The sequence below is a fragment of the Rhipicephalus sanguineus genome, chromosome 7 (assembly GCF_013339695.2).
Source record: "Rhipicephalus sanguineus isolate Rsan-2018 chromosome 7, BIME_Rsan_1.4, whole genome shotgun sequence".
NCBI lineage: Eukaryota > Metazoa > Arthropoda > Arachnida > Ixodida > Ixodidae > Rhipicephalus > Rhipicephalus sanguineus.
Window position 1 is genome coordinate 140,924,848 of NC_051182.1, and position 72,089 is coordinate 140,996,936.

General features: G+C 47.9%; 1 protein-coding gene across 1 annotated transcript; it reads left to right on the forward strand.

Moving 5' to 3' along the window:
- The first annotated feature begins 26,603 nt into the window (after positions 1-26,603).
- LOC119399080 (uncharacterized) lies at positions 26,604-27,857 on the forward strand. Its single transcript, XM_037665895.2, has one exon. It carries the CDS (start codon positions 26,607-26,609, stop codon positions 27,855-27,857), a length of 1,251 nt encoding a protein of 416 aa, XP_037521823.1. The 5' UTR covers positions 26,604-26,606.
- Positions 27,858-72,089: the final 44,232 nt, after the last annotated feature.

The following is a 72,089-nucleotide window of genomic DNA, read 5'->3' on the forward strand; positions in this document are numbered from 1 at the left end:
GACGACGCTCTTTGACGTTACCCACATGGAATGCAAAAATATACGTAATTCCCGGAGTAGCTCACCAGCAACGTTCGGTTACTGGCGAGCTACTCTCTGGCATCCGCATGACGCTTTTAAAAAGCGACGAAGTACTTCTAGGGACCGTGGTACTGCTAAATGTCCGGCCGCGCTCTGCATTCAACGCGCCTGCACCCAAAGCGCTTGGAAGGGATGTGGCGGCGAGAGGTCACGTGATACGAGTAAGCCAATCGCGTCGGCGGCGGCGCGCGGAAAACAGATGCGATACTCTGAAGTTTTTCTAGTGACTCTAGAAGAGCGCGCTTTAAAAGTCGTCCGCCACGCGGATTAGCGCGCGCCTTGACACGGGCATGTTTGCTCGTGCGGGCGTTTATCTCGTGATCTTGGGGTGGTTTGTATGTCTTGCGCTCTGCCTGCAAGTTTCCGTTGAAAGCACGAAGGTCACCTCGCTCACTCCCGCAGCCGCTTTTGCGAAAGGAGCGCGCTGCTCACACAGAAATAAGTTACAACTGTGACAGTTCGCGCTTATCCGGTGTATGTTCGTTCCGCGCGTTGTTTCTGCTTGAACAGCGCACTGAACTTTCGAACGGCTTGCCGTTCTTCGCGTAACATTACAATTTGATGCTGTAGCATTCATTCCTTAATGCTTGGGGCGAAAGAATGCACAACAAACGCTCAACTACGTCTGTGAAGACACGTTTCACTTTCGTGTCATACCGATTCCTATGACAGAGGGATCAGCCATATTTTTTACTCTGCTTTAAACACGTCATCCCTTCAATTCCAACACCGTACATTTTGAAAAATAGAAGAACAAAGAATGTTCCTGCGAGCCAACGTTCAGACAAAAAGGTCTTGTTGCCTCAGTCAGGGTAACAATTGCTGTTGCAGCCCGTAACGTAGCCAGAAATCTTTTTCGAGGGTGAGGGGGGGGGGGGGGCAGGGGTGGTTCCGCCATGCCCTAGGTATATCCGTGCGTGCGTGTATATACAGACATGCAAAATTGAATTTTTTTTGCAAACGTTACCACCCCCCCCCCCTCCGGCTTCACCCGTGGTTGTAGCCTTGGTACTAAAAAATTCCAGAGGTACATAAAATGAATGTCCGCACCAAATAACGGTGACAGCAGCTTCTTTGAACTCGTGAAGAAATGAAACCTTTTAGGCTATAAGCAAGCGCCATTTCTCTTGGGTGTCGAAACAAACGACATGCCCATTGCGAAATCAACAACTCTGACACCATATCCGTCATGGGACCAACCGACTACGTTGCAGTGCTGTCAAAAGAATCCAATCAGCGACGTCGTGTTTTTAAGTGAAACATAATAGCCTGCACTTTGGTTTTCTACGTTGCTAAAAGGTCTCTCTGTAGGATCAACTTCACTGTAGAGAGGTTGAGCAATTGTGGTTGGCTCTCTCGGAAGTTTTGGCTCCGTGTCCAGCTTTCATTTCTCAATGGTCACTTTTTAGAGTTGAGCAATGTTTATATTTCGACAATATATATTAGAACCTCACAGAAAACTCGTATGCAAAGTGTATCATGTGACAACGCAGATGGCATTTCGTGTCATCTATTTCGACATCGCATCGATGCACAGTTAAAAAAGAACTCTTACATATAGGTTTCCACTGACGTCATACAATCGAGAAATGTCGAGGTGTCGGTGCTTGCATTTTTAGAACTTCCAATTAGTGCGCTGCGTCACCGGCTTCTTATGTTACCCGCGAAGCGGGGACCACGTGACATTTACAGCGTCTTCTCCGGCTTTACTGATGTGTCTCAGTTAACACGGTGTCGGTTGCGCAATTTCGTCAGATGGACGCAATTATTTTAACCTCGTCGGACTTGTTCCTATCTTTGCGTATTTATTTTGAAAACTTTTCAGCGCGAATTGGAACAGTTCTGAGTTTTCAGCGCGAATTGGAAATGGATCAGTTCCAACTCGCCCACCTCTCTACATTACTGTGTTTCTATGCAGCAAGAAATCAATCTCGGATTTCTCCTGCAGCTTTGTCAAATCTCTTTCTGTTCTAGTAGCTACAGAGCTGGATAGTTTCAGATGCACAGAAACTCATGTGTTCCATAATGTGGCTTCGTTTTTCAAAAACTGAACATGGAAACTTTAGCAGTTCGGGTTTTAATCAAGGACTATTCACTCCGCAACTGAGCCGAAAACAGGGAAGATCTTATCCCTCCGTAGAATAACACGTGATCTATAGTGAATAAAGATGGGTTCAGCTATTGCTCTTTCTCACTAGGTCTCCGCGCTGTGCCAACTTGCACTAATTTGTATATCTGGGTTTCTTGGTCATGGATGTTACAGAAGCCATGCACTCTATCACACTGAAAAAGCAAAGAGAGATACAGCCATTTTGAATTGCTTACTTTTACTGCGATAGCAACTATATGGACACTCTCGGCTGGTTTTTGCCGTCGCCGTCTGTCAACGCCGTCATGTCCGAGATATGTATATGTATGTATATATAAATAAAAGCCGCAAAAAAAAATAAATCAGAAGAAAACAATTTCCGAAGCGCACCACCGGGATTTGAACATTCGACCCCTCACTCCGCAGCGCGCTGCCTTAAACAACTCGACCACGCGCCTCTTTTTTTCTTTTTCTTTATTGCCTCACACAAGTATTTTCACACAGTAATCGTAAACCAGCGAGCAGTACAATGAGTCACCATCAGCTGTTAGCTGACTGCATGTTAAAACTATGGCATGTGTAACAACGACTCCACTCTGGGAACCGGAGACCATTGAAAACGTTTTCATAGACTGCGGGGGTGGGGTGCTTTTCTGGGACATATTACAAAGAACTCTAAACAAGAAGTTACCGTTAAATTCACATGGAATTCGGTTTCTCTCCGTTGAAAATGAAGATAGCGTACCTTACGACCTCATTATGCTCCTGCGCCTGCATAGTATATGGCAAACCCGAACGGCCTTTCACAATGCCGCGCCTCCGGCTGTTTAGCAGAACAACGGCTAGCTATTTATATACATTATTTATCGCTAGCGACACGCAGAGCTCGGAGGTGCTTCAGTATGTGTAGTATCACCCGCAAGATTACCCGAAGGGCGCGCTTAAAGCAACGCTTCTACATTTTTCTTCAGATGCGCACTTCAATGTGGCCCTTTTCTGTAGCCACTGACGATGTGGAACGCCGAGTAAACGATGCATCTAACGCCACCGTGCGTTGGGTTGTAGCGCGCTGCTCAAACACGAAGAAGTAACAACCGCAACAATTCGCGCTCGTCCTGTGTGTACCTGTGCGTTTTTTCGAGTGTCCTTCCTTGTGTTTGAGCAGTGCGCTGCAAGGGTCGAGCTGTGACCATTGTTTGTTCGCGGTCGTCCTGTGTGTGTTCTTTTCGCCAGTCCTTTGCGCTCGAGCGGTCTGAGTACGCTTACCGTAATCGCTCGCGTTCAGTTTTTAGCTTATCTTGACTGCGTTGCCTTTTACGTGCATCATTTTTGTTGTAAGAGCCGATCAAGATGTTTTGGCGTCATGCTATTCATTGTGGGATGAGATGTACTTGCTTGGGTGACGATGTGGTGTTTTAATCTTTGGTGGTTGATAAATATGCGTGGGTTCTGAGAATAAATTTTACTTTGAAGTTAGTGCTCGTGTCGTGTTCATGTGCCTGGTTTGTGTCTACGTATTTTTTGCGCTACCTGCTCTATGATTCGTCACACAGTCACGTCACGCAACACGACATTTGGTAGATGTCAAGCCAGCGAAACTGCCGCGAGCGCACCATGAACGTGGCATGTAAATCATGCCGTATATGACACGCATGCCATGATTTTCATGTTACCACCTGTCCTTTATGTTCGTCATAGAGAATTCTTCTGTCATACCAGTCATAGTATATATTCTTGTAAATTAACAGCCGCGAGCGATCCGAGACCATGTGTCATGTACATCATCTGTACATGCCATGCGTGTCATGATTCGCCCCTTAGGATATATCGCTTATGTTCGTCAAAGACCCTTGTCACGCCACACCAATTCTGGTGTACATCAAGTATGGTGTACACCAGTTTTGGTGTACACCATAGCGTGCGCTCCTTAATAATAGGGCAAACTGCGCCTGTGCTCACGCATATACCACACAGCACTTCCGCAACGCTAGAAGCTGAGCGCGTAGTTTGAGCCATGGACGCGGGAAGGCGTTCCGCTAACCGCGAGCGTCTCTTTCGCTCCACCGAATCACTCACTGCGCGACTTTCTCGCACCGACATCACTGCCTATTTGTGCCGCTTATAGGAACAGTTTTACTGGCCGGTGCTATCACACACGAAGCAGAAGGCGGCGGAGACACGCCATTGGTGCATGTGGAAGCTGCACTACTTTGTCGACTAGCCCATAGAGTTTCCTACAATACTTACTAGAGTGAACTCTGGCGCTAATGTCTACGGGAGCTGCAACGCATGACGCTTCAGCCAGCATGGGAATGATGGGTAGTACACAAATTTGTCTAAACTTCGTTCTTTTGGCTCCGTTTGGCTGTGCGTCGCCTGCATGCGCTTTGTCGTAAAACAAGGTTCAGCAAAAGTCAGCAGTTCTAATTCACCACTTTAACTTTTTTAGGCTCACCAAATCAAACCTGGTCACGAAGTTCACAACGGTATATTCTTTTATCGGAAACGAACGCCAAAACACACATGTCCAGAAATTTTGGACATTGCCCCTTCAGCTTTTTCTGGAGCTTCACTGCAGTACTCCACCGTAACTGAATGGGTGGTGTTTCAAAAACACTATATCTAGACATATCAGCCGAATTTCAAGAAGTTTCAAGCAACATCGATTAGAGAGGGCTAACTTTGAATAACATGCACAGAAACGAAACTTGGTCGTTATGCCGTTTTTGAGTTACAGCGCCATCTTGTGAGACCATGCAGTGAAGCCACTCTCCAGGGGGTTCTGGTTCAACAGCTTCCAAGAGAGGGCAAACTGCATTGAAATGTGCGAAGGTGGAACTGTAAAACGATTGAAAACGGTTCGCGTTGGTATTGCAATGGCAAAACATGTGCTTGTCACTTTGTCTCGATGTGAACATAGAGACAAAGTGGATTAAGGAAGATTAAGGTGTGGGGCAGTGTGGAGAAGTTCATCAATGACAATTGGAGTGAATCGCCGTGGCTTAAGGCAGATTAAGGTGCAGAATGATGCGTATAGTGGTATAGAGAGGACGGATCAAGGTGGATTAAGGTATGGAGCAGTATGAGGTAGTACATCAAACCTAATTGAAGTGAACCACAGTGGCCTAAGGTGGATCAATGCACGGATTAATGCGTCAAGTTGTTTAAAGCGAATGGATTAAGGTGAATTAAGGTGTGAAGCAGCATGACATACACCCCAAATGTTATTTGAAGTGTAACAGAGTGTCTTAAGGCGGATTAAAGTCTGAAGAGGTATAGAGATAATGGATAAAGGTGGATTGGGGGTGCGGATTAAGGTGTAGATTAATACAAAAGCTGGACTAAGGCGGATTAAGGTCTAGAATACTACAAAAAAGCTGGATTAATGTAAGAACGATATGGAGTACTATAGAAATGTTGTTTAATGTGAGTCAGGGTAGATTAAGGTGGATTAAAGTGCGAAGGGGTAAAGGGATGATCGATTAAGGTGGATTGGGAACGGATTAAGGTGTAGATTAATACAGAAAAGGTCGATTAACGTGCGATACGATATGGAGTACAATATCAATGTTATTTGAAGTCAGTCAAAGTGGATTAAAGTTTGAAGGGGTATAGCGACGATGGATTAAGGTGGATTGGTGTACGGGTAAGGTGTAGATTAATACAAAAATGTGGATTAAGGCGGATTAGGCGTGGAATATTACAAAAAAGCTGATTAAAGTGCGATACGATACGGAGTACTACATCAATGGTATTTGAAGTGAGTCAGAGCGGATTAAGGTGGATTAAAGTGTGAAGGGGTATGGAGATGATGGATTAAGTTTGATTGGGGCACGGATTAACGTGTAGATTAATACAGAAAATGTGGATTAAGGTGCGATACGATATGGAGTACTACATCAATGGTATTTGAAGTGAGTCAGCGCCTATTAAGGTGGATTAAAGTGTGAAGGGTTATAGAGATGATGGATTAAGGTTGATAGGGGTGCGGATTAAGATGTAGATTAATACAAAATGGTGTATTTAGGCGGATTAAGGTGTAGATTATTACAAAAAAGCTGGATTAAGGTTTGATATGATATGGACTACTATAGCAATGTTATTTAAAGTGAGTCACAGTGGATTAAGGTGGATTCAAGTGTGAGGAGCTATAGAGATGATGGATTAAGGTGGATTGGGGCACGGATTAAGGTGTAGATTAATACAGGAAATGTGGATTAAGGTGCGATACGATATGGAGTACTACATCAATGGTATTTGAAGTGAGTCAGAGCGGATTAAGGTGAATTAAAGTGGTAAGGGGTATAGAGATGATGGATTAAGTTTGATTGGGGTGCGGATTAAGATGGAGAATAATACAAAAAGGTGGATTTAAGCGGATTAAGGTGTAGATTGTTACAATAAATACTGGATTAAGGTTCGATATGATATGGAGTACCATAGCAATGTTATTTAAAGTGAGTCAGAGTGGATTAAGGTTGATTAAAGTGAGAAGAGCTATAGAGATGATGGATTAAGGCGGATTGGGGCACAGATTAAGGTGTAGATTAATACAGAAAATGTGGATTAAGGTGCGATACGATATGGAGTACTACATCAATGGTATTTGAAGTGAGTCAGAGCAGATTAAGGTGAATTAAAGTGCGAAGGGGTATAGAGATGATGGATTAAGGTTGATTGGGGTGCGGATTAAGATGTAGATTAATACAAAAAGGTGTATTTAGGCGGATTAAGGTGTAGATTATTACAAAAACGCTGGATTAAGGTGCGATATGATATGGAGTACTATAGCAATGTTATTTTATGTGAGTCAGAGTGGATTATGGTGGATTAAAGTGTGAAGGGGTACAGGGTGTGTCCAGATAAGAGGGAACATGAGGTCCTGGTCACCATTCCTGATTTTGATAAAGCTTGCTGTAGGTCTAGGCATTACACCCAGAACAATGGTTTCGAAGTTAGTTTTGCGAAAAAAAAATTTGTTCGCCTGAAAAAAAATATAGAAATTTTGGCCGAAAAAAAAACACTTTTGCGGCAATTTAGCTATTTCTGAATTTTGAGCGCAGCTAGCGAAAGAACGGTGCACTTCTTGGTCGCAATATTTATTCCCCTTAAAGAACAAGTGAAATGCAATTTTATGAGTCTATTATTTTCTTTGCTTGTCGAAGTACTTCTGAAGAAAAAAATTACAAACTTGGCAAATCGCACAGAATACCTGTGTTTGAGGAATGTGTTGCTGCAAACAAGTTAAAGTGAGAACAATAAGAATCGGTACATATGAAGTTTCCTACTTTCGCTCTCTTTTAAAATAATTTTCGTGGTTTTATCGCGCTCCATTTTACTCGATAACTGGGGTGAAACGTTAGTGATTTACCAAAAACGCCGAACTTTCAAAATAGTTTTCTCAAGAAGGCCAGTTTTAACTTTTTTTTAAATCCCTCTGATTGAAGTCAAGGACGTCATCTATCATTCTGCATAAAAAACGTTGCAATATTTTGGTTGCTAACAAGTTATAATGCGTCAAATGTGAACAAGTCAGCCTAGCGGCCGCGTCGTTCGTTATGTGCTGAAAATCGGATATAAGTTGCTCAAAATACTTGTACGTGATATAATCTCATATCAGCAGCTCCACACCAACAAATGCGCAGCCAGGTGTCATGGTTCAGTAAGCTTTGTCTTGTGATCAGCCGCTTGACAAACCCGCAGCAGCAGCCGCTCGATGCTGCGGGCGCTCACATTACATGAGTGCCGCTTCAACTGCCGATGAGCTGCGCTTGGGCGCCAAACTACGCTCAGAGGGCGAACGGGAGAAGGAATGCAGCATCACTGTGAAAGTTAAAGGCTCTTAAGCACCAACAAAAGCCATATTATACAATGAAAGCTCTGCCGGCAATTTTGCAGTGAGCGCTTCCAGTAGAGCGCTCATGTGTTGCTTTCTCTCTTCTGATGGCCTAGAGATAATTAGGTTCACTCTATCAGCAATATATGACACAAACGGAAGCCATTGACGTCTAAAGAAATCTCTCATACGTGCTTCCGATGGTCGAACAACTCAAATTGCTGTTCTTTATCTCGTGCCAGGACACTTGTGTCAGCCGGCTATGAAAATAAGTGAGTGCAAGTCCTTCGCTTCATTAAAGCGCCGCTTTTACAATATTGTATTGTTGTATGTCCACAGATATAATATTCAACGCAAGCCGAGAGTTTATCACGATATTTTGTGGCTGCGGGCATAACGGGAGGGAGACAAAATACATGCGTGCTCTATTGAAGGCGCGCACTGTGACATTGCCGGCAGAGCTTTCATTGTATAATATGGCTTTTGTTGGTACTTAAGAGCCTTTAACTTTCACAGTGATGCTGCATTCCTTCTCTCGTTCGCCATCTGAGCGTAGTTTAGCACCCAAGCGGAGCTCATCCGCAGTCGAAGCGGCACTCATGTAATGTGAGCGCCCGCAGCATCGAGCGGCTGCTGCTGTGGGTTTGTCAAGCGGCTGATTGCAAGACAATGCTTACTGAACCATGACACCTGCCTATGCATTTGTTGGTGTGGAGTTGCTGATTTGTGATTATGTCACGTACAAGTATTTTGAACAACTTATATCCGAGTTTTAGCACATAACGAACGACGCGGCCGTTTGGCTGACTTGTTCATATTGACGCATTATAGCTTGTTAGCAACCAAAATAATGCAACGTTTTTTTTTTACACAGAATGATAGATGACGTCTTTGACTTCAATCAGACAGATTTTTCAAAAAATTAAAAATTTCCTCTTTGAGAAAACTATTTTCATAGTTTAGCGTTTTCGGTCGATCACTTACGCTTCAGCCCAGTTATCGAGTAAAATCGAGCACGATAAAACCACGAAATTTAATTTAAAAGAGAGCAAAAGTATCAAAGTTCATATGTACCCATTTTTATTATCCTTACTTTAACTTGTTTGCAGCAATATATTCGTCAAACACGGGTATTTTGTGCGATTTGCCAAGTTCGTGATTTTTTCTTCAAAAGTGCTTCGACATGCATAGAAAACAATAGGCTCATAAGATTGTATTTCACTTGTTCTTTGAGGGGAATAAATATTGCGACCAAGAAGTTCACCGTTTTTTCGCTAGGTGCGCTCAAAATTCAGAAATAGCGGAATTGGGGGAAAAGTGTTCTTTGTGGCCAAAATTTATATAATTTTTTCAGGCGAACAAATTTTGTTTTCGCAAAAATAACTTCCAAGGCATTGTTCTGGGTGTAATGCCTAGACCTACAGCAAGTTTTATCAAAATCTGGAATGATGACCGGGACCTCGTTTTTGATCCTACCTGGACACACCCTGTACTACACCCTTCATACTTTAATCCACTTTAATCCACTCTGACTCGCATAACATAACATTGCTATAGTACTCCATATCATATCGCACCTTAATCCAGCGTTTTTGTAATAATCTACACCTTAATCCGCCTAAGTACACCTTTTTGTATTAATCTACATCTTAATCCGCACCCCAATCAACCTTAATCCATCATCTCTATACCCCTTCACACTAATTCACCTGAATCCGCTCTGACTCACTTCAAATACCATTGATGTAGTACTCCATATCGTATCGCACCTTAATCTACCTTTTCTCTATTAATCTACACCTTAATCCGTGCCCCAATCCGCCTTAATCCATCATCTCTATAGCTCTTCACACTTTATTCAACCTTATTCCGCTCTGACTCACTTCAAATGCCATTGATGTTGTATTCCATATCGTATCGCACTTTAATCCAGCTTTTTTGTAATATTCCACGCCTAAACCGCCTTAATCCACCTTTTTTTTGTATTAATCTACATCTTAATCCGTACACCAATCCACCTTAATCCATCGTCGCTATACCCCTTCAAACTTTAATCCACTTTGACTTACTTCAAATAACATCGATATTGTACTCCATATCGTATCGCACGGTAATCGACCTTTTCTGTATTAATCTACACCTTAATCCGTTCCCAATCCACCTTAATTCCATCATCTATTTACCCCTTCACACTTTAATCCACCTTAATCTACTCTGACTCACATTAAATAACATTTCTATAGTACTCCATATCGTTCTTACATTAATCCAGCTTTTTTTGTAGTAATCTAGACCTTAATCCGCCTTAATCCAGCTTTTGTATTAATCTACACCTTAATCCGCACCCATAATCCACCTTAATCCATTATCTCTATACCTCTTCACACTTCAATCCGCCTTAAGACACTCTGTTACACTTCAAATAACATTTGGGGTGTATGTCATGCTGCTTCACACCTCAATTCACCTTAATCCATTCGCTTTATACAACTTGACGCATTAATCCGTGCATTGATCCACCTTAGGCCACTGTGGTTCACTTCAATTAAGTTTGATGTACTACCTCATACTGCTCCATACCTCAATCCACCTTGATCCATCCTCTCTATACCACTCTACGCATCATTCTGCACCTTAATCTGCCTTAAGCCACGGCTATTCACTCCAATTGTCATTGATGAACTTCTCCACACTGCCCCACACCTTAATCTTCCTTAATCCACTTTGTCTCTATGTTCACATCGAGACAAAGTGACAAGCACATGTTTTGCCATTGCAATACCAACGCGAACCGTTTTCAATCGTTTTACAGTTCCACCTTCGCACATTTCAATGCAGTTTGCCCTCTCTTGGAAGCTGTTGAACCAGAACCCCCTGGAGAGTGGCTTCACTGCATGGTCTCACAAGATGGCGCTGTAACTCAAAAACGGCATAACGACCAAGTTTCGTTTCTGTGCATGTTATTCAAAGTTAGCCCTCTCTAATCGATGTTACTTGAAACTTCTTGAAATTCGGCTGATATGTCTGGATATAGTGTTTTTAAAACACCACCCATTCAGTTACGGTGGTGTACTGCAGTGAAGCTCCAGAAAAAGCTGAAGGGGCAATGTCCAAAATTTCTGGGTATGGCAATAAAAAAGCCACAAGTACGTTTGAAGCCGCAAGCATGAAGACTAGGCAAACTTGTGTACTACCCATCATTCCCATGGTAGCTGAACAAACGCAGCGCGAGAGCCCCTCTAGTTAATTTTAGGAAACTCTATGGACTAGCCGTCATGCTAACACTACGCGAAAGGCAATGCGCACACTGCGTCGTAACCAAACGGAATCATCGCATACGGCGCATTGCACCGAGCATAGAGCTTCCTAATATAATGGATTGAAAGCATCCATTGCGCGAAAACTACGGAAGCGCTCCCTATCGGCACTCGTTTGTCTCATGATGCAGCACTTCACAGCTTCTAACGGCAGCACCACCCCTCCAGCGAAGATCACTGTGAGAGGGAGTTGTGAGATATAAGGCGCGCTTGTAACGCCTCGTACATGTGCGTCGGTGGCGCAGTTGGTAGTGTTATGATCGGCCTGCCTGGCTTGGCGCCGCTTTGACGCATGAGACGTTGCGGCTAAGACTACCCTGATTTCTTCCGGGTCAGCGGTTCCAGAGATGCCCCAAGAGCGGCGACAACACGAAGGTCGTTCGTCTAATATTCTCAGGTTGTCTGCGCCCCACGTAAAACCCTTTGGGCGCGCCTGACCGACTGACAGATTAGGAAGAGTTGTTGGCCGTCGAGGCGGCTTGCTTTGTCGTCAAGGTGCCCCGGACAAAGGACCCAGCGTCTGGGAACCGTCTGCGGATGCATTTCACACGTTCTCCGTGGCGCCTTGTTGCCGCTGTTTCCACAATTCGTGGTCTGCCTCGCGCATAACCATCATTGCAACAGACTACGAAATTGACTTCCACGTAAGACTCTACGTCTTCGTGCTGTGCCGTGTAGTGCGCGGTGGGCAGTGTTTTTCCCTCGCCATGGGACGAACTGCACGTGCCTCTTTCTCCTTTCGTGGGTTGGGAAGGAGGCGGGGTTTCACCTTCCCCTTTTTTGGGGGCGGAGGTGAAGATGGAAATTTTCATTGGACTGTCCTGGCCTCCATTGTTTTTTCCTACAGGGAACCCTGGGAAGGCCAGGACATAAAATGCGAGCGCCGATGCGCTCCCGACGAGCTCTCACAAGATCTCTCAAGCTCTCACGAGCTCCGAGAGCTTCCATGATGCTAACCCCATCATGTAGCAACACGCTACCTGTAAATATGTAATAAACGTTATGGTTAACAGCTCCGGGCTCCTCTCCTCGACATCTCCCCGGGTCTCTGGCTGGCTCCGGTCCTCTGGGCAGACCCCCGACTACATCAACTGGTGGCAGCGGTGGGATGCTGCTGACAACTGGAACACATCAACTGGTTAGCAGCAACGGGATGACCCATGCTTGACTCGGGCCTCAACGATATGGTGAGTGCTTGACTTTCTTTGAGTTTTGCCAGGTTTTAGCTTTTGAAGTTTTCTAAATCTGTGTGTAATCTTCTGTGCGTATAGGCTTCGTTGTACCGCTACCATACGTCACAGCTATTCACCATTTTTGTTTTCATGTTCTAAAACTGGCAGTGTTTTACCGTGCGTCTAGGCTTCGCTTGTTCGCTACCTAACGTCACGACGGGTAGAAAGTCCTCACTCGTGAAGACCATGGAGTTGGTAAAGAAGCTAGAGAGACCAGACCTCTTACTACTGTGTGAAGAGCTGGGAATTAAGGTTGGGAGAGAAGAGAGAGAGTCACAGCTGATTAAGGCTATTCAGGAATGCGGGGCGGAGGATGATGAAATTGAGGAGTGCTGGGAGGAAGTTGAGAAGAACAAAAGATGGGCTGAAGAAGACAGGATAAATGAGAAAAGGCGATTGGCTTTAGCACTTTATCAGACATCAAGTAACCCGAATAACGAGATAGCACCCTCAGATAAGAAAAAGAAAGGCAGTCCTGCTAAGTCCACGTCTACAGTGAGCCACTCAGAAGATCGAAAGAAAGAAAAGGCGTTTAAGGCTAGGAAGCCGGTTGTATGCCACCGTTGCAAAGAGCTAGGTCACATCGCAATCGGCTGCCGCAAGCCTAGGAATGTTTTCTGTTTTCGGGACAGCAGCGACAATGATCTGGAACAATTGAAACCCCCCATTCAGGAATTAGTTAAGGAAAACGTACCGCGGGACTCTGCCGCAACGTTTGATAGTGTACATCCGTACCCTTTGACAAATGAGGTGACCACAGGGGAACGCCCGTGTGCATGGCAAGTAGTTGAAAATGAAAGTGTGTGTTTGCCATTAGCCCGCGTTGAGGGTGAGGGACCGTTCAGACTGCTCGCCACGAAAACTTTGGTGTCCCAAAACCTGCCCGAGCATTATCCCTCTCAGAATGACGTGGATATGCTTTCGAAAGGCCTTTGTTTTGGTGACGAATTGGCGGCAGCTATGACGGATTCGATGGCCTGTGAGTCTGCTCATGAGGTTCCGGAAGCAGAAAGCGCTAATGAAGCAGACTGTAAAAGTTCAGATGATGAGGCGCTTAGCTTACCACGAGAGGAAGAGGCGCTCAACATAGCGCGAGGTGATGAAGCGCTTAGATTAGCGCGAGGTGATGACTCTCATCAAGGAGAGACATCTGATGGCGAGCCGGCTGGTTTAGCAAGTGTCGATTGTAGCGTTGTTTCTGAAGTGCAGACAGCTAGAAATAACGCCGAGGATAAGCCAGTTGAGCCGCCTGGAGTTTTGAGCAATGTACTTCCGAGTATTATTGCCGAGTCTGTGAGCGTTCCGTGCCACCCCGAAAGAAAAAGGCGCCAGCGAAAACTTCGGGAAAAGGGGAAAGGTCCAAGTTGCCTCGAGCGGAGGCTGGAAACCCCGAAAAAGTTCTCTAAAAGCCAAAGGTTGCGGGTCTCGCACAAATCGAGATTAGGCATAAAGCGTGTCGCGAGGGCCAAGAAAAAGAGACGCCGAGGTGGTCGCCTGGTTTCTTCATCTTTGGTGAAGGCTAAACGGTGGAGCAAAGCGAGGTGGTGCGTACGCGACTGTAACGACAAAGGTCCTGCCCCAAGTTTGCGGGAGGGTGACCGCTGCTCTGGAAGGCTCACAATGAGGAAGCTTAGGCGTGCGGGTGCGTCCTTGTCGGAGTTCGGGGCCCGCGGAACAAAGGTCACCGCCACTGTGTGCTTCGGACAGGTTGCCTTTTTGTCCCTCCGTCGCGATCTGGCCCATCGACAACTGTGGTATGCGCGTCCCCCCAGAGCACGGCTGAAAGGGTGCCGCATGAATTTACGCAGTGTCACGAAGGATACTAAGAATTTGTCTTGTATCCAGTTTTATTATAGTTTTGTTTAGCTGCCTAACGTTTGCATGTCTGCCGATGAGCAAGGACTGTGTCGATTTTTGAAAGTTTTATTTTCCTCCTCATCTTAACTGCAGACATTGAGTTATTTGCTAAACTGCTTGTTTGCTTACATTTTGCAAAAGCTAGCACCCGAGTAGAGGGTTTTGCGCTGATTTTAACAGAGAAGTAGGCTGAAGGTAAAAGCCTCTGTTTAAACCTTCTGTTCTTGCAGTGAAGTGTAGGTTTGTTTCTCTGTTTGTTTTATGTTTCACGCGCAAGTTTATCTTAACAGAGAAGTAGGCTGAAGGTAAAAAGCCTCTGTTTAAACCTTATGTTTTTGCAGTGTAGTGTAGGTTTTTGCTTTTGTTGATTTTATTTTATCCGCATAATGTTCGGACAATGTAAGGCTACCAAGAATTTCTCTTGTATCCAGTTTTGAATTGTTTTGCTTTTAATGTTCGCGTGTCCGCAGATGAGCAAGGAATATGTCGATTTTTGTAACTTTTATTTTCTTCCTCATGATAACTGCAGACATTAAGATACTTGTTGAACTGAGTGTTTGCTTACATTTAGCGAAACCTAACACCCGAGTAGATGGTATTGCGCAAGTTGATTTTTAACAGAGAAGTAGGTTGAGGGTAAAAGCCTCTGTATAAACCTTGTGTAAATTGCAGCACACTTGTTAGTATGCGCATCAGTGTAGTGTAGGTTTTTTGTTTCTCTGGTTGTTTTATTTTCTTACGCGCAAGTTTGATTTTGAGTTTTACTTACTGTGAGAGGCGTAATCCATTAACTACCTCCTTTCGTTTTGTTTCGCCCGTAGCACCTGCGTGCCTTGAACGCTGTGAATGTCTCTGGGAAATGATACAAAACGTTAGGCTGTTGATTTGCTTCGCACGTAGTAGGTCTGAGTTTGTTATGGCTTCGTTATCTGATTCTTGATGTTCACGAGTGAGCGCACCAATTGTAAATTTCTAGGGAGTTTTACCAAAACTGTAACCTGGCATTTCTCGAGGTCAGTTGAGTGCTCTCTGTTTGTTGTGCCTCGGGTCTTGCGTGGTTCGTTTCCGGCGTTTGCTGGCCATGGCTCAGGTCCAGAGATTGGTGCAGCCTGCGTCAACGTCTACAAGGGAGCAGATCTACGGTCTCTGCGGAGTGCTTTGGTGCTGCAACCCCTTCGAGACCTCCTGTGACGGTGGACGGGCTGTTATGATCGGCCTGCCTGGCTTGGCGCCGCTTTGACGCATGAGACGTTGCGGCTAAGACTACCCTGATTTCTTCCGGGTCAGCGGTTCCAGAGATGCCCCAAGAGCGGCGACAACACGAAGGTCGTTCGTCTAATATTCTCAGGTTGTCTGCGCCCCTCGTAAAACCCTTTGGGCACGCCTGACCGACTGACAGATTAGGAAGAGTTGTTGGCCGTCGAGGCGGCTTGCTTTGTCGTCAAGGTGCCCCGGACAAAGGACCCAGCGTCTGGGAACCGTCTGCGGATGCATTTCCCACGTTCTCCGTGGCGCCTTGTTGCCGCTGTTTCCACAATTCGTGGTCTGCCTCGCGCATAACCATCATTGCAACAGACTACGAAATTGACTTCCACGTAAGACTCTACGTCTTCGTGCTGTGCCGTGTAGTGCGCGGTGGGCAGTGTTTTTCCCTCGCCATGGGACGAACTGCACGTGCCTCTTTCTCCTTTCGTGGGTTGGGAAGGAGGCGGCGTTTCACCTTCCCCTTTTTTGGGGGCGGAGGTGAAGATGGAAATTTTCATTGGACTGTCCTGGCCTCCATTTTTTTTTCCTACAGGGAACCCTGGGAAGGCCAGGACATAAAATGCGAGCGCCGATGCGCTCCCGACGAGCTCTCACAAGTTCTCTCAAGCTCTCACGAGCTCCGAGAGCTTCCATGATGCTAACCCCATCATGTAGCAACACGCTACCTGTAAATATGTAATAAACGTTATGGTTAACAGCTCCAGGCTCCTCTCCTCGACATCTCCCCGGGTCTCTGGCTGGCTCCGGTCCTCTGGGCAGACCCCCGACTACATCAGTAGGGCGCAGGGCAACTGTCGTCGCGGACCGAGAGGTCGTGGGTTCGATTCCCAGGCCATCCAATATCAACAAAGCCTTTTGTTTGTCATCTGTTCGCGCACATTTTACCGACGTCACATCTGCGACGGAAATGATGTCATTGAAGTGTTGGTGAAACCCAGGATAAAACACTTTCGTGTTAAATCTTCATTGATGAGGTCACCCTAACACCTCATAGTGACGTCGTCATGTCAATCATGGTGATGGCATGGTGACGTCATCACGTGATGATGATTTCTTTCGATCACTCGTGTTCACACCGCCGACGGTCAATTTTCGCGTTTATTAGGCATCTAAGGCGTTCTTCATAAGAAGAGAAGATGGCTCGCGCCTTCGACTCATCTTAAGCGCATGCATAAGGGACCGTCTGAGTTTTTTTAAACCTCCTTGGTCGATTCGCTTGGTAACGTTTGCCTCGCAGACAAACAGTGCGCCACCGCCAGTTCATTGCTGACTGTTTCGTATAACACTGACTTCCGCGTGACCCCCCGACCTAAAGAGAGGAAGGCTCTTCCCTTCCTTTTTAAACTCTGTTGCTCTCTGGCCCCCCACAGTCACCCCTGAGGAAGGATCCGAGTTGGATCCGAAACGTCGGGTTTTTTAAAGTAAAAGAAGTTTTACTTTATAATTCGTTGGTTGGTGTAACTTTTTCAATGAGATCTAGTGGAATGTTTTCGTTACATTCGCCTAAAGGATGTACTCCAGTGTACTGTACCCTAAACATAATTTCACGGCGTTGATTGAACCTGCAATCGCAATTAACTGCTGAGAAGAAAATTACCGAGATACCCCGAGGAAAAAATCACAGCATATCCACGGAGTGCATGATGATGAGTGGGCGAAGCTGCGGAGGTTCATCGGTAAACCGTGAATCTTCCGTGAATTCTGCCCAGTACATCATCAGCGACGTGAGATAGGGCGCGTTTATACTAAAGGTTCGATGAGTTATGACGACTTGCAGCTCACTTAAATTTTACATGTACGCTGCGAATTTTCATTGTTTAGAAAACCATTGCTTTAGAAAACATCTGGCGTCTTTCGTTAAGCAGCTGGCGTCCTTTCCTTTTGCTTTAGAAACATCTGGCGTTCTTCCGTTTTGCTTTTACAAAACATCTGGCGTCTTTCGTTGGTTTATTTCATCAATAAACGGCGTTTTGAACAAAATTTTTATTGTTTAATCACGCACAGGAGAAATCTCACCAGGCACTACCTTGGAGGTAAAGTATGGCTGCTAATGGGAATGAGAGACAGAAGAAGTCGGCTTTTAGCTACCGCTGCGAATTTTTTATTGTTCAACAACGCACAGGAAAAATCTCCCACCGGCACCACCTTGGAGGTCAAAGCGTAAGACTGGTTACGGACTACGACTACGACTACGAGGGACGAACGGGTGCCGCCTTAAGGAGCTTCGCCCCTAAAATGGTGGCCATAAAGACGGATTATGTTAGTAGCGCCTGCATTCAACTGGCTCCACTGACGCAGCCGTTTGTCTTTTCTAGGCTGTAGCGTCGAGTAGTACAAAATCGTCTACTGAGTACCCTAATTTGCTAACAAATTTTCTAAACGTACTACACTTCTGTATCGGGCCGCTACATGCAGCACACCCGTAGTAGATTACAGCTTACTTTAAATCGATTACATTTCTAATAAACACACAGGACAGTATGAACGCAACTGTGAACACCTGCGGCGAAGGGATCAACATCTGCAGCCCCCACCGGAGACACGAATGATTCGGTGATGACGGCGCTCGCCGCGGCACTTCGCGCGCTACTAGAATCGGTGGTGTGCGACTCTCCGGTGCGCGAGATGTGCGCCGCGGCCCTGGCCGCCCACCAAGCCATCGCACATCATGGCTAGTTCGCCGAAGACGCCGCGGCTTCGCATTATGCAGTGGAACCTCCGCTCTCTTCGCTGCCGTCACCCTGAGCTCTCCCACCTCCTACTGCAACGCGAATTCGACGTTCTCGCCTTTCAGGAGACACGCGTTCGAGAGGGAGAACTCAATCTCACCGGGTATGTTGCGTACCACAGTGCCACCGAGTGCCAGCGCGCGACATGTGGTTCGCACCAGTGCACGGAACTATCACACCCTCCGGGCCGTTCGCGCGCCTCGATCTTCGTCCGTTCCCACCTGCCCCAATCACCCATCGACGTCTCGGACATTCTGTGCCCCGGTATCGAGTGTGTGGCAGTGCGGGTGCGAGTGGGGGCGGCAGACACCGCGGTGGCAAGTGTGTATGTGCGTTTCCCGAGTGTGTGGGACCCCGAGTTCCTCGTGCGCCTCGCGGCTCGAATAAGCGGCCCCGCTGTCGTCTGCGGTGACTTTAATTGCCACCACACGGCATGGGGATGTGCGCGAGTCACCCCTCGCGGCAGGGAACTCTTGGACGCGGCCATGACTGCGGGACTCCACGTTCTCAACGACGGCAGCCACACCGTCGTTCGGCAGGGAACAACACCCAGTGCAATTGATCTCACCCTCGCGTCGGACGGCTGCTATTATCGGTGGTCGCGCTGTCCTGACACGGAGGGATCTGATCATTTCCCCATCTACTTGGAGCCCCTACATGCCCGGCCACTTCGCACTCGCGTGTATGAGGTGGTGAACTTCCCACGTTTTCGCGAACTGTGTGCTGCTGTGCCAGTCGCGAGTGACGTGTTTACACACATCGCCGAGTGCGCGCGTGCCGCGACTGTGAAGTGCCGAGTCCCCGCCAACACCCCCGTGCCTGACATCAAGCAGCTCAACCTTAGAGCCGCTCGTCGACAGGTCCAGCGCAAGGCTACGCGCTCGGACGCCCCGGGGGACTGGACTGTGTACAATCGCATTGACGCCGTCTGCCGCCGTCACGCCCACCGCCGACGCGATCACAGCTGGTCCAGCCTCTGCCGCACATTCGACGACCAGCGCTACCATCGACGCGCCTGGCGCATATTCGGGGCGATCCTTCGGCCGCGAATCCCGAAGTCTCCGGCCCTCTCCATCGCGGTCGCCCTACATATTTCCACGGCGCAGTTGGCTGAGCTGCTGGCTGACACATTCCATGTGGCCCCGATCGTACACGACGCGCTCCCGGCCCCTGTAATGCCTGCCCATCACCGGCCTGAACTTTTGGCCCCGGAGCGATATTTTCCCACAGCGGCCATCACGCAAGAAATCTCTGCACTTTGCTCCGAGGACTTCACACTCGGTGAGCTTCGCCACGTCCTCGCGACGAGGAAACGCCGCTCAGCACCCGGTATGGACGGCATTACGTACCAGATGCTTCGTAACCTCGATGAGAGCCAACTCCCACAGCTCCTCGAGGCATACAACAGTGTCTGGCGCGCCGGCGTCCTGCCGGAGGCATGGAGGGTCGCGGTCGTCATTCCACTCCTCAAGAAGGGCAAGCCCTCGTCGCAGCCGAGGTCCTATCGGCCAGTCTCCCTCACGTCGGCCGCTGGAAAAGTCCTAGAGGCCATGGCGCTGCAGCGACTCCAATGGATTGCTGCTGCGCTGAACTTCCTGGCGGCCGAAGAGTGGCTTCAGAAGCCATCGAGCCACGGCCGATTCCATCTCCGACGTTGTGAGCACCCTTGAGGAGGCCAAACATCGTGGCGACGCCGGTTACCTCGTCCTCCTTGACATTCAGAGTGCCTTTGACTGTGTGCCTCACCCGACCATCAAAGACGCTTTGTGTGCTATGGGTGTGTGCGGCAACCTTCTCCGGTACGTCGAGGCGTTCCTCAGGACCGCACATTCCAGGTCCGCATCGGCGGTGAGCTGAGCGCCCCTCGATCGATCGCCACGGGGGTGCCGCAGGGCAGTGTTTTGAGCCCTTTTCTCTTTAACCTTGCCCTTGCGCGCATCCCGGACGCCATCCCACGAGACACACCGTACGAGGTGCGCACGGCGATCTACGCGGACGACGTCGCTCTCTTCACGAGCGGCCCCACCTCCCGTGGGCGTGACGTCCGAGGAAGCCTCATGAGCGCGCTTGACGCGGTTGACCGGTTCGTTGCCAGCATCGGACTCCAGCTGTCTCCGGCGAAGACCGAGGCACTCGTCGTCCACCCGTCCCCAATAGCGCGCTACGTCGTGCCGCAACTTTCGTTTCGCGGCACCGTTCTACCGTGGCAGAGGACCGTCAGGTACCTTGGGGTCACCCTGGATCACCGCCTCAGCTGGAAACCAGCCGTCACGTCTCAACGCAAGAGCTCTCGTCGTGTTGCACACATGGCTTCCTCCCTGCTTGCCAGGGGGAATGGCTGCTCGCCGGAGTTGGCCCTGCGCCTCTACAACGCGGTCGCCTCGGCGAGGATACTATACGGCCTCGCCCTTGTCAACCTCAAACCCAGCCAGTGGGACGCACTAGACGCCGATCACCGCGGCGTTACTCGCCGTATGTTCGCGCTACCGCGCACGTCACCAGTGGGCCCGACGCTGGCGGAGACGCACCAGACCCCCATCTCGCTCAGAGCCAAGGCCTGTGCGTTGCGCCACATCGAACGCATGCACATGACACGAGAGGGGGGAAGACTGGCCTGCCGGCTTCTCTCCCTACCACACTCTGGCATGGGCAGATGCGCCTTGGAATACGCCAGCCTCGTCAGCGATGTGCCTGACGTCGGTCTCGTCCCCATCCCGCCACACTGGGACTCTCGCCTGGGAATCTGCACAAGAATCCCCGGAATCCGAGCCAAGAGGAACACACCCCAGTGTGCCCTTCTACAGGAGGCATCTGCAGTGATTGAGGAACGCTACTCCGACCGTCTCCATGTGTTTACTGATGGTTCGGTGAACGGGGACGGCTCGGCGGCCGCCGCCAGCCTCATTCCTGCACTCCGTGACGAGAGAAAATGCCGCCTTCCCTTCGTTGCGTCATCGACCACTGCGGAACTCGCGGCACTGGACATGGCAGCCGACCAGCTCGCCGAACTCCTTCCAGCCGCGGCTGTGGTGTTTTGTGACTCGCGCGCCGCGCTTCTCACCCTCGCGCGGGGTGAGCAGGGCCCCCACATCGCCCAGCGCCTCACGCGCAAGTTTACAGTGATCGTTAGAAGCGGCTGTGACGTGCGTTTCCAGTGGGTGCCCTCACACGTTGGATTACGCGGTAACGAGGCCGCCGACGCGCTCGCACGAGACGCCCATGACCCGTCCACACCGGTCACAAGCTTCGTGCGCCCCTACGACGTTGCGCGAGCCCGTATCGCACGCCACGTTCGTGCGCTACACCCCGACCACGGTGTAAGAATATTCAGGTGTTGACACTGCGCTCGCCTAAGCGGCCAGAAAATGTTCGGTCGTCGGTCCGTTGAGCGGTGCGCCATCTAATGGCTTGAGACGGAGAGCGCCCGCGAGTAGCCGAATCACGGTGGTGCTGCGTCATCGTCGCCGCGCTCGCCGTGCCCTCTCCTGTTGCTCTCTCGATTTCGCCCCTCGACGCCGCTTGGCGGATGCACATTATCCAGCAAAATGGCACAGAAAAATGCACGTTATCAGCAGCATGCGCGTTGCTATGGAGACGACTGCCCCGCTTTTCGTAGCGCCCTCTGCAAGTCATCTGATAAGAACCCGAACATTATCTGGACGCGCGTGGATTGCGGTTTCCCATGCATTGGGGAAGAGTGTCATCACCTGAGTATATTCTTACACCGTGACCCCGACTCACGTGTGGCTGAGGGGAACACAATTCACCGTCTCCCATCGACGGGAATCAACCGACGAGCCCGTGCTTTCCTCCTGCGTCTGCGCACTGGTTGCAGCCGAACTGCGGAGATGCTCTTTCGACAGTCGGGAAACGGGAACCCTTCGTGTCCCCAGTGCCGGGCGGACGAGACGATCGCGCACATCCTGCTGCAGTGCCCTGGATACGCCGACCATCGCCGTCAGCTGTTCGCGGCCTACGGCAGGCTAGGGCTCCCCCACGTGAGTCAGGAAGATCTCCTGTTCCCCTGTGCTCATCGCACAACACTCCTGCAGGCGTGCTACGCCCTGTTGGATTTCTTCAGCGACGCCGATCTGTTTACGCGCCTCTGAGGCCCGTACTATACCGCAGCGCGCGGTTTGTTTACATCCCTGCGGCGCTCCCTCCTCGCACAGCCGGGCGCCCGTCACGTGACGACGACATCCTTCTCTCCCTTGCCGGCCTGCTTGACCGCTCCTCTCACGGCGGCCAGCATCGCCGGTAGCCGCTGCCGGCGCTCGCGGAAGCGGAATGACAACTCTTTTTTTTTTTCCTCTCCTTCTCTCCTCCTACCTTCTCTTTCGTCCCCCTCCCCTCCCCCCGCGCAGGGCCGTTGTGGTGACCCCGGTATGGGAGACAGTTACAGCCCTGCGCTTCTCTCTTCCTCCTCTTTAACAAGAATCACTTCGATCCCCTTCCATCGCAGAGGATCTGCGACGGCTTACTGCTCTCCCGCAATGGAGCACAAAGTACTGTGAGTAATTAAGAGAGAGAGAGAAAAGATTTATTTGGTCCGGACGGAAGAGTATGAGATTTTTACACATCCAACTCATGGCTATTCCCATGTCCGGACAGGGAGGCCCAGCCTCTGCGTTCTCTGTTAAACACTTTTTCTAAGCACACAACATACCGAAGCGTGGTAAGCGGGACGGCTTAGGGCTCTCCCGTAGTGGAGTACATCGTGCTTTAAATCGCTTATCATTTGTCGTAAACTATGTCATGGAACACATAGTAGAGTTTACAGTACTTAAATCGTGAACATTTTTTTCTAAACACACAAACTTTCCTGCACTATTAAGGCGAAAGCCTTAGATGCCTCATCAAACGAGAAAATTGACCGGCGGCGGCGTCGGCGTCCCGCTTCGGCGGTTTAACACTAGTGATGCGAAAAATCATCATCACGTGATGACGCCGTCATGATGTCCAGACCGCGAAACTTTGGGACATCATCAGGATGTCACTTGGCGCCATCATGACGCTATATAACGTGACGTCACATGATGACATCTCCGCTTCGTCAAAGGTGGGCCGACCACGGAGGCAGGGCAAAACCAGGTGAGATGCATGCTTCCGATCCCGGAGGCAGTGAGAAACCACGTTAGGTGCAGTGAGCTTTCGTAGGGTAACGGGGGAGGAACAACAGGATGGCCGGATGAACTCTTCCTGGCGGAGCCTGCGAAACCGCGTCATGCCCACCCTCCGCTACCAAAGAAGGCCCGGTCACGGACGGCGTACATATGAGCCTTTCATCGATCAACAGGTCTATAACGTCAACTCGGTGTGGTCGTGCCTGCTAGAGCACGTCTTGGCGCGACACTCCCGCCTCCGCAAGACGCCACCCGCTCATGGACTGCGTCCATATGGACGTTCCATCGGCGAACAGCACCGCGGCCGTGCGAACACATCCGGGCAGTGCTTGCGAGAGTGGGTCATAGCACAGCAACCTCCCGGTTCCTTTAGCACGTCATCCGTTGTTCGGCGGCTTTGATACAAACCTGCATTAGGTAACAACGGGGCAGCGTGTCTCACTGCCCCTGGCCGCGCCTGAAGCAATGGGTCATTGATGTTCGACTTCGGCCCTTACGGAACACAGCACCCTCGTTAAGTGATTTCAGCACGGACATTCCTGCGACGATCATTGGGGCGTTAACATGATGAATCCGTAGTGAGCCTCCGCGATTAGCTCCGGCAGGCGCACTGCCGGAGATAATCACGGAGGCCACGTCTCCGTGGTAGCGCCTGCAATAGGGTGTCACCGGGAAGCGCACCGGCCTCCAAATAGCTCGAGGGCAACGTCTTCCGCTGCGATGACGTAGCTGTTGATCTAATTCTCCGCCTTGAACGATTCCGTTGTTCATTCACGGAGCGCCGAGAACCGTCTGCCTTTTAGCGACAGCGGGAATCACTTCGAAGGGTGAGTTTGTCGCCTCGCGATTGAAACATTGATGTAATTCTGGAGGCTAGTCGGAAGAAGCGAACGGATTCTGCAGCACCGGAGCAGACTGCTCCTCCCGAGTTTGAAGCGTCCGTTCAAATAAATGTTTTGTTGACGAAAATTAGAAACACATTCAACCACGTTTTCTTTGTTTGCGAATAACTTCACAGCGTAGCAAAAAAGAACGACGAAGATGAGGAACGAGCACAAAGGGACGAGCGCAGAAACCGCGAACTTAAACTTTGTTGAAATATCATCAGCTTATACCATAACGCAAAAAGAATGGCCAACATTAAAGAACCTTTTAATAACTCTGACTTCAAAGACGAGAGAATGGTTTCTTTCTCGCCTCCACCATCATTCCCACAGGCGCAATTTAAACCTCGCTCCTTATTTTTTCATAAAACATGTCGGAAATGTCAGGACTAAGCATCGAGCCTATCAGAATTTCGCGCTTTTCGGCTATACGCGGTTATATCAGCTTGCGCAGACGAAAACGCGCAAAGCGAAGTAAAATCAGTCGATCGCTGCACGACAGTCATGCGAGACGAGGTGGAACGGGCGTTCGACTGCATGGCAAAGGAGAGTAGGACACCATTCACAACCCATATTCCTCGTATATAGACCAATCGATGGCTTTTGTTTTATCTCAGGACGCCAAGAATTGTGCCGAAAAGACGGGAAACTATAGGAAAGAATAATGCGCTCGTTCATAATATTTTCAGACGTTGTTCAGGGACCTTCTAGACATATATGATGGGTATGCGTATAGCTCATATGTGCATGTGCTATCTAGATAACATCTCTCATGAGTGGTCAAACTGAGTAACGCCGCGGCGACACATTTTATCCTCAGCTTTAGCAATGAGACAGACTTCTACTATATCTCTTTTCCTTTTTTCGTTTTTCCAAGAATCAAGAATCTAGTAACCACTGAACATAGGTGTGCGAGCGCATTTTTCGCAATGCGCGGCTAAATGGGTCCCATACCCATTTTTTGCATTGTTGTTACGCTGCCTTGCCCTATCATTAAAACATTGCCCGATTTGTCCAATATGCACCTCCCGCAACTTAGCGTTGGCAGATAATCTACACCAGAGGTGCAATTTTCTTTGATAAATTAATGGGGGTAAACACTTGGTTTAAACCTTTTGAATGCTATACGTAAATAGTAAGGAAAGCCGAGGTATAGTGACCGACTACCTGCCACAGCCATACAAAAACGCCAGGCCTGCGCTGAAACCGCAGCACAGTCACAGCGAAAGCTGGAAGAGCGGCGTTTCTAGAGCCCGTTGTAAGCTCTCTTGGGGCTACAATACAAGTAGACTAGATAGGTACCCACTACGCCATAAATCGCAATTTTTGTGAAGTTGCGAAGCACCTACTAAGCCATTATTCGTCATTCTGCGGAGAAGCGAGGCACCAGCTACACGTCTGTAAGGCATTATGTGCACTTTGTTGACGCGACGACTGATGACGATGAAGAATTATGGCTCAGCCATTTGTAATGGGTTGGAAGCTTTAAACGGCCCACCAGTTATGTAATTTGCATTGGGTGACGCCCGCTCGCTATTTCCCTCTCCCGTCATGCTGTATAACATACGTTGACGTGGGAGAGAGACGGGGGGGCGGGGCGCAGAACTTTACTGAGACCCCGAGGAAATGGATCATGCGCTCATGGGCTTCCTTGGCAACCAATCCAAGTGCACTTGCGAGGAACCCACTACGCTATAAAGCATTGTAATTTTACTGAGACCCCGAGGAAATGGATCTGCACTTATAGGCTTCCTTGGCAACCAATACAAGTGCACTTGCGGGGAACCCACTACGCTCTAAATCATTCTAATTTTTGAGAAGTAGGGCAGCAGGCACTCTGCCATTTTTCGTCATTTTACGGAGATCCGTGGTACCTGCTAAACGCATGTAAGGCATTATGCGCACTTTGTTGATGCTGTGCCTGATGACGACGAAGAATTATGGTAGAGATATTTTAATGGGTTGGAAGCATTTCACAACCTACACGTTGCGCAATTCGCATTGTGTGACGCCTGGTTACAGAATTCGCGTTGTGCGACGCTTGGTGCTTATTTTACTCCTCTACCACGCTGTATTGCATATGCTAATGTGGTTCCTTCCCGACATGAAGCCTGTATAGGACCTTTTTTGTCAAGCAGTGGCAAGCACCGGAATGGCGGAGAAAGACGAAGACGCCAACGGTTGTGTTTTTGATGTTCTCCGCTACAAAGGATCAATCGGCTTCAAGCCGAGGTACTGCCCAGGTTTCTACCAGCAGTAATGACTACCGTATCGTCCTGCCCCGTCTTCCTACTGGTAAGCTCGTCGCTGACTCCGTTTTCCTGCATGCAGACCTTGCTGGCCGCCCATACCGAGCGCAGGACTTTCGAGATGCCCTCCGGAATATCATAGACCTTGCTGATATAACCTCGATCGGGCAATTTCAAATGTCACATGTCTGGATGGTGACTTGCAGGACTGCGCTATCTAAAGTGAAGTTAGTAACCTGTGGTGAATTCTTTGTTCGAGGACGAAGATGCGTCGTTATAGACCCTGAACCCACGGAAGTTAAAATGAAGCTGTTATGGCTCCCTGAACGCCTGGAAGATATTTATGTGCACGAAGCCTTTCAGCCTTTCGGAAAGATGAAGTCGATTTCAGCGGAAACTTGGAGGGTGTCAGAAATGGAACAGATGAGGACCCTTAACCGAGACGTTGTACTGGCACTTGGTGACGGAGTCCGTGTCTCCGACATCCCGCATCTGCTCTCAGTTTGTGGTCTACAAAGCCTAGTGCTGATTCCCGGCAGGCCACCTTTATGCCTTCGTTGCAACAAAGTAGGACATATTCGTCGACACTGCAGGACACCACGCTGCGAAGATTGTCGGCGGTTTGGACACACGGCTGAAGAATGTGTGGCGACGTATGCCAATAAATTACGACATCGCATGCGACCACCTGAAGATGCGTTTCCAGAACATATCATGGACGCTACGGAAGTCCTCGATGCAACGGGAGACCTTCCACATGCTGCCGTCGCTGAGCCCTGTGCTGTTGACAAGGACGCAGCTAGTGACTGTGCTGGAGCGGAGAACTCTAAACAAGCGTCAAACACCGTAGATGTGACAGACAGCGGAGAGAAGGAAGCAGTACCTGCACATGAGTCAGTATTGACACAAAAGGAAAGCCCCAGCAGTAATGCTGATGTAGAAACGCCACGTGAGAAGATAACTAGTGCCGATGTGCGAGAATCCGTCGATGTTTCTATAAGTAAGCGCCCTGCATCGTCAAACCCTGAGACGAGTGAGGAAAGTGACTCGGCGGTTGGCCCAAGACAATCACGACGTCGGAGATCATCAAAGCATGCAGGAAAGTGCAGACGTTCAAGATCAAGGAGGCCTGGCGGCGGTAACAGGGAGCATTCGCGCGCCCCTTCCCCACCAGACCGGCGTATGCAGCTCTGATAAAAGTGTAGACACCATGGCGCTGCCTCAGAAAGTCACTTTTGCAACGATCAACGTATGTGGACTTCGATCCAAGCAGAAGCAGGTGCAGCTCCGCCGGTTGCTGTTCAGCCATCACCTTGACTTCGTCGCCGTTCAAGAAACGAAGATCGAGAGTGAAGTGGACACGGAGAGGGCCTTGCGGCCATATCTCTCCGTATTTGATGTAATTGTTTCGCACGCTGTAGGCCTATCGGCGGGCTGCCTTTTGTTTCTTAGGAAGAGTTTACCGTATTCTTCTGTTGCCTATAATGTTGACGCAGAGGGGCGGCTTATACAATGCGACTTTATGTTGTATGGGTTGCCGTGGCGCCTAATCAATGTATATGCCTTCAATGATGCACCGCAGCGCACTAATTTCCTTGAAAGCTTGGCCACTTTGCTGGATCCTGACCGTAACATTCTGCTCATGGGTGATTTCAACTGTGTTTGCAGTCCGTGTGATCGTACTGGGTTTAGCCGCAGCGATAAGAGTGCTGAAGTGCTATCTCTGATAGTTCAAAATGCGGGACTTGTTGACATAGGAGCACTGAATAGATTACCCTCATATGCACATGCACAGGGTAGTACTCACACTAGAATTGATCGCATTTATGTTTCAGCGCCTCTTATTTCTCGCGACCTGTCATGCAAAACGGAGCCTATTTCGTTCTCAGATCACTGCATTGTTGTGGGGCAGATTGGTCATAACACTCGATCATATTTCAGACCGCAGTGGGCACTCTGGAAACTCAACTCTTCAATTGTGAGTGACCAGGAATTTACTGCTCGCGTGCACGTAGCCCTGAGGAGTTGCTTGTCGGCTGACATGCCTTTGTTTGCCTCTTGGGAATTTTTCAAACAAGAAGTTCGGACAGTAGCTATCGAAATCGGATCAGTGCGGGGTTTTTACAGAAGGTTAGAACAAAAGATGTTGCTAAAGAATCTTCAAAACTTATATGAATTTGAATGTGAGGCGCCTGGTTGTTACACAGACGAAATCGCTAATGCCAAATGCGCACTCCAGAGGTACGACACCTTACGCTACAGAGGTGCCCGTGTTCGATCACGCAATACTCGTACCTTGCATTCAGAGGAACCCACACGTCAAGCCTTACTCGATGAATACCGCAACGCAAAAAGCAAATTTATACCAGATTTATATTCGCAAGGGTCATTGGTAACTAATACAAGTGAAATCATGACAGAATTTGAAGCTTATTACACAGCATTGTCAGCGATGCCTATGAAAAACAGAATGAAGATCTAGTAACGCAGTTTCTGTCATTTGTGACTCCTTTATCGGACGAAGAGTGTGAGTCTATTAGTGGGCCTATCACTTTAAAAGAAATAGAACTCGCCGTTGACCAGTTACCGATGTCGAAAACGCCAGGACCCGACGGGATGTCGGGCGAGTTTTACAAAACCTTTAAATCCTTACTGTGCCCGGTACTGCTGGACATTTTCACGCAGAGTTTGAATCTGGGGACCCTTCCTCAATCTTTTACAAGAAGCCACACCGTCCTAATTCCGAAATACTCAGATAGAGAAAAGCTTCGTCATGTTGACGGCTACAGACCGATTACACTGTGTAACGTTGACTATAAAATTTTTGCAAAAATACTATCAAACAGACTACAATTTGCAATGTCAATTCTTATTGGCGCCCACCAGACATGCGGCCTGAAAGGTCGTTCAATACAAACCAACATACACATTGCCCGCACAGTATTGGAACATTCTTCGCACTCGTATGACAAACTGGCAATATTACAAGTGGATTTAGCGAAGGGTTTTGATCGGGTTCGTCATTCCTTTCTATTTTCTCTTCTAGAACATGCTAACATTGGTTCCACTATATTCAAAGGTATAAAACTATGCTACAGTGATTGTTCAACTCGTTTGATTGTTAATGGCCACCTGTCAAAACCTGTGTCGATTCACTCTTCTGTGAAGCAAGGCTGTCCGTTGTCGCCACTGCTTTTTGCCCTCTATTTGGAACCACTGTGCTTAAGCGTGATTCGATCTTGCAATGTTCGTGGTTTCAGTGTTTACGGAATTGAGGTGAAAGTATTAGCGTATGCGGATGACCTGGCGTTCTTTTGTACAGACATTTCCAGTATAAAAACAGTGGTGTCCACTATTCGGGAATTCGGAACCATTTCTGGTGCACGAATGAACTTTGCTAAAAGTTTAGGACTGTGGTTTGGCCCGTGGGATTATAAACCAACGAATTTCGAGGGTATTGCATGGTCTTGTGTGCCACCGAAATACCTTGGCGTTCCATTGGATGCATATAAGTCAAGCGCACATTATTGGAAAGAACGTGTACCCAGCCTAAAGCGTTACGCCCAGACGTTTATTCCCCATAACCTCTCAATTTTTGGCAGAGCTAAAGCATGCAATCTATTCCTGGCAACAAAATTATTCTACGTACTACAAATACTACATTGTTCCAGGGTTTACATTCAGAAGTTTCACCGAATCTTTGCTACCTTTATTTGGTCATCAAGTTACGAGCCGATGAGGCGTGACAATGTTTTTAGACCAGTTTGCGCAGGTGGTCTTGGGTTGGTGCACCTCTTTATTAAACAATTGGTATCCCGTTTTTTCTACTTTCGGGACTGCGATCATCAGCTGCTTCGAACATTTTTACAAGTGAATCTCGTCGATGTTTTACCAAGTTTAGTGGTATCTGCTAATTGTGCCTCGCCTCCCTATTTGCAAGGATTCATGCGTGAAGTGTATGAATCAGTGCGGTTTTTGACAGTAAGATTCTCTAACGACTATTTATTCACTAGTTCACGAAAAGATCTATATAATGCCATATTAGATATGTTGTTTCCTGCACCTTTGTACCGCTCACTATATGCTGGATTGCCTGGACACGACGTGCTCGTGCGTGTGAAGAAAATGCCTATTTCACCAACATCCAAGACATTCTTCTACAAAGTGCATACACAGACGCTGCCTGTGAAGACCTGGTTAAGCAGCAAAGGCATCTTTGTATCTTCAGTTAACTGTCGCCTCTGTGAAGTTCCGGAAACTATAGAACATTGCTTCATCAGCTGTAAAGACGCCATACTCTTCTGGGACGTTCTACAAAGGGCTTTTAAAAAACAACTCGATTTAAATTCGTATAGCATACGTTATCTCATGCCACCCAAAAGCCATTCTATGCCTGTTGACATGCTATTACTAATGGGTATGCACAGGTTATGGAAAACTCGCATGTTAGACAGGCATGCGGAACCCATGGTATCATCGCGGTTGCATCTCATTCAAATGGCTCTTCAGCTAAAAGACTTTTACGAACAATTAGAGTTTCAACCGGACTGGTATCCACTCTTCATGAAATGTATAGCTTTAATACCCTTTTAGGACTTCTGTGTAACGCTTGTACGCTGGTAGAGGCCGCCTTGAGTATTTTGTTCGCTATGTATGCTAATTACACACATTTGTAATAAATACCATGAAAGAAAAAAAAAACGGAATGGCTCAGAGGTTGAATACTGGGCTCCCACGCAGAGGGCCCAGGTTCGAACCTCGTTCCATCCTGGAATTTTTTTCTTATTTAGTTTTTTTTCTTATTTCGATCGATACTGGTTACGGACACCGGCGGCGGCGGCGGCGGCGGCGGACAACTACGGCGCCAAAAACGGCCGGTGAAATGATCTCATAACAGCTTTCGCTGTAAAAGCTTGCTCCAGTTTCCCCAGTGTGAAGTCTGCAAAAACACGGAAGCTGCGGTTCCCTTCATGAGCTGCCTTTGCGATTTCGTCTGATATTTTCTGATTTTGTATTGGTGTCTGTGATTACGGTATTTGTAGAGTACATATGAAGGAAGAAAGACATGTGAGAGCCCCTGCCACACCCGCCCTTGCTACAGTGACTTTAGGCCCTATTCACCCTCGAGCAGCGCTTCCCCGTTTCAGTGTTCGGCGGAAGGACGATGAGGAGGAATAAACTTCATTGATTCTAAAGCGCTTCCTCTGCGACCGAGGTAGCTACGCCATCTATGAATGTATCTGGGCACCGGAGCGTGACTCCCTTTGACACTCATCTGTCGTCCGGCTCAGCCCTAGAACAGCTCTGCCGTCTAAACAATAAAGCTGCAGAAAAGTAGGTAACAAAGTATTCCGTTTATTCAAACAAACATGGCAGCGGTAAAGTAGAAGATGATAGCGGACGAAGACACAACTTGGCGCCAAGTGACGTGACGCACCGAAATCTCGCGCATTACGCGTGCTGTGATTGGTCAATTGTTCAAGCGCAGCAACCACCCTACCATCCACTTACTTGCGTAGTTGTTGTCTTATTGTCTGAACTGTATGCCACGTAGCCACAGGGAATTCGCGAAATGTTCACTCTTGAAAGCAACATTGAGTTCAAGGCTAAGCCTCAGGACGTGAGTTTGACTCCTGGCGACAGCAGCCGCATCACAATGGCTACAAGAAATAAGATAACAGCCGGGGCATTTTGATTTAGGAGCATGGTAAAGAACCCCAGGGAGTCAAAATTAGCGGCACGCCGCTTTAGCGTCGTGCCCCATTTAGCGTCGTGCCTCATAATCACATCGCAGTTTTCGCAATCAAAATCACAGAATTAGTTTTATTCGTTTCAACTCGCTACAATAATAGTGCTTGGTACATAGTCTCAGAATAGCAGTACACAACACCTTACGTGTTGTGTACTGCTAACGCCCGGCGTCGAGCGTCGTCGCCGGGCTCCGTCCGTAGACCAACTTGTATGGCGTCATCTGTGTCGTTTCTTGTACGGCCGTGTTCTACGCGAAGGTCACGTACGGAAGGATGGCGTCCCATGTCTTGTGTTCGACGTCGACGTACATGGCCAGCATGTCGGCGATGGTCTTATTTAGACGCTCGGTGAGGCCATTGGTCTGCGGGTGGTAAGCGGTGGTGCGGCGGTGGCTCGTCTCGCTGTACTTGAAGATCGCCTCAGTTAGGTCCGCAGTAAAGGCGGTACCTCTGTCTGTTATGAGGACCTCTGGGGCGCCATGACGCAAGACGATGTGCTCCACGAAGAACTTGGCTACCTCGGCGGCACTGCCTTTGGGCAAGGCCTTTGTCTCGGCGTAGCGGGTGAGGTAGTCAGTCGCCACGACGATCCACTTGTTTCCGGTAATGGACGTCGGGAACGGCCCCAGTAAGTCCATCCCGATTTGCTGGAACGGCCGTCGAGGTGGCTCGATAGGCTGTAGAAGTCCGGCTGACCTAGTGGGCGGTGTCTTGCGTCGCTGGCAGTCCCGGCAGGTCTTTACGTAACGGGTGACGTCGGCGGAAAGGCGCGGCCAGTAGTACTTCTCCTGTATTCTTGCTAGCGTGCGAGAGACACCCAGGTGTCCAGACGTCGGGTCGTCGTGTAGAGCCTGGAGGACCTCTGGCCGTAATGTCGAGGGTATCACGAGAAGGTAATCGGCTCGAAGCGGTGAGAAGTTCTTCTTTAGGAGAACACCGTTGCGCAAGAAAAACGACGTCAGTCCCCGCATGAATACCTTCGCATACGACGAGCTCCTGTTTCTGGGTCATGTGATCAGCAAGTCTGGAGTGCGCCCAGACCCGCGGAAAACAGCTGCCATCGCCGACTTCGCCCCACCCACCGACAAGAAGGCCGTGCGCCGATTTCTCGGCTTATGCGCCTATTACAGACGATTCGTCAAAAACTTTTCACGGATCGCCGAACCACTGACGCTTCTCACGAAGACTAACGTCGAATTCAGGTGGCAAACAGCGCAAGTCCAAGCATTTCATGAACTCAAACGACGCCTGCAGACACCTCCGATACTTGCGCATTTCGACGAATACGCCGATACGGAGATTCACACCGATGCAAGCAGCGTAGGCGCCGTCCTTGTGCAGCGGACGGGTGGACTGGAAAGGGTTATCAGTTATGCTAGCCGGTCGCTGTCTAAGGCAGAGGCGAACTATTCCACAACAGAAAAGGAGTGCCTCGCCATCATCTGGGCTACGTCAAAGTTTCGCCCCTACCTCTACGGCAGGCCCTTCAGAGTTGTGAGCGACCATCACGCCTTGTGTTGGCTAGCAAACTTGAAGGACCCTTCAGGTCGCCTCGCACGGTGGAGCCTAAGACTTCAAGAGTTTGACATTACCGTCGTGTACAAGTCCGGAAGGAAACACTCCGACGCCGACTGCCTGTCTCGTGCCCCTGTCGACCCACCACCGCCCGACGACCCGGATGATGACAGCTCCTCGCCGAACGACAGCGAGCCGACCCGGAACTGAAGGGCCTTGTGTATTATCTCGAGGGCAGGACCACCGTCGTTCCGAAGGTATTCACGCGGGGACTGACGTCGTTTTTCTTGCGCAACGGTGTTCTCCTAAAGAAGAACTTCTCACCGCTTCGAGCCGATTACCTTCTCGTGATACCCTCGACATTACGGCCAGAGGTCCTCCAGGCTCTACACGACGACCCGACGTCTGGACACCTGGGTGTCTCTCGCACGCTAGCAAGAATACAGGAGAAGTACTACTGGCCACGCCTTTCCGCCGACGTCACCCGTTACGTAAAGACCTGCCGGGACTGCCAGCGACGCAAGACACCGCCCACTAGGCCAGCCGGACTTCTACAGCCTATCGAGCCACCTCGACGGCCGTTCCAGCAAATCGGGATGGACTTACTGGGGCCGTTCCCGACGTCCATTACCGGAAACAAGTGGATCGTCGTGGCGACTGACTACCTCACCCGCTACGCCGAGACAAAGGCCTTGCCCAAAGGCAGTGCCGCCGAGGTAGCCAAGTTCTTCGTGGAGCACATCGTCTTGCGTCATGGCGCCCCAGAGGTCCTCATAACAGACAGAGGTACCGCCTTTACTGCGGACCTAACTGAGGCGATCTTCAAGTACAGCGAGACGAGCCACCGCCGCACCACCGCTTACCACCCGCAGACCAATGGCCTCACCGAGCGTCTAAATAAGACCATCGCCGACATGCTGGCCATGTACGTCGACGTCGAACACAAGACATGGGACGCCATCCTTCCGTACGTGACCTTCGCGTACAACACGGCCGTACAAGAAACGACACAGATGACGCCATACAAGTTGGTCTACAGACGGAGCCCGGCGACGACGCTCGACGCCATGCTACCGAACGTCACCGACGAAGAAAATCTCGACGCCGCCGCTTACTTACAACGTGCCGAAGAAGCTCGACAGCTTGCCCGCCTGCGCATCAAGGCCCAGCAGAACACCGACAGCCGTCGCTACAATCTTCGACGACGCTTCGTGGAGTACCAGCCCGGCGACCGTGTCTGTGTTTGGACACCAATACGACGACGCGGACTGAGCGAGAAGCTTCTGCGTCGATACTTCGGACCGTACAGGGTACTTCGACGTCTCGGCGCACTCGACTACGAGGTTGTCCCCGACGGCATCACGAGCTCTCAGATGCGCCGAGCTCGACCCGAGGTCGTGCATGTGGTGCGCCTTAAACCGTACTATGCACGTTAAACGCACCAGAGGACTCTAATGTTTGCTTTCTTTATTAGTTTTCTTTAGTATTGCATGTATTCATGTTCTGTTTTTAAGCATCGGGACGATGCTTTTTCAGAGGGGGGCATTGCCACGTGCGTTTCTTTATCACTTTTGCTATATTCGGTTTTCGGCCACAAAGACTGCCAGCAACGCTCAGCGCGAACCGCGCCTCATTGTTCGAGAACCTTCACGATCATTTTAGATCATTTTGTTAAGATTGCGCGCAAGACGCGCACACTCGAGCTTATTCTAGAAATTCCACGATAGCCAGCGATAACGCTGGAATATTCGACGGCACATGTTTAAATGCCGACGCGCTTCACCGCTTGTTAGTTGATCGACGGTCGACGCTCTGTACGCCGCTATCCGTGCATACAGTGTGTATTGCTGTAAATTACCTTTCCGTTTCCCGGCCACAAGTTCGGCCAAATAAACAGTTCCATCTTGAAAACGCCGACTGCTGTCTTCGTCGACGTCACGACCACGTGACAGTATATATATATATATATATATATATATATATATATATATATATATATATATATATATATATATATATATATATATATATATATATATATCCAGTGAGCCTACGCATATGCTTGTTATCTGGCTTACAAAGCTAGCTCTTTCTTCCAATAATCTCCGTTGCAAGTACAGCGTCGTATGTGTCTGCTCTTTCTTGGTCCTGTATTTTGCGCTGTTGCTCAACTACCATGCAAAGAAATTCTCAGGCAGTTAACCAGGTACAACCTGGTTAACCTCCCTGCCTTTCCTTCGCTTTTATCTCTCTCTCTCTCTCTCAGCCATTTAACGGAGATGGAAGTGTACAAGAGTTTGTACTTAATACATTCTGTCCTACAACATACGCTGCGCCGTAAACGGCAAACGCGCATCCCGCCGCGTTATACTGGAGGGACTTGCATGCAAAACCCAAGGCTATGAACAAACGAAGCACTCAGGGCAGGCCATAGGAAGTGATCGACGCGGCTGGCAGTGCGACACACTGTCGCTTGCTATGGGAAAGCGGTGAGCTCTCCCCGACCGATTGTCGCACAAGATTTCAACAACAAAACTCACAGTGTCCCTAACTTATTAGCCTAAGATGACTCGAAGTCGAAAGCCATATTCTTCTTTTTCTTCTCAGTCTATGTATTGATCCTCCCCCGCCACCGTCTGGAAACTTCCTGCACCTGACGGGGTTTTGCATTGCTTCCATGATCGGAGGCATCGCAAGCTTTCCGCTCCACGCCCGCTTTCCCACTGCCTCCGCGATCGGGGCAAGCGACGACGTCGTGAGATAGTCACGTGGCTTCACAAAATATGGCTATACGTGGCGTCATATGGTGACGTCCTCACATAATGATTTTTCGATGACTAGTGTTGACGCCGACCGTCATTTTCGCGTTAGGTGAGTCATCTATGGATTTGGCCTTAATATTTCGATGAGTTGATGAGTTTACAGTAAGTCGTTGAGCAAATGGAGAAACGTCACCATATCGTTGACTGCAGTTGGAGCCAAGCTTTCATTTCCAATAGAACGCCTATCCAGTGTCTGCAAGCATCATTCGTGTCTCTGGTGGGTGATCTCATTTTTTACGTTGTCGCTGCAAGAAAAACAAGGCAGCAGTAAATTGCTAAACCATAAGGAGTGCGCTTCACTTTAGTGCTCAGTCCTTTATTCTGGTGTGTTAATAAACAAACCACAGGTAGCCAAGAAATGGGGAAACTGAGTTCTAGATTATGCGCTCATTCGTGAAGAAAGCGTGTTCAATTCGCTAAGCTGTCTAATTGTCTTGTCTTCTTAGCAACGCAAGTATTGCGCCGTTTCTGTACGAAGAATGGAATGGAAGAATGGAATAAGAATTGCCGTTTTGAGAAAGCTATTTTGAAACTTCGGCGTTTTTTGTAAGTCACATAAGTTTCAGCACAATCTTGAAGAATAACAGTGCACGCGATAAGCACGAAAATGATTTTAAAAGCACAAACATTGAAGTCAGTATGTAGCGAGTTTGATGACGGCGAAAGGCTTATGCCACATCAAACGCGAAAATTAACCGTCTCCGTCGGCGGCGTCAACACGAGTGATGTAACAAATCATCACGTGATTACGTCATCATCACGTTGAAGAACGCGAAAATTTGAGACGTCACCATGACGTTCCATAAAGCGACGTCTCATGATGGCGTCATCACACGCCGTCGTCGCTTTGCATTGCCTCCGTGATCGGTGGGACGATCGCGGAAACAATGTAAAACCAGGTGGGACGCAGAAAGCTTGCAACGCTTCCGATCCTAATGATAATATCTGGGGTTTAACGTCCTAAAACAACGATATGACTATGATAGACGCTGCAGTGGAGGGCTCCGGAAATTTTGACCACCTGGGGTTCCTTAAAGGGACACTAAAGAGCAAAACGATTTTTCTCGCATTAGTAAACTAGTCTCCCACGATACCAAAAACACCACGCTTGCTGCGAGAAGACGCTTAATAAGCGAGAAAACGCGCAAAAAAGAAAATACAGGTGGCGACGCCACCTTGGAATTCCCGCACCATTTGACGTGACGTCACATATTTTGACGGCGCCTGCTTGGGCGTACGTAGTTCCTAATCGGTTAAATCGAAGTACATTGTCCTCTGAGTGGGCCAGAGACTTGACATAACGAGTTTGTAGAAATTTCGTCGAGCCAGTGGCGCCAAAATACGTTAAATGCTCTTTGAAACCTTTTACGTCACGAATTACAAAGTTCGGCGCGAAATTTAAAAATGAAACTTGACCTTTGTTTTCTCCTCTAATAATAAACCTATGGTGATGAAATAAACTATACAAGAGTTCTCCCAGCACACTTTATCAATCTAGAGCAATTCATTGTTTCTCTTTAGTGTCCCTTTAACATGAACCTAAATCTAAACACACGGGCCTCAAACATTTTCGCTTCCATCGAAAATGCAGCCGCCGCGGCAGGGACTCGATCACGTTACCTTCGGGGCAGCAATCGAACGCCACAACCACTAGACCACCGTGGCGGGGCAACGCTTCAGATCTTCAAGGCAGGACAACACCACGTTAGGTACAGAATGCTTTCGGATGGGGTTGGGGGAGGATCAATAAATCGGCTGAAAAAGAGAAGAAAAAGAAAATGGCTTTCGCCTTTGAGTCATCTCAGGCGAATGCATAGGAGACCCTGTGAGTTTTTATTCTCAGTTTAACTTGTCTGAAGGAATAATCACTGAAACGCAGGTATTTTCTACCGCTTACAATCTTCGTGATTTTGTTTCCCTCGAAAGTCCGTTTTTAGATCGTTGGAGACTGTGAAGTCGTACACGAACACATGCTGCAAAGCGCGACAGCGGTTCCTGTTCGTACGCTCCGGTTTGCTGCGCATGCGTGCACTCCGCGCACGCGCCGAAGCTCCGAATGTTCCCGCGAAGGCAGCGCAACTTTGCAGCGCCAAGTCATTTTACCTCGTAAGCAGCTCATAATAGAGCGGGGATGGATAAAAATTTGGAGGACGCTTGAGCTTCGCCTTCAAGAGCAGAACGCGATAGCGTAATCGGGCCCCGTGCGCACAGCCTTCTCAACTGCTAGCCTAGCTTCGGTTCAGCTTCGTAGTGCAGTATCACGGTTCTTCCGCTAGGTATACCGGAACAGGCAGCTGCTGATAACCGCGCTCGCGCGGTCTCTACGTCACGAGACAAAGCGGCGCCGCGATCAGTGGGATGTTGCGCCGCCGAGTATCGCAACACTTATGAAAGAGGCATCGGCGGTGGCGTGGGGGCGAAGAACACACAACGCGATGGGGCGAGGGACACCGGACATTGTTTTCTATGCATGGTTTTGGTCCGCGGAAGCGAACACCCAGAACCTAGCCATACACATCTTCAGTGTTAAAAAAACGAATGTATCAGTCATTGAATGGAAACAGTCACTTCGCAAAAACAAAAAAAAAATTACACCATCTGCCGCCAAAGGGGACCATGAGACGATGCGAAGCCGGAGCACTTGCACGATCGCGTTCCGTTGGCGTTCGTTGGGCATGCTACCGACCTCGGGCGTGCTACCGACCTCGCGTCGTGTCTTCCCTCTAGCCTGACCGTTAATTCTCACAGGGCGAGCGGGGAACGCGGTCGACCGGCACGCGAGAGGGGGGGGGGGCGTAGGAGAGGAGATAAAGGGGGAGGGGACGCGCATGCGCTGGCGCTCATCGTGGCGTGACGCAGGAAAGAATGATGTGCGCGAGAGGGGGGGAGCGTAGGATAGGAGAGGAGGGGGAGGAGGATGCGCATGCGCCGTACGGGTGGTCACGCCCGCACGCCACCACCGCAGGATTGAACTTCGCCATAAGATCCTTCGCATCTAAAATCGAAGTCGACTATGACCACCAGCCCTCAGACAGTCATCCCCTTCGCCGTCTGCTGCCTTTCCTCCTCGCCTTCAAGGGCCGGCAGAGCGCGCGAGTCGTGATCCCGAGTGGGATGGTTACCATCTCGTCATTGATAAAGGTTATTCGATCTATTTCAACCGGGGTCGCACGAGCACAGTCCACCCATCGACAGGCTTATTTCGACCAGCTCGCGTGTGCAGGGGATGACTATGATGCCACCCTGTTACAACGTGAAACAGCTGGATTCGAACCTGCCGTGTACCGACCAGGTAACGCTGTGGTTCTTGACCGCTCGCTCACTGGTCGGGTGATAGCTTTATAGATTCGACACAATATATGCGAGCTGCTTGTTTACGGAAGGCCGCAACGTCCTGAACGATGGGACCATGGCGATCTGCAAAGGTAGACCAGTTTGGGTCCTTCGCAAAAAAAAAAAAAAAAAGTTACAGTGCCGTCGCAATAGCGAAGCAATGAATGCGATAGCAGCAAATTGAAATGTTATATGAAGTAAGGCTATAGTAGACTAGTTGAGGACCCGATGTGGCGCGGCTCTACAAAACGCTGACGCAAGCAAACGAGGCTCTTTTATAGGGCCGTGTATTGCTTCAACGCGAAGAAAGCGGTGCGATAATAATACCTGGCGTTTAACGTCCTGAAACCACGATATGATCATGACAGACGCCGTAGTGGAGGGGTCCGGAAATTTCGACCACCTGGGGTTCTTTAACGTGCACCTAAATCTAAGTACACAGGCCTGAAACATTTTCGCCTGCATCGAAAATGCAGCCGCCGCAGCCTGGATTCGATCCCGCGACCTTCGGGTCAGCAGTCGAGCGCCATAACCACTAGACCGCCGTGGCGGGGCAAAGCGGTGAGAGCCCAACACGTATAAGACGTGTACTGATCTCTGTCAAGATAGCGCGCGCGATCGCGAACACTTCAGTTGTTACAGGCAACAACGACGGTCATGCGTTCATATCCAGGCAACAATGAGATGCGGCAACATGAAATTACAGGTTACCCCGATGAAAATCGGATTGGAGTATCAGAAAAGGGCTGATCACCGACAACCCCACAATCGAGGGACCATTAATTTTTCGAAAACGACGCATGCATATGTATGTGGCCGGCGCACCTTCGAGGGCCGCATTTATGTACGCTCGTCGGCGACGGATTTTTCGCGTAAGACGCTGCCACTGAAATGTGTGAGTTTTAAAGGTTGCTGGCCTGCCCCGATCCGAGACGACCCTTCTCTGCCGCATGTGGCTTGGGGTGTCTTTTACGAACGCCTTTGCGTGCCGCATCGGAATGACAGACAGCGCTGCATGTGACCATTGCGGCAATGACGAAACCATTGAACACATTTTATGTCAGTGCCTGAGTACAGCTCTGAGAGACAGTCCCTCTCAGCAGTGTTTGCTCGCCTCGACGACCAGCCGCTTTCTGAGCAGTCAATCTTGGAATGTCGGAAAGATCGAGCTTCACGCCAGAAAGCAACGAAGGCGCTGATGAAGTTTCTGCGGGCGACCCCTCGTTGAACGATTGTGGCACTCCTGTGTGTGTGCGTTTGTGCTTCCTCTCCCTCCCTATCCCATCCATCTCTTTCTTACTTTTCTGTCTCCCCTTACCCCTTCCCCAGTGCAGCGTAGCAAACCAGATATGTTTTCTGGTTAACCTCCCTGCCTTTCCACATTACATTTCTCTCTCTCTCTCTCTCTATAAAGGTTTGGTTTAAAACATCTCACCTGCATGAAGCGTGGAAATTTGGGCAAGTTGGTAGGTCATAATTGAATATACGGACAGCGCAACTGACAAGGTGTTGTTACCTTCCTCTGTCCTTGTCAGTTGCGCTGTTCATATATTCAATTATCTCACCTGCCCGTAGTGTCACTACTGCATTCGCGCAGAGTGAACGAAATGACACACGTGAAAAAGCCACAAGACGCGCGCAATACACATCTATACGTCGCTCAGTTCCATGGCGAGGGAATTCTATTATTGATTTAATAACAGACACAAACACTAAGCGAAGACATACCGAAAGTGTGTTACGAACACTTGATTCTGTAAATTTTAGAGAAAACAAATTGAGATGGACTACACAAAACGCCAGGGCTAAATCAGTAGTGTGTTTAAAAAGAAAAGTCGGGTTATCAAGAGGCCAGTCGTTTGAGCTTTACAAATAGGCATACCCTAAGAAGCGCCTTTACCTCATTGGGCACAATGCACTTTCTCGCATATATAACTATTTTAGAGATGAGTAACTAGTACGCAGTACTCTAAATCGCCTCTCTGTTTTTTAGCTGTTCCTTAAAAATATAATAAACTACGCCTTCATCCGAAGCTCGCGCTTCTGTGTGGAGACGTTCCTTAAGTGGAAGCCGTGGCCTCACTTGCTCAAGTCAGGCTCGGGCAAAGCTTGTAGGCGAACACATTCAAGATGCTCTCAGCGTTTCCTTGGGCGCGTTCACGTCGGACGTAACGAAGTCATTCACTCAAGAAGTCATGGTTCTTATTGCTACTGACAAAAAATTTCCAGTTGTCGCTTTTTGCCTCAAATGAAAGGCCAAGTCCTCAAGAGCCTAGAAAATGTACTGGGAAGGGTGAGTTCCCAACAAAAAGTACTTACAGTATGTTTTTAAAAGATAGTTTCCGTTCCTACTGTACGCTGACGTCCCCACACGGTATGAATCTCTTGTCACGTGCTCTTGCAAGATGTGATGTTTTCACGGTCGCTCCGCTCCACGGTTCCGTTAGCGACGCACAAGCTGCCACTGTGAATCACAAATAACAACGTTGGTGCGTGTAGTCATCAGAATCGACACTTTATCCTGACGTCATGATAGTGTCGATGTGAGTAGATGCGTCCCGCGAAAATCAACTTTAAGGTCAAAATGAAATATTTTATGAGCGTTTACTGCGCTTCACGCTTGCGCAGATCCCTCTCTATATACAGGAGGTTTGCATGGCAGAGTAAACTCACCTTCAAAAATGGGCGCCAGTGCCCCTTTAAGGCGTCCTTCTGAAGATGGCAGGGGGAAGGGAAGGTTAAATTCACCTCCGGCCAGAATGTATCACGTGCGAAGCGCCATAAGTTTCGGGCGAAGTTTCCAAGAACACCTGACACGAATTCACAGTGGAAGCAGCGAAATCAAACAGCGCAATAACTTCAGTTTAGCTTTAACGTGCCACACGCATCTTAGGTGCGAGTCGCACGTGAGTGTGCCTGTTTATTCTGCACAATATAACACGTTTCTCGTATATAGTGAATAAACTACGTGCTAGGCAATCACGTGCATATTTTGCAAGGATGTTTTTTATAGTTTTAGGTTTTTTTAAAAAAATTGCCCTATTTCTATTTTTTTCTTGAGAATTTAAGTCTGTTAGCTCTGAAGCCTCATAAGAAAAAACTGCTGGGACCGGGAAGGTGTTTAAGCAATCGAATGTAATTAGCTGTTGAAAAGAAAACTACTCGCACTTTCATTAAATCGTCACATCCCTAGAGAATAACTAGAGAGGTGAGAGAGGTGAATAACTAGACAGGGTGATTATACGGCTCTGGAACTTGCCCGAAACTACGACATGGGTGTAGGGTAAGTGTTACTCGAAAATAGCATAATTAGAATTTCCCCGATTAGCTCAAAAGGTGCGTAGTGTGGAAGGTCCAGTCGTCCGCTTGAAGGCACCACTTTTTTATCGCTAACGTTACGTATATAATCGAGCTAAAGCGAACTTTGGTTACCGAGACAGGGTTGATTGCTTACTGCTTAGTTTACAGTAAAACTTTCGTGGAGTTAGAGGACTACACGTGGATGGTATGAAAGTGTTCTTCATTACCATTTCCAGCCCGGTGTAGGTAACGTTGATGTTCGTATAAAACTCGAGACGCAAAAGAGTTCTACACTAGCATTTACAGGTCGGTGTAGATAATGTTGATGTCCATACAAAACTTGAGACGCTAAAGGTCTTTCCAGTTCAGACGCAGTTTAAGGAACGTGTAGCTGATAGCGTAATGAAGTCGCTTCTTGGATGTTTTCTTTCGGCTTCCAGTCATCGTGGCGCCGGTCGCCCCGTGCCGCACCGGTGCGATGTGTCGAACATGCTGTGACGTCCTGCTTAAGACGCAGAGACCCGACAATCACTGGCCTACTTGTACATTGTCACATTTGCATACTTATTGTGAGCCCACTGAAAGAAAATGGATAACATGGCGACAAGCGACGGGCGACTGGTTTTCCCATCGCTGAAGGCGATACGTCGCCGTCGCCTTTCGCGTCGCAGGTATCTAGCGCGTTAGAATATATCGCTTGTTGCCGCATGTTTGAGCATAAATATGGCAGCAACGAGGCGCTCGCTTCAACCAACACGATCACAAGCCCTTGTGTTTTTGTCTTGGCTTCTGTTCGTTGATTGTTAAATTTCTCTCCTAATGCCTAAGAACAAAGCCATAACTCTACCCATTTATTAGTTGCAGGCTTATTTTTGATAACTACCCCCGCCCCCATTACAAACGAAAAATGATCTATGGTCAATGTAACGGTCGCTCTGATAGACGCTAAGCCTTGAATTCAAGCCTTGATTGCTTTTAACTTCTAAATCACTATCAATTATTCATATGGTCATGATACAACAATAAACCGTTCGCAGGCTGTGTGTGTGAGAGACCAATGACTACAAAGTTGTTTTCTTTATTTTTGAACCTCTGAGAAGTCTTAGAATATGTGGGTGGAGAGCGTACCCACAATGTCCACGCGGCTAAACACAACTTCAGTAGTATCGGAGGAGTGGTGCCGTTGAAAAATGTTCTCACACAGATATGTTCGTTGTTTTTCCGAAGACATAATCTGGCTTTTTTTTTTCATAAGACTCCCTGATTATGTATGTGGTGGGTAGCTGCGTTGGAATATCTGTATTTAAATACATAAGCGAACGTATACCAGGACCGATCGCTCGGGCTTTTGAAGTTCTTGGAGGCTGAGCAGAAAAGTGTGTTGTGGGGATGGAAATTTGACAACCGCGCTATTGGAGAAGGAACATAACCAATACGACGTTTATGTTTTCATAGTCTCGCGAATTCGCTCATAACTTTTTAGAGGCCTTGTTATCGGGACTTCGGCAGGCCGCTCGTGCTATATCAGGAATCGTCAGTGAGCTCAGTACATGAGACTGCTTTTAGGAATACGTTCACCGCTGCTCGTGTATGAGAGTGTCTCTTGACAGGTGCCTACGCCGCTGCTAGTGTATGTCGGTTTCTCTCTATAGGTACTGAGGCCGCGATGCTCGTCACTGTATAAGCAAGAAATCCAGCAGGAGCGCCTGAAGAAAAGAAAATTCCTTACATTTGTTCTTTTTTCTTTGTTTCGACAGGCAACTCGCATTCGTAATGTCAATAAACATAGTTGTGCAAACCGCGCCAGTACATCGGCTCTCAAACCGGGGTGCTGAGTGATGTGTTTGCGAAAGACTTTCAACACACGTGCAGATAATTTTTTTAGTGTTTCTCATGACTGAAGGGTCTTCTTTTTCATACATTACGTCAAAGTAGAATGTGCGGATTCACGCGGAATGTTATCGCCGGCAAGCTCTTCTTTTTGACAAAAAAATTTGATCGGAAACTGAAAAGGATTCTCGTGTTGTTACTTGTTTTTTTCTTTTCCTTTTGAGTCATGAAGTGGGGGTGTGCGAAAAAGGACACTAACGCATGAAACTAAGGTATTTACACTGCGCTCTTCTTTGATGCTATAGCGTCCCTTTCTCGCGCATCATAAAATGATTGCGAATTACAGCTTCGCCAAACAATCCGTTCTACCGAAGTTTGTTTGCGTTCCGCGCCAACATTCTAAATGCTGCGACTAGTTACGCCCTGTCAAAATTAACCACTTTCGACGCTAAAACTAAACTGACAAGAAAATACAAAGACTGCCAGGTGATTCAACGTTTTAAAATAAATAGACCGTGGTCGTTCATTTTCATTTCTGATTGCTGTCACGCGAAGTTTTAGAAGGTTACTTAACTCTGCACTGAATTTAGTCAGGAGTTGGTTATTGTTGGTTAGCGACCCTCTTACTAGTAATATGTTATTACCTTGCGCCACTCAGCTGACTAATGCAACGTATCCTAAATCTAAAAAAATGATTTAGTCGTTATTACTCAGGAAATGCATTATTGAGAATGATGAGCGTTCGTTCACGTCCGCATAGTTTGATGAAGTTTTGGCTCCAACTTATGTCTATGCTATAGCTGCATCAGCAGTGATTCACCATTATTTCCGATGGAGAATAATGTTCTTGCGGCCATAAAAGCGATCGCTGTACTTTTCCTCTCATTGCTCGACTAGCTACCAGTGCAGAAAAAGTTTCTACCTAACCGTGTTTGAGAGAAATTTCGGGATATGGAACAACCCGGAAAATGAAATTGGGATTCGGTGGTCTAGTTTAGTAGTTAGAGCCCCTCCAATCAAAACTGCGAAGTGGCAGTCAAAGCTTTCTGGAGTAAAGACGAACATCAACTGCACTTCAAAGAACTCGATTATCTCCCCGTGAAGAGCTTGAAGATCAGCAAAACAGTTATTGGTTTAGAGCAAAACAGTCAAGTGGCGCTGTCCGAGTCTTTTGTTTGTTCTTCGCATTGTTATTCATCGTATTAGTGGAAGGATCAGTACGTTATTGATTGCCACGAAAAGTAACATTCACTGATACGTTCAAGATTTCGCTTTCTACGTTCCAAACCTTTCTCGGAATCTAGCAAGAGACAGATAGCAAGATGAATTACTAACACTGAAGGGTAACTTGGTTAAGGCTGATCTAATTTTGCTGACTGAGTCATCCGTCACACATCATAGCTTTCGATGTGGTCCTGTCTGTCCTTTGCATTTGGTTATGCACGAAGGATCTAAACTAATAATAATCAAGCTTAACTAGGGTGATCCAAGCCGAACGCAAATACTCTCTTCCCAAACAGGCTAACAGAAGATTAAAGCAGCCACAAATGCAAGCTGTATAATCGCATCTTTTTGAGTTGAGTCAATATTTAAACGCGAAGTGAAAAAGCAGCAACATCAGTGGCCCGGAAGCGCACACAACTACTGGTAGTGTGCCCATAAGCAGTTACTAAACCAATCCTTCTACAAAGGAAGCCCATCAGTATACTTAACGTTATAGTAAACTACTGTCACAAGTATATCCCCTCTCCTACTGGTAAGTTTAGTACGAAACTTAAAAATACGTTTATATTATTAAATATGTGTTAATTGGATTACCATATATGCTAATCCATTACATATATACTTGTGAATAAAACGCCACAGTGAAATATTAATACTTATAGGTATTAGGTATTTCACAGTGGCTTTTATTCCCAAGTATATATATATATATATATATATATATATATATAGATATATATATAATATATAGATATATATATATATATATATATATATATATATCGAATATGCTTTGCGAAGTAGAGGACGTGCAACGAAAACTTTTTCGTGGTGAAAAAGTTTTCGTGTTGCAGTCCTCTACTTCGCAAAGCATTGATTCGACTGGATCCAAGGACACGTCCTTCCTCATATATATATATATATATACTTCGAGTTTATATACTATAGCGTTTAAATACATTTAACACACATTCCATTAATAGAAACACAGACACTGCGTGCATCTGTGTATCTATTCCGGGAATGTGCCGTAAAACTCGATCGCAATCTAAAATGTCATATTATATAATGTACAAATATCAATGCGCAAAATCCTATTATGCGCCAAACCTTGCCCGCATGGAACGAAATGTAGTTTTAAAGCTCAGCGCAAAAAACAGCGCCGTTACTGAGGAAGCATACGAAGGGAAGTTCGAACGGAAACCTCGAGCTCTCCTAGTTCACGCGTTCCGCGAGTGAAAACGGTTTTTGGGAGGAAAGCAAGGGACAGGGAGCGTCACACAAAGTAGTTGCTCAAATGATAAACGACCGCGAGCTAACTAACTCGGTGGAGCTAACCTTTAGGGGTTGACCTCTTGAGCGAAAGCCCTCCTTATTGTGTACGAGAGACAACTGCATTCGCCCGACATCAACTGGCGCGCCCAGTTAGTTTCGGCAGAGTGAGCGAAGGAACGGCGGGCGCACTGCACGTCTTCCAACGCGACTTCACCGTCTGCACTAAGAATATGAGCTTCAGTTGTGCTGGACAGTCGTAGGTAGATAACGTCACAGACTCGTACGTGTGGAAAGTACTTACGACAACTTGAGAAGAAGAAACTTAACTCATCCTGAATATCTACTCCATATTTCACTAGTTAATTATTAATTTGTTATGTTGTCTTCGCGTTCCTTGAACACACAGGCCGTCGTAGAAACTGGGTAGTTTACTAGAAACATAAGTCAAGAACTCACAAGCCACACAGGCGAACACACTAGAGAGCACCGATCCGCCACGATGGTCTAGTTGTTATGGTTCTCGACTGCTGACCCGAAGGTTGCGGAATCGAATCCCGGCCTCGGGGACCGCATTATCAATGATGAAGAAAATGCATGAAGCCCGCGTACTGAGATTTGTGTGCACGATAAGGAACCCCAGGTGGCCGAAATTCCCAGTGCCCTCCAATGCGGCGTCGCGCCTGATCCATATCGGTTGTGGGATGTTAAACCGCGACAGTTATACTAGAGAGCCCCAGTGTCAATATCTTTAGGTGCAAAACACCTTATGCACTAGGGATGTCGGCCTGTTCCTGTCGTCGTAGCCCGTCACGGTGTCTCCTATCATCGCCCGTCACGGTAAAGCAAGTGGCAATAAGACGGCAGGTTGGCTTAGGAAAAGCTGTTTCTGCGCTGGACGGCTGTCTGCGAGGCTGTCTGTAAGCGTCCTCTCAATGCTATTGACGTGTCCCTACGTAGAACACCGGTGCTTCGCACCTCCGTTTCACGTCGTGGAGCTGTGTTCTACAGTATAGCTATAGCAGAGGTGGGAAAGAGAAATGAGGAGGAGGAGGAGGGAAAGCGGAGACCAACTGGCACCAGCTCCACCGCTTCCTTAGTAGTATTCGTACTGCTAGAGTGTAGCTGCCCCAATTTTCGGTCAGGTTCCTTCCAACTGTGTTTTCAGCCACAGGCCACTCCACAGAACGGTTGCTTCTCAGAGGGCGCTAGCGACTGTGCCAACAATTAGCAATTGTTTCATTGAACCGCTCTAAGGGGTGCATCACATAAGGGGTCCAGCTTTTACACCAAACACTATTGTCACAAGATCAACCTGTAGTTACCTTCGTTAAGCTGCACCGTTTTTCTGTACTGTGTGACCCTCCTCTCTGTACAAGTATTACGTGACTGATGCTTATGTAACCAATAAACTCAAGCTGACTAACTGACACTTGAGGTGCAAGTGATAGGGGTGATATTGAAAATGGGCTGCGTTCGAACAGAAGTTTCTCGATAATTTTTGTACACCCTTGGTGAAGACAACAGGATACACTATTTCTACGTCCTCGTAGAAGTGTAGTAATTGAGGTACAAAAGAGAACCGAATTAACGTAGTCTAAAAGACGAGTGGCCTACAAAGGTTTCAACGGTCAGTCGCTCTAAACGCGTTATCGCGTCTTCTTAGAATAAAATCGATTTCAACATCTCGTCTATTAGATATACATTGCAATACTCATTAATGACATGTGATGCCTCGCTGTTATGCCTCGCTGTGACGCGTTCGCTGTAGACTAGTGCACAATTGCAATGCCGTAACTAAATTTCGACCTCTGGGCGTTTTGGGGGGCCATTTAACAATTGCTGGCAAACTCCATACCTTTCTTTGCAATCAGCATACAGCATAGAGCTCAGTATTCTTTTCAATAAGCAAAACCACAAAACAAGCACCCAAAACCGCTTGATGGACGATAAGGAGCTGTGTAACTATGGGACCACCCTCCCACGCATTCCCGGTAAGATTAGGTTGCAGATCCTTTCACTTCGCACAACTGCTTCGAAGGACACCAAACGGCCCTTACTTCTCCCCACGTGTGTTTCCCGCTTTCATATCTAAAAGGGAGACCTGTCTAGCAACTCGTCCAGTTCATTCTAAGTCTGCCATTGGTAGACCACGGAAATTACAGACAGAGAAGAAACAGGTGAATACAATGCTCACTACAAAAGAGCAAAGTGGTCTCGCTGAAAATGGTCGCGGAACAATCACGGTCTACCAGAGCGACCAGAAAGCGATTGTCCTACCATTATTCTAAAGTAATAACAAAACCATACCCCCCCCCCCCCCCCAAAACAGATCAGCATGTGGTGTTGATAGAGCTTCGCTGGACATTTGCGTTCGCAGGGTAGGATGGCGGCCAATTTTTAGCTATCGCGGGAAGAAGGGAAGAAGAAGGGAAGAAGGGGTGCAAAAGCAGTTTCCGGTGAGGGAGGATCAACATAAAGAGCTACTTATGCAAAAAAAAAATGTTGAGGAAGTGGGACTCGCCCTCAGACGTTCATCCCCACCGTCTTCTGAAGCGCGAGCGAGTGGTACCTTTCCCTCCCCATTTCTTTTGCATCTATTTATATTCCCCTCTCATACCTTTTTGTTATACCTTCACTTTCTTTCTTCACTCTCACATGTCCCTTCAATTCCAACTCCCCCGAGGGTGTTTCGGTTGAGGTGTCCTCACATGAGACAGTCTCGTGAACCCCAAACCCTCATTTTCTGACCTTCCCTTCTTTCGTTTAAGGATCACTCACTCGTGACCCGACGGAATGACCCTTATCTCGTCTTTGACGGAGATGTGCTGATCTGTATCCAACGGGGCCACACGGCCAACAGTCCACCAGCGAAGGCTTATTTCGAGCAGCTCGCGTGTGCAGAGGGATGAATATGACGTCACTGCGCTACAGCATCACTAAGCTGACTCGAACCCTGCCACCTACCGACCAGTAAGCGCTGCCTTTCTTGACTGCTCGCTCACTGGTCGGGTGATAGGTTAGCAGTTCAGTGTAATATATGTATGCGGGTTATTCACGGAAGGGGACAACGTCTACAACTCATGCCGGCCAGCTCATGACCGACACAGGCTACAATGTTTGGTCAAGGAAGTCTCGAAATATAGAATCGGTCGGCTGGTTAGTCAGTGTGCTTGTTTGTTTGTTTGTTTGTTTGTTTGATGTTTAACGGCGCGAAGATGACTCACGCTATGCTGAACCAGCCGCCAGGCCATAAAATTTCGCTAGTGGACGCAGAACACTCTGTCGCCATATAGCGTTTAATGCGACAGAGTAATAAACGTTAAAATGCGACGAGGTAGAAGGATATCAACCCTTCTACTCTATGGAACGCACAACGAAAAATAGAACTGCTAGAAAGCATAGGGCATGAAAAGGAGGAAAATTGCGAGAGGTATGTTGAGAAACACGCACGCTACAATGAAGCAGGAGCGTAAATAGCGGGAAAGGCCATTTTCCTACAGAAAATTGTACATACGAGGCAGGGGCGTAGCCACAAATTTTTGGGGGGCGAAGGGGGTGGGTGAGTCTCTGATATTTTTTTTTTGTGCATGTCTGCGCGTGCTTGCATGTGCGCTCGTATATACACGCATGTAAAATTGAAAAAAAGTGGGGGGGGGGGGAGAGTATGAACCCCCTTCATATGCCCACCCCTCCGTAACAGTGCGTGATGCATAACGCACTGTTATACATAGAACCCATGTTCTCAAACTCACGTTTTCTGAAAAGAAACGGTGTTATCCTAGATTCCCTGAAGCACTACGAGTGCAATTTCCAACGGTGTCAAGAGACGTCTGACGCCGTCACGCATCCGTTGATTTCTGCATGTGAAATCCTTCCTTTGCCGCTTTAGTGCACAGCCGAATAGAAAGCTTTTCAGAGTTCGCCGTATGTGCCTTGGATCTTAAACCTCAGTGCAGCCTGGATTTCCCGTTTTGACGTGTTGAAACATCCAATGGATAACGTGCGTTGGACGTTTTATCACATTATTAATTATATACCAGAATAAGAAAGCATTCTAGGGAGTCATCGATATTCTACGTGGATCTTTCCTCTTAGAATCGCCTTGCTCCAGATATGAAGGCGGTGATGCGTCGAGTGCATTTTTTGAACGAATGGCACAACCGCTCACGCGTTCGTTCCGCCCTTCCTCCCTCCTCTCACCACCTCGACGTTTACATTTACAAAGGCATTCTGTCAGGCAGAGTTTCTGTACAGGACGCGTTGCCCAAATAAGCAGCGAAAAAAGTGAAAACTGAGGGACAGATAACTTGACAAGTGCCGAGTGTCGGTCGTCTTGGCAGACGTTCTTTTCTTTCTTTTGATGTTTAATTAGGGTAGAATGTGTATACATGAACTTGAAGAAAAGAACACACACACACATGCCACACAAAACCTCGCACGCGCACGCGCACACATGCACATGACACAAGCACACACAAAAGATCGCACACGCACGCGCGCGCGCACACACACACACACCACACACAAACACACACCACAACACACACACACCACACACACACACACACACAAACACACACACACAATCTCGCATGCACGCACACGCACGCACACACACGCTCGCTCGCAACAGGCGTATTGTATCACCCTACTTTCTTTTGATTTGAGAACGCTTGCACGGACCGGTGTAGCCTATCTTTATGGATTGGTTTCGGTGGCGCCATACGGGGCTGTTAACCTTGCCGTTTCGTACCTTCAACAACTTAACGATCAGTTCTACGGTGGACGTATGCGCATGAAAACAATTGGGTTGGTGTATTCAAGGCTTTATAACAATATTAGCTCACGCCGTGATATACACAAAGAAAACATTCGTTTAACAGCCCGAGGTGGCAGCGCTCCTGTGTCTTACGTAAAATCGTCTGTATATAAGCCACCCGAGGAGAAGTGAAGGGGCCCTTTTGTGCGTGTATGTGTGTATCTACCTTAGACCGGAAGATCGTCCGCACGCAGGAGTGCTCTTCAAGTTAGTTCTGACTGCCACATGGGTAATCAGTGCACGGAAGTAAGCTCACGTTGAGAGCCACGCCTGATATAACTCGATAAAGAATACTCACTTATTAAGGCGGACGTGTTAGAGGCCGCATCAAACGCGAAAAATGACCGTCGGCGTCAGTACGAGTGATCAAAAATCATCAAGGGATGATGTCACCCTATAACGTCATCATGATGTCAGAGGTCGCCAAAATTGGTGACGTCACCAAGGCATTTCATAACTTGATGTCACATGATGACGTCATCAAATGACACCGTTGCTTGGTCAAAGGTGGGCCGATCCCGGAGGCAGGGTAAACGGACGTGGGTGCCGAAAGCTCTCGGTTCGAGGGGCATCAACAGAATCGACTGAGAAAACAAAGCAGCAGATGGCTTTCGCCTTCGAGTCGTCTAAGGCAAATGCATGAAGGACCGTGCGAGGTTTGTTCCTGTAACCCGTTGGCGCATATTTGCCAATGCCTCTTAGATGCAATACAGACATGAGTCACTGCGGCAAACTTCTAAGCCTCACTCGCATTTTAGTTCCACAGTTATAGGCTCGCATGCTTTTAGGGGCGAAGCTCCTTAAGGCGGCACCCGTTCGTCCCTCGTAGTAGTGCGTACCAGTCGTAACGCCAGTACCAGATCTTGACCTCCAAGGTGGTGCCGGTGGGAGATTTTTCCTGTGCGTTGTTGAACAATAAAAAATTCGCAGCGTGCGCGTTAACTAAAAGCCGAATTCTTCTGTCTCTCATTCCCCATTAGAAGCCATTGGCATGTTCCAGTAGGAAACGTTAGTAGAAGTAGAAGTGTAAGTGTTAGCTAAAAGCCGACTTCTTCTGCAGCCATTGTTTACCTCCAAGGTAGTGCCTGGTGAGATTTCTCCTGTGCGTGATTAAACAATAAAAATTTTGTTCAAAACGCCGTTGGTTGATGAAATAAACCAACGAAAGACGCCAGATGTTTTCTAAAAGCAAAACGAAAGAACGCCAGATGTTTCTAAAGCAAAACGAAAAGACGCCAGCTTCTTACGAAAGACGCCAGATGTTTTCTAAAGCAATGGTTTTCTAAACAATGAAAATTCACAGCGTACATGTAAAATTAAAGTGAGCTGCAAGTCGTCATAACTCTCATCGAACCTTTAGTATAAACGCGCCCGATCTCACGTCGGTGATGATGTACTGGGCAGAATTCACGGAAGATTCACGGTTTACCGATGAACCTCCGCAGCTTCGCCCCCTCTTCATCATTCACTCCGTGGATATGCTGTGATTTTTTTTTCACGCCCTAAATACAGGCGTATAGTGACGTCTTGCACACAGCGCCATAGCGGTCAATCACCATTCAAGTGCACGACGGTCGTGATCGTCCATAACCAGTAGTTATATACCGATGGCATATCAGCTCAGACACTTGCTTCCCAAGCATCTCGAGCATAATATATGTAGGAGAGGCCCTCCGCAGCAAAAGCCTTGCTCCATAATGCAGCGTCTCTTCCGAAGATTTCATCGAACCACATCTGATAAATACGCATCCAGCTCCGGGTGGTTAAGTAATGGAATGGTTATACGGGACGCTGGTTGTGATGCCATGATCCACGCTGATCAAATATAAGAAGACACAAAGAGGCTCATCTGTGTTATAGATGCTTGACGTATAACGCTGCGAACGACGCACACAAAGACCGTAACCGCAATTGATCGTCGATCTCTATGCTGTTGTTCGAACACTACTGTAACAAGAATTAACGATCATAGCACACGAAAAATTGCAGGACGCGTTAGATTCGCTTGCAAGAGTAGAACGCGAAAGCGTAATCGGGCCCCGTGAGCATCGCCTTCAACCGGACCGCAAGCAAAGGAATTTTAGTGCGCGTAACATTGTTCATTTCAAACAACTTTAGAATGCCTACTGCAAGTGCAGTTGCGTAGTGCCCACTACGCCGTAATTCTTCCTCTTGAGAATTGGCGAGGTACCCATTACGCGTCCGTAAGGTGTCTCGCACACCTGCGCAGGCTCCTAACATTGTCTACGTTTTTTCTCGTGATGATGATTAAATATGTCTGAACGTTTTCCTAATGGGTTGAGCCTTTAAACCCTTCACTTGTTGTGCGATTCACGGTGTCTTGAGGCCTGGCGCGATCCTACGCTTCTGTCACGCAATATTACATGCATTAAGAAGAATCCTTCCACTACACGGCATTCATATGGCGTTTGTTTTGCGGAAGCAGTTCCAAGCAACGGCGTGGCTTTGAGGCAGAACACCGCCTTGTCACACAAAAGACGTGGGTTCGATTCTCGCTCGAGCCAGAATTTTACAGCGAAAGCTGTTATGAGATCATTCAGCGGCCGTTTTTGGCGCCGTAGTTGTCCGCCGCCGCCGGTGTCTGTACCCACTATCGCTCGAATTACGAAAAAAAATGAAATACGAAAAAAATTCCAGGATTCGAACCTGGGCCCTCTGCGTGGGAGCCCAGTATTCAACCTCTGAGCCATGCCGGTTTTTTTTTTTTTTTCTTTATTGCCTTGCATACCAAGACTATTTACATACTCACAAAAAAAGGGTAGAGCTATACAATTACAAGTGAAATATGAACCGTCAGCACTGAGCTGACTACAATCAAAACTTTGGCAATTGCGCAACAATAGTTCACTCGTGAAATCCACTCTGGTGCGTCATCCTGCCCTTTCAGCACTTCAAGAAAACGGCACACTGATTCGCAGAATTATTCCCGTACAGATCCACTAGTACATCGCATTGTCAAAGGCATGTTCGAGTTTGCCATATACTATGCAGGCCCAGGAGCATGACTAGGTCGAAAGGTACCCCATCATCATTTTTAACAGAAAGAAAACGGATGCCGTGTGGACTTAACGGTAACTCTTTTTCAAAGTTCTCTGTAATATGTCCCAGAAGAACACCCCGCTCCAGCAGTCTATAAAAACGTGTTCAAATTGTTTCCGGTTATTGCAATAAGAAACAATGTGCGCCCCAAGGTACGAATAATCCCCTATCTACCAACCATGTTTTAACAGGTAAAGTACCAGTGTGTAATTTAAAGAAAAAGGTTTAACCCCTGGCGCTACAAGCATCCTTTTAACACGTTTCAGAACATCCTGTCCTGGGCCTTCACAGTATAGTTGACGGTACAGTGGCACTGGCAATAATATACAGACGAGGTCTTTGAACGTAAACAATTACCACCATCTTTCTTGTCAGCCCACACGGTCTTAATACCAAAAACAGAAGATCCAGTGAAATTACGAAGTGTTACTGCATATAGACCAATTAGCTTAACTAACGTAGACTACAAGATATTGATGAAAGTATTGGCCAGAAGACTACAAACAGTTATGAAGGAACTGGTCGGGTCCCACCAAACTTGTGGTATAAAGGGAAGAAAAATAACGACTAATATACACATAGCACGGTCAATCCTGGAAAGTTGTGACGCTATGCATCTCAATGTTGCCATGCTACAAATTGACCTTGAAAAGGCATTTGACCGCGTGCCGCATGACTTGCTCCTTTCGATACTTTACCACGTGAATGTAGGGAATTTGATCAGCAACGGAGTGCGAATGGCTTACACAGGATGCACGACTAGATTGGTAATAAATAAAACGGCGGGTGAGCGTATACCTGTGGCTGCGCTCAGTGCGACAAGGGTGCCCACTATCACCCCTGCTTTTCGCCATTTTTCTCGAACCATTCTGTTTAAGCGTAATTAATAACAGCGAGCCATGCCGGTGCTTGACACTGCTTTGCAAAAAGACCCTATACAGGCTTCATGTCGAGAACGAACCACATTAACATGTCCAATATAGCGCGGTAGAAGAGTAAAATAAGCACCAAGCGTCGCGAAACGCGAACTCTGTAACCAGGCGCCACACAATGCGAATTGCGCAACGAGTAGGTTGCTGAATGCTTCCAACCCATTACAAAGGGCTCCGCCATAAATCTTCATCGTCATCAGGCACAGCATCAACAAAGTGCGCATGATGCCTTACGTGCGTTTAGCAGGTACCACGGCTCTCCGTAGAATGACGAAAAATGCATAGTGCCTGCTTCCCTACTTCTCAAAAATTACAATGATTTATAGCGTACTGGGTTCCTCGCAAGTGCACGTGTATTGGTTGCCAAGGAAGCCCACAAGCGCATGATCCATTTCCTCGGGGTCTCAACAAAATTCTTCGCCCCCCCCCCCTCTCTCCCACATCAACGTATGTTATACACCATGGCGGGAGAGGGAAATAGCGACCGGGCGTCGCCCAATGCAAATTACATAACTGGTGGGCCGTTTAAAGCTTCTAACCCTTTACAAAGGACTGAGCCATATTCTTCATTGTCATCAGTCGTCGCTTCAACAAAGTGCACATAATGCCTTACAGACGTGTAGCTGGTGCCTGGCTTCTCCGCAGAATGACGAATATTGGCTTAGTAGGTGCTTCCCAACTTCACAAAAATTGTGATTTATGACGTAGTGGGTACCTTCCTAGTGCACTTGTATTAGTAGCCCCAAGAGAGAGTAGCCCCAGTGTGGCCAATCCCCCTCATTGGTATGAGCCAGTCTCCTTAAGGCAAACAAACAAACAAACAAACAAACAAACAAACAAACAAACAAACAACAAACAAACAAACAAAGAGCTTACAACGGGCTCTAGAAACGCCGCTCTTCCAGCTTTCGCTGTGACTGTGCTGCGGTCTCAGCGCAGGCCTAGCATTTTTCAAAAATGTATTTATTTATTTAGTTGCTTCCATTTCGAATTTTGTTTGGCTCACGGAAAACACTGGTTTTTCGCTCACAACCGCCGGCGAATACACCGGAATTTCAGCAAAACGAGATCTTTAACACTATCGCGTTTTACTAAATAAATAATTAAATAATAAATATAAGTAAATAAATAAATAAATAATAAATAAATAAATAAATATTTCACACCAACGAAACCATGCTGAGCAAAACCAGGGCAGGTGCAGAAGCAATGCCGCCGATTCTGGAGGCAATGCGAAACGCCCTTAGAGCTTTAATTTGTGTGCACTTGGCTTTCACGGCATATTCCTCGGAATAAAGCCAGTGCTACTTCAAAGTGCCCTGTCATCCTGGTTCCAGCTAACTGTGCAGCGCTGAAACTTCAGCTTTACAAATCGTTGTTTCAGGAGAACCCATTCACGACCTAGTTGGTACATGGTGCTTGACGTGATCACTGCTAAAAAGACAAATTCTTAGGAAAAACAGCTAGTGACTGCACATAGGAGAGGATGCGAAAGCAGATTTGTGTAGGCTCGATACATGCTTACTGTTCTTTAATAAGCTCTGTCCGGTGGTGACTTTTTAAGCGAAACATCTTTCTTGTATACATCTGATGAATCCAATGAGACAATTATTGTCAAGGAAAGCATAGGGACGTTAACTGCTCTCCTTTCACTGTAGTGTAGTAATTTACACGTGGATCGAAAGCAATTAAAGTGGACGAAAAAAACTCTGTTTCATCGGTGGGATCCGAGCCTACAACCCTATAAATTACAACCGTATAAATTGCTATACAACAGTGAAAAAAAAAACAATTTCCTCTATGCTTCTTTGGCCTAATTATGTGTTGATTCATTTGGTTGTCTAGAGACGAAGCAAGACACTCAGAAAAAAGATTTCCCTTCTCCCGTTCTTGCATATAGCTGGTTATACCCGGTGCAGTGAATAACAAAAAATGCAGCTACACTTCTGTGAAACCTGAGGAAGTGCGTAGCACGGGCCACCCAACGATTCCCGTTCGTAGAGTTTCCACTGCTCCGTTCACCAATCTGTAGTATGACGTCGATGTTTGAGTTAAGCATGTAGGGTTTCCGTAGCACAAGCAGAATCTCATTAGAGAGATTCGCAAACTCTGTGTGCGACATGTGCTCTACTTTTTGATGCACTTCATCGAGTCTGTGCTTGTTACAGCAACTGAGATACGTGTTGTCTGCAGCGAGTTCAGACAGTTTGTTTCCCCCTTCAGATGTAGCGCCGCAGTGAGGCGGTGAGAGGAAAAATCGTATGCTCGGCGAGGCGGTGGCGCCCTCTCCTGCGCAGCGCTCGAGTCAGGCGCAAGTTTCCGAAACGTTGTGGTTTTTGTTGTTTCTTGCTCATTTACACCTTGCTCGTCCATTTTAACCTGGTTTTGAGCATTGCTAGCCTTCTTATGGCCTGTATTGAGCGCTTTACTGTGAGCGTGACCACGCCACATTAGATCGACTAATGAACGGCAAGCGGGGCCGCTAAAGTGCTACGCACTTAAAAACCTTTTACGGCAATAAGTGAGTGCTTTATAACATTTTAAGAACAGGCGTGGCGCAGTCTCAATTTAAAACGACTTCATAGCTACAAGTGCATGTGTACATACATGGTCGATCAATGCGGCACCACTTACCATCTGAGCGCATTCGTTCCATAAGACCGAATGCTGCCAGTACGAAAAACAAGAAACCTCTGCGTTGAAATTACACAGTAATATTGAGATGCTGTTAGTCTGTCGCTCCCCTCAAGCAAAGAACTTCGACTTTTCAAACACTATACAAGCACGTGCAGCGGGCAGAGCCACGTAATTCTCGTAATCGCGAAGCGACTCTTGTGCACCTAGAATGGCGGACTGCTTTCTCCCAATTTCAGCGCTCGTCCCATGTTCTAAATTCCTTCCACTTTGACTTCGTTGTCTTATGGCGTTTCTTTTAGTCACGCAAGCGTACCACTTCGCCCAACCTTCCATCCTTTTATCACGATTGGCTGTTGCAAAATCGAGGCAATACAAAGCTTCCAGGGCGAGTTTGCTTGTTGCAGTCATCGAAAAGTGACGTGTGAGCTATGAGTGTGTCTTCCATATTTACCGCGGGTGTGCCTTGCATTTTTATGAGAGTGCCTTGCAGATTTCTCGCGAGACATTAAGGAAAGAATTGTTCTGAAATCAATGTGAAGAAGCGAGGCGACACTAAAGCGGTGATTTTTAAGAGCAACACCAGCAGCGCAAGTTGCAAGAGCTCTGCCATTTCGGGGCGTGCGCATTGCGACTGATGCACTAGGAAGTCGGAAAACCTAATCCCGACAAGTGATGAGAGACTGTCTAAGAGTAAGACTCGTCGAAATGTTCTTGGCCAGAAATTTGCGTTTACTTCAGTTCCTCTGCCTCTGTACTATTTCTGGCCAGTTGAACAGTTTAGCTTTCAGCACACTCGATGCTCTTGCAGCGCCATCGTTTCCTGCGGTTGTAATGTTTCCACGAGGCAACGAATTTGTGATGGGAAACATTACCGGAGTCTTCCGCTCCGCCGTAACCATGTGGAACTGCTTCGGAAGGCGCGAATGCAACGACGAGCTTCTGAAATACATCAAGCAAAACGGGTCTGGTTTTCCGAGTCCGGTCGCAGTGCTAGTTCCATTCGACGGGTCATGGGTGTCGCTTCCTAGGTCTATCGAGTGGTTCCAAAAGTACCACGCGAATTTCCAGTGGATATTTTCCGTTCGTCAGCACCAACCCGCTCTCCAGACATTCGACGGTCATGTCTGTCAAGTGATAACCGTCACCGAGACCGAAATCAACGTGCCGTTGGATGGCTACCGAAATTGCGCAACGCGCCGTCTGCTGACCACGGCGCAAGATGACCGCTTGAGGGATCACGTACCGCCCATTGGATCATTCACTAAGGACGAAAAGATAAGGTGGGCCATACATGATAGAAGCACGGAAGTTTGCTTTGAACACTCATGGGTATTAGCACTCTTAGAGGAACTTCACAGAACCCTCAACGACACTCTGTTGGAGTTGTGCAACTATGCTGGAGCAGACTCGCTTCTATTCGGCAGGCACGTGGATTTCGTCGTCAATGCGCCAAGCCCCAAACAAGCACAATCATATTACAAATATGCTATATTGCCACCATATTCAATCTGTTTTCTGACACGTCGACGAGGGCCCATCGCCCCAACTTTTGTATCGACGTGGATTTCCTTCTTCGCACTTGTCCTGTTATTGGCTCCTCTGGCAGCTGTAACCACTATAGTATTGAGCTTTCAATCCCAAAGAGACACTCCGCATCATTCAGACTGGATCCTGTTCTACTTGAGCACGTATCTAGGGCGGTGTCCACCTCCACTTGTAAAGTCGAGTTCAGCTTTTGTCAGAGTCGCTTCGGTTGCCTGGATGATCGGCACGTTCTTTCTCCTCCAGTTTAATCAAACGAAGATCACCGCACGCCGCAGCGTTCCAGACCACTCGCCTCAAGTAAGATACGCTGCGGAGGTATTCTCACTCCTTGACAGAGGCAACATGTTGCCATGTATGGATTATGTAATTCACAAAATCACTTATAAGTCGTGGGAAAACGCGCCGCATACATCTTCGGTCCTGCGATCCGTAGAAAAATGCGGGAAAACGTGCCTCAGAGAAACCATCGAACATGGTTGTATCCGCAACGATCTGAATGGCACTCACATTGTCATACACCCATGTCGTACTCTGATCAACTACGAAATCCCTTTCGGACTTGTTTTTGGTGAAGAAAGTCTCCTAACATTTCATCGCTCAACGCCGACTCATTCAAGATACCCTCTAAGGTAACCAAAACGTCTTTTTCATAAACCTACAAATTTGCGTGCGGCGACACAGAACTTTTGTTTGGTTGCAAATATTATTGCAAATTGGTTTCCGGGATTCCGCAAAACTCGTTCGTAATATTCTGTGTCGAAATGCTTCCAGTTGCCGATGAATTCGCCTTCGCGCTGCCAATTGCTACATTGCTGGTTGCCAATTGCTACATTGCTGCTGAACTAACAGACATTTATTGTCTGTTAGTTCTCATACTATTGTGTCTAACAAAGAAAAAATTACACCATCTCCCGCTAAAGGGGACCATGAGGCGATGCGAAGCCGGAGCACTTGCACGATCGCGTTCCGTTGGCGTTCGTTGGGCATGCTACCGACCTCGCGTCGTGGAACGCGAAGAGGGACGCTACGCGCGTCGTCTTCCATCTAGCCTGGCCGTTAATTCTCACAGCGCGAGCGGGGAACGCGGTCGACAGGCGGGCGAGAAGGGGCAGCGTAGGAGAGGAGAGAGAAGGGGAGAGGACGCGCATGCGCTCAAGCTCATCGCGGCGTTGCGCAGGAGAGAATTTCGGCATGTCTAGCCCGCGTTTCAGAGGAAGAGTGGAAAGGGGGAGGGGAGAGGGGAAGTGTAGAGGGAAAGTGGAGAGGGGAAGGGGAGAGGGGAAGGAGAGAGGATGAGTGGAGAGGGGTATGGAGAGGGGGTGGGGAGAGGGTGAGTGGAGAGGGAAAGGGGAGAGGGGTAGAGGACATGGGGAATGGTGAGGGGGAATGAAGAGGAGGTGTGTGGAGAGGGTATGCGCATGCGCAGTAAGGGTGGTCACGCCGCACACCACCACCACCACCACCGGATTGAGCTCCGCCTTAAGATACTTCGCATCTAAAAACGAGCCCTTAGAAGCCACCTTCTTTCCTTCATTGCTGATTAGGTCATTTGGTGGAGCGACCGCGATTCCCGGACCAAGACGAATTCTTCGGCAACTAAGCAGCTTTTTTATTGCTGAAAAATGTGTACATATTTACTTGTGGCTTCGTGTCACCAATGGCAGGTTGTCAATTTACCTTTTTTCTCCTCATGCACCACCTTGCGGAATTCCGCTGAACTGATTTTCAATAATATCCGGAAAGCTGCAGTAAATTGTTGTTTTTGTTTATCTTCAGGGCACTTAGTTACAAGCATAGTTCGACGAACTAACTCATAAGTCGACTCACTCGGATTCAGATAGAGCCGTGAGTGAGTGAGCCTGGGTGACTAGTATTTTTGGTGAGGTTGAGTCCGAGTGAGTCTCGTTGAGGAAAATTTTAGTGCGTCTGTGTCCGAATGAGACCAGCCGAGGAAAATATTGGTGGGTCTCAATTCGAATGAGCCCTAAGCGCGACATATATTTCTTCCCGACCTGTGGTTACAAGCTCTCTTCAATCTGTAACTGAACGCACCTCATTATAATGTTCATATTACACGGTGAACATTGTAATGTTCTCGTTTATGAGCCTTAACGATATCTCCTGTGACCGTTGCAGACATCAGCACCGACGCCTGCTTCTGATGCTTGAAGAGTCGGGCATCGCCGACTTCAAACTGCGCCGCAAAACAAAGGCGAGGTTTTCTACGTGCCCGCAATGCAGCACTTTCGTTTCGTTGGACTTGCCTTTCAGTTCCTGTATGGTCGTCTTCTTCATCGGTTGCTGCTTGTCGCTGCTCGCCTTCTTCGTCGAGGTAACTCACCCTCCGCACGTCCGTAGAGAGCGCTAGCCTCATGGCGTATTCTCTGGTAATCCTCAAACGAGGCGTGAGTAAATACACCACACATACACCATAGTGAAGGATTTCTTTCATGCACGTGTGATTTATGGAATAAATATGTCATAACCTCTCCGATGCCTGCGTCTACGTTAATGGACATGACTTCTTAAGCGATTGACGCAACATAAATCTGCTCAGTGCCATTGAAAACTCGCGCCTTCGTCGTTGACAGTGTGCTTCACCCACACTCAAGGTCTGAGCAACAGAAATGAATATTGGGGGCCGGTTGTGCATGCAACAGGGGCGTAGCCAGACATTTTTTTCGGGGGGGGGGGGGGGGGGGGAGGGTTCAACCATACTTTATGTATGTTCGTGCGTGTGTTTCTAGGTGTGCGTGTTGTATACGCAGGCAAATCTGAAAAATTTCGGGGGGAGGGGGGTGAACCCCCAACCCCCCCCCCCCCTTGCTACGCCCCTGGTGTGCAAAGTAAAATGGCAGTGGGATATCTCGCAGAGCGTAACTGATCAGGTCTGAGTGCATGACATTTATAAATATATAATATATATATATATATATATATATATATATATATATATATATATATATATATATATATATACGGGCCTTTGGGAATCATTTGACGAAAAATATTTGAAGCGCTGAAAGCCAGAATTCGCATTTATGGGGAGATGTTTTCGTTGTATTTGCAACTGAATTGCTTGTAGACACCCATTTTTCAGGTGAATGCCTTAGATGCCCCATTAAACGCGGAAATTGAGCGTCTGCGTCGACCGTCGTCCTGCGGAGTCGGCGTCAACATGACTGACGCAAAAAATCATCAAGTGAGGGCTTCACCATACGACCTCACAGACCGCTAACATTTGTGCCGTCATCATGACGACACCTAACGTGGCCTCATGTCATGACGTAATCGCATGACATAATAATAGTAGTATCTGGGTTTAACGTCCCAAAACCACGATATGATTATGAGAGACGCCGTAGTGGAGAGCTCCGGAAATTTCGACCACCTGGGGTTCTTTAACGTGCACCTAAATCTAAGCACAGGGGCCTCAAACATTTTCGCCTCCATCGAAAATGCAGCCGCCGCGGCCGGGATTTGATCCCGCGACCTTCGGGTCAGCAGTCGAGCGCCATAACCACTAGACCACCGTGGCGGGGTCATCACATGACATCGCTGCTTGGTCAAAGGTGAGCCGATCACAGAGGCAGTGCGAAACCCTGTCAGTTGAAAAAAGCTTTCGGAGGGTGGGGGAAGAGCATCAATGCATCGACTGAAGTAAAAGAAGATGGCTTTCTCCTTTCATTCGTCTTTGGCGAACGCATATGGGACCCTGTGAGTTATTACCCTTTGAAAAAAACATGGCTGATCCCTCCGTCTTAGGAATCGGTATAACACGAAAATCAAACGTGTCTTCACGGAATTTGTGCTTATCGTGTAGTGATATATGAGAGCTTCTACAATGTCTATTGGTGTTTGGCAGCTATAGCACCGTTTGACGTCGATCCACCCATGTTGACGCCTAGTGACATGTCTCCATGGCGATGGATAACGCCCATCATCATGATTAAACCGTTGTGGTAGCTGAAGTTGCGCACGTACAGTAGCCCGCGCTCGGTTCTCGTCGTCCCAGACTGCACAGAAGTCCCTCTATGATAGCCGACATAGGGATGCCGATTTCCCTCCGGGCTCTCTCGTTCTACTTTGGCTCCCATCCCGTCGTGTTGGCCTGTGCGAGAAGCTTCTGTCGCGATACGTCGGGCCCTACCGAGTCTTGCGCCAGGTGACACCTGTCACCTATGATTTCCCCGACCACAAACTCGTCGACTGCTACACCCAGAACTGACATCGTGCACGTTTCTCGCCTGAAGCCCTACAACGGTGACACGCCCTTCTAACCATAACAGGCACCGGGACGGTGCTTTGCCGGCGGGGTAATGTCACATGGTATGCAAAGGTGACTCAGGCACGGGCGCTGAAATGACGCCTAATGGAGGAAGACGACAACGTTGTTGTTGTGGGTTTGAGTCAGAGGCTGCCCTGTTGTCCTACGATCCTGTCCGCTCTGTGCAGCACTAACTCGATCAGTATTAACTGAATAAATCATCCCCGTAACAATATATTTGGAATCAGCGAATCGTGAATCGTGCGTAAAGATGGCATCAACAAGCTCATAATAAACACTAGTACCCGATATGCACTTAGCCACTTCTTCAAAACGTCGTCAATTAAGAAGAAAAGCGGCACGGAGTGCTCTTACTAGTAATGGCTTACCGACGCCTGTGTTCATGCATACAATACCATACTGCGCTTCAGCAACACGTTAGGCAGATGTTCGTAGCTTGAGCCGCAAACGCGTGCGTCTCTCTGGCCTCTGTTTCGCTCCAGCAAGGCACGACATTCGCCCGTCGAAATCGCATCGTTTTTGCAACGCGTATTGCAGCAGTTTTGTTAGTCGGTGCTCTCGCAACCGAAGCACTCGGCGGCAGAGAAACCCCGTTGGTGCACGTGGAACTTGCACTAATCCGATGAGACGGCGCAGGCTAACACGAAGCGAAAGAACGTAACTGCGTCTAGGTTCCCTCGGCGACGCCAGCGCGGCCAGTGTCCCTCGCTGGTATCGAGACGTTTTAACCATGACCTCCATATCGCGCGCAATCTCGGGGTAAGCGCTAGTAAATGTCGATCGTGACGCAGTACTTCTTTTTACCTCTCACAGACGGCGGCACCGCACCGCTCCGCCCCGCCTACCTACACCGCCAACAGAGAGCACCGTGCGAAAGAGGATATGTAAAAGATATAAGGCACATTCGTGGAGTGTCCGTCGTCTGCCAAGTTGGCTTAGTCGGTTGGGCGTCGGGCGCTTACCGTCGCGGCCGCAAAGTCGTGCGTTCGATTCCCAGTGGCGGATCATTTTCTTACTTCTTTTCTTTCTCACCCATTGGCGTCTATTTTATCAACGTCATAACCGTGACGGAAGTACTTGGTGGACCCCGGCATAAAACACTTTCGTGTTAAAAAATGAAATTTTTGTCGGAATTCTTTCTTCTTTTGCAGCTGTGGAACAACACGAAATGAGACTTTGCAAACAGCATCTTTTCCTTCCCTGCGTGCTTATTCGGTATCGAAGAGGTTAAACAGCTGTTCAACCACTCCCTGCGTTACACTATTCATCTCGTGCAGACGTGACACCCTCCGTTTTCTGTAGCCCTTATGGCACTACCCTTTCGGCTTCAAGCCGCACTTGTGGGTTTGAGGCATAGAACAAAACGCGAGACGCTTCCTGGTGAATGAACAAGAACTTTCACAGGGTGCCCTGTGCATTCGCCCAAGACGACTCGAAGGCGAAAGCCGTCTTCTTTTTCTTCTCGGGCGATGCATCGATCCTCACGTCTTAGGGTGATGATTTTTTGCATCACTCCTGCTTGCGCCGGCGCCGCGGGACGGCGATCAAAGCCGACGGTCAATTTTCGCGTTTGTTGAAGCGCCTAAGGCTTTCGTCTTAAAATTGCAACGTACCTAAAGAACGCTGAAACCTGAAAGCTTTGAATAGCCACGCTTGTGTCCTTGTTATCTGCGCTACTTGTTCATGTATGAATTCCTACCAAGTCGACCAAATTTCAGTTCTTGTAACCTTAACCAACCAACTAGTTAGCCGTTCACGGATCCGATATCCGGGTACCGTGGCCTTAAAGTTAACTACCACGATGCGTCCATTAAAGTTAGTGTAAATGCAGACGTAGAACTCCTGCAGAAACGACCAAAAATTCAAGAGGGTAGAGTGTTTTCAACACGGTACATGTAAATATAAAATCCCCGACTTGTTGTTAGTTCTGCTGCTAATTCTGCACATTGTTGCTACTTCTGAATTCTCATCAATCCCGGAGCTTTCTCTGCGGAGTTTCGGCAAGGGGTCTTTCAAGTCCCATTCTTCTTCTATTGGGTAACGGGTGTGGAAAAAACAGCCGTGGCAATGGGAAAATTTGCTGCAGTATAGGAACCGGTGGCACGAATACAGTCTCTCATGTCCAACAACACACGTACAAGGCTTCTTCTTTCATCACACACAGAAACCCTCTTCGAAGTTGCAATCCCTGCCGGAGCTTCGCACAATTTTCGAGCATTCTTCAGGAGTTATGTTATTATTAAATGCGTTTAAGGGGAGGTTGGTGCCTATACATGGCTCCGGCTACTCCTCTTCCCTTACTTATTATTAGCGTCACGAACTTATACATAAAAGTAGACAAACAGCTACTGAAGGGTTTATAAAATACTGTAGAACGATCAGGTCCTTCAAACTGCTCGGATGGATGTCCAAAAGCTAAAGACACTGTGGCAAAGACATGACCGATACAAGGCCTCTTTCACCATAGTGGCCAGCGAATCGCCTAACTGGGAAAGGTCGGGGCACCTAGCATAGGTCGGCAAATAAAGTGGAGCTCACTCAGACACACTCAAATAATGTATTTTCCGCTTAGGGCTCACTCAGACTGAGACTCGCCAAAATTTTCGGTCAGCCGGGCTCACTCGGACTCGGACTCACCAAGATTTGTCTCAACTGGACTCACTCGGACTCAGACTCACGGCTCGATCTGAGTCTGAGTGAGTCTGAGTGAGTGAGTGAATGAACTCATGAGTGAGTTTGCGGACCTATGGCACCTAGTAAAACTCACAGGGTCCCTTATGCATTCGCCTAAGGCGACTCGAAGGCGAAAGCCATTTTCGCCTTTTTATTCTCAATCAATCAATCAATCAATCAATCAATCAATCAATCAATCAATCAATCAATCAATCAATCAATCAATCAATCAATCAATAAGTTTATTATCATGATATAAAAGAATGTTACAGGGAGTAAAACATACAGATCGATTGTATTGATCCTCCTTCGACCCACTCCGAAAGCTCTCTGCACCTAACGTACTTTTGCGCTGCCGCTAGGATCGCAGGCGTTGCAACCATTCTGCACTTGGCCCGGTTTTGCATTGCCTCCGTGATCGGCCCACCTTTGACCAAGCTGCAATTTCACGTGATGACGTCATCGTGTGAGGTATATATGTGACGTCATACTGACCTCACAAAGTCTGGCGATTAGTGACGTCATATGGTGATGTCATCGCGTGCTTTTTTTCATCACTCGGGTTGACACCGACGCCGCGGGACGCCGATGGTCAATTTTTGCGTTTGATAAGGCATCTAAGGCTTTCCACTTAATAATTTGCAGGTTGCATTGGTACTGTAAATAACGAATTCCTCATTGCTGTAGATATTCGCATAAAACGAGACGCGTGATCGAATTTTCTTTTTTCAGCACAACGTTCCAACTCTGGGCCATAGATAGAACGGAAGAATTGACCGCCAGGAGTCGCCTGACAGACGCAGTACCTCCATAGACAACGGAGAATAAAGCCCTTGTGAAAAGAAAAAAACCATTTGTAGAAACGATACCAAACGCCATTCACTGCTGCGTATCTGTTCGTGACTGTTCGTGTTTGGCTATATATTTAGCCTCGTGCTTAGCAACAAAACTTTAGTTGTTAGTACAGCGATGTCCTTGGCAGTCTTCTCTTTGTGTCTTGTTTTCAGCTCCGCTGCTTGTACCAGTGTTATTTATGAACCAACTAGCTCCGCTGAATATCGTTTTGACAGTGTTGACAAAAGTCGGCTGGTATTGTTTCCCGTTTTACTTCCAAAAAGGCATTTCTCATTGTAAGAGAATAAAAAAATGAAATGAAAGACAATAGTTGCGAAGAACTTCACTCCGAAGACGCGCGTACCTCGACGTTACCTTGCGTCTGACGTCTCTTCGTCTGCGTTGGGTCGCGGCCCAGGAGGCACACCAGGAAATCGCATTCAGGAAGCTGCACGCGAATCCAAATGTTCCGTAGTGCGGAGAATATAAAAGGGAGGCAATTACACGTGCGACTAGTTTCAACGCGGGTAAGGCAAGTGAACAAGGAGTTTCGTAAAGAAAAGTTAATATTTGGTTGACGTCAGCGATTTCTTTTCGGTGAGATAGAAACAGAAGTAGGGGAAAAGGGCGCGGCAGTTGCACATTGATAAGTGCGCAAGTTTCTAATCAGAGATTCGGAGAGATGCGATGACACGTCTAAGGAAAGCGAAAGGTACAAAGCAGGAAGATAGATGCAAGGAGAAATTCGCCTCAAAGTCCGCGCGTTACTCGGATTACGCCCGACTAATGCGGCGAATGGCACAGAAATCGAATCAAGACGGGGAATGCCGAGACCTTCGCGAAATAGTTGAACGAGTCGTGCTCGCGAAGCAACAAAAGCTCCCTTCCGACATGCCTCTTGGGAAGTATAGATACGGGGTAATAAGAGTAAAAACTACGAGTGCATAAAACTGCACCCGCGGATTGTACGAGTAAGCAAGATCTTGTCGATGTTGTTACAAGACTTGTTCATTGTTAACAGCTCAGAGGGACACGGCGAAACCAGGATACCAGACGACGCGAGCTCTGTGTTTCAAGTGAACACCGTTCTTTCCTTCCCAAAAGAAGCTAGGCGGCATATGTGCGACCATCCAAAGAAAAGCTGAGGTGACTGTGGCTCAAGAAGACAACGTGTGCTCCGTCCAACACACTAAAACTCGTAGGGTTCCTTACGCATTCGCCAAAGACGACTCGAAGGCGAAAGTCATATTCTTCTTTTTCTTCTGCGTCGATTGTATCGATCCTCCAGCGGCCCACTCCGAAAGTTGTCTGCACCTAACGTGGTTTCGCACTGCGTCGCGGATCGGACGCATTGCAAGTTTTCAGCACCCCAACTGGTTTTGCACCGCCTCCATGATCGGACCACAATAGACCATGCAATGACGCCGTGTGATTACGTGATCATATGACTTTAAGGTATGGGACGTCATGATGAATTGACAATGGTGTCATGATGACGTCACAAATTTTGGTTATCTGTGGTTTCATGATGGCTTCATATGGTGACGTCATTATGCGATGATTTTTTACGTCCCTCGAGTTCACCCCGTCCACGCGGGATGTCCTCGACGCCTACAGTCAGTTTTCGCGTTTGATGGCGCATCTAAAGCTTTCGCTTTAAAACGTGTAGTTTATAGAGTCCCACTATACTGCGGCAAAGTATACATAGGGCAGACTGGGCGTTGCGGTAATGTGCGCTTGAGAGAACATTTTATTTCTCTTAAGGGTACCCTCTCATTTATATTTGCATCGCCATTCCTGCGGTTCTTCTCCCGTCATTTGTGGCACGGCAATTTTCACGATTCTCCCCTCCACGGTGGTCTAGTGGTAATGTTACACGACCGCTGACCCGAAGGTCGCGGGATGAAATCCTAGCGATGGAGACCGCATTTCGACGGATGCTAAGTGCTAGCACGTCACAGCCAAAACTGTGCCCTTGCAAAGATTGGAGGCTGCTAATGGTGTAAGAACACGTGCTACTTGATCATGGTTCAAAACAGTGTGCGTTCTTTCTAACACAGTTAGCTGCGAGATGGCGCCGCCAGCGCCGCTGTCTGGTGTGTATTACTACTACCTTGAGTCCTCGTATTTCGCGCTGCCTACTTCACGATAAACAATCAGTTAAATCACTTGGATTTGCCCAACTGTAAATTCAAAGAAACGTTCCGCAGTGGGACCGTCTGTTGGAGCCAACTTAACCACACCAACAGGACGCCTGTCCAATGTGCACGGACATAGTTTGTTTCTCAAGGTTTACGTTGTAATTTCCCCTTTGTGTTTGCCGAAGTATTCAAGCAACAGAAAATTGCTAAGGCGTAGAGAGCACACTTACCTTTAACCTTTGGTCTTTTATTCTGTATTAATAATCAATGAAAGGGAGAGATCAAAATCGGCAACCTCGTAATAGTAGTGTACTCATTTCACAAAGCTACCTGATCAGTTCCCTTTCTCCTATCGTGTAATGTAAAAAAGTCACAATTTCGCCGCAACGTCGAAGCAATGAATGCGATAGCAACAAATTAGAATCTCACACGAAGAACGGCAAGCAGCTAGATACTTGCAACGCGCCGCTCGAGGGCAAATGACTGACGAAAAGAGCACACACAGGACGACCGCTAACTAACAACGGTCGCAGCTCGATTGCAGCGCGCTGCTCAAACACAAGGAAGGACACTCGAAAAGAATGCACAGGTATACACAGGACGAGCGCGAACTAACAACTGTGGCGGTTGTTAGTTCTTCGTGTTTGAGCAGCGCGCTACAACCCAACGCTGTTAGACTACATTTTCTTTATAACTGCGGCGCGTGGAGTGACCCCTCCGCGTCTCCTGCCGCGCGGTGGCGTTCGACGCATTGTTTACTTGGCGTTCCACATCGTCAGTGGGTACAGAAGTGGGCCACTTTTTAGTGCGCGTCTCAAGGGCAGCTTTCAAACTGAAGGAAAATGTAGGAGCGTTGCTTTAAAGCGCACGCTTCGGGCAATCTCGCGGGTGGTACTACACACACTGAAGCACCTCCGAGCTCTGCGTGCCGTTAGCGTTAAATGATGTACATAAATACGTCGCCGTTGTTATGCTAAACAGTCGGTGGTGCGTGGCTGAGTTGTGTAAAGCAGCGCGCTGCGGAGCGAAGGGTCGCAGGTTGGAATCCCGGTGGCGCGATCCGGAAATTTTTTTCTCATTTATTTGTTTGTGGCTTTTATATATATATATATATATATATATATATATATATATATATATATATATATATATCCGGGAAATGACAGCGACGGCAAAAACTAGCCGAGAGTGTCCATATATTTTCTATTGCAATAAAAAAAGCAATGTAATATTAACGGGGGTTTTACGTACCTAAACCACGATATCATCACGAGGCACGCCGTAGTGGAGGGCTCAGGAAATTTCGACAGTCCGGTGTTTTAAGACATCGCACAGTACACGGTCCTCTAGCATCTCGCCTCCACTGAATTGTGACAGCGGCGGCCAGCATCGAACCTGTGGCCTTCCGGTCAGCATACGAGCACCGTAACTAATGTACAACATAGGCG

Bases quoted from the DNA above. Each gene is read 5' to 3' on its own strand.
- LOC119399080 (XM_037665895.2), top strand. From the start codon at position 26,607: ATGTTCTCCGCTACAAAGGATCAATCGGCTTCAAGCCGAGGTACTGCC.